The following is a 72,089-nucleotide window of genomic DNA, read 5'->3' on the forward strand; positions in this document are numbered from 1 at the left end:
ATGATTGAATAAAAAATTTGTGTTAAGTTTAAGGGCTACTATCTAGTTTGGATTACTTTATTTTTTTCTTAGCATTTAAAATAAAATAGTTCGAGTTGCGAGGTTAGCAGCAAGTTGTAATTATCTCTAAAAAAATTAAAAAATCAATAACAAAGAAATTTAAATTAATTACGTCTTACTTATGTCTATTAAACAAAAATAAATAAATATTTAGTATGAAACCATTAATTAGATCATTTTTGCACTATTTTTTATCTACATTATTCAGGTTTACCTCTCTCTCTTTATAATTATTACTATATCATTCATTTGATTGAAAGACCATAGTTTAGCATAAGATTGTCTAATTTTCATTCTTTTGATATTTGATAGACTAATGATACACCTTATATTGAAGATTTTCTTTCTTCAAGTACTATACTTTGTGAGATCTACTTCTACCTTTGCATTTTGAATATGTGGAAGTAGCCATGGGGTCTTGGATGTACAAATACTTAAAATCGTTTTTTGTTCAATCAATTCAGTGATGTTTTTGTTACATATCTTGAAGGCTTTATTTCTAAACCTTTTAAACAAATCAATAAAATTTGGATTAAAGGGGAGTAAGTGGGAAAAAATTAGAGCGTTTAGCAATAGTAAGACTAACTATGGTTGGTTTACATATGAGCTGCTACATTAATATTTCTTTTTTAGTTTTATTTCATCTATGAAGTGGATATGTAGCCATATAAACATCTATAAATGTTTCATCAAGCAGATTAGTTTCTCTGTCACTAGCAAAAGTTAGGTTTCTCTAACTTCTCCTAGGCTGTAGAATTTTCTGTCCCTTCTTCTTGAAGGCTTGTTTTGTCCCCTTGATAAACACTGTTTATTGTAGGGCTTGTGGTTTAGTTTCTTTTGGGGTTTGGGAAACACTTCTATGGAGGAGATTACAGTACGTTGGAGTAGTCACTCGCTTTCAGGGACGAAAGGAGATGGTTTCTGGATTGGTGATGAGATGGGCTCTAATGAGTTCATTTTTGCATCCAAATTCTACACAAAAAGAGTACTCAACACTGAAGCGATTGCTCGAAACTTCACTCATTTATGGAGATTGAGGAATGGCTTTAAGATTAAGGATGTGGGTGATCATATTGTTCTTTTCATATTCGACAGCAAACTTGAAGCGGACCGTGTTGTTGATAGCCAACCATGGAGTTTTGATAAGCACTTACTGGCTATCCAGCGCTATGAAAAGCAAATGCCTATACGAGAATTATGTTTCGATCATATTCCATTTTGGGTTCAAGTTTATGATATTCCCATCAAATTTATCAATCGATCTGTTTCCGAGGGTATTTGTTTGGGAATTGGTGAGGTCTATACTATAGAGAACTCGGCGATGGAAGGTGGTGACTTTATGCGAATTCGAGTTATTATCGATATCTCCAAACCACTTTGTCAAGGACGGAGAATTTCTATGGATGATGGGAGCAATGGTTGAATGTCTTTTAAGTATGAGAGGTTACCCAATATTTGTTATTGGTGTGGGTGTCTCACTTATAGTGACAAGGGAACTCTGGATTTAGAATCACATTAGTATGGGGCTTGTATGCGTGCCCCTCCATTCAACCCAGCAAAAAAGGCCACCATTGTTGTTTTAGGGTTCAATGCAAATAGGAAGGGTGGGGGAGCAAAACATTCTCAGGGAGGTGGTCCGATACCACCGTCAGGCAAGCCCTGCCCAGTGAAGCAAAAGTCCACTACTCCCCCAAAGGTAGTTCCGATTCCCACGCCAAATATCTCTACTATTCCAAAAGTGGTGGAGATTATTGAGGAAGATACGGATGTGCTTCTGGGATTTGAGGAACAGCTAAGAAAGGGAGCTAATTTTGATACGGTATTAAATGAGGTTGACCAAGAGTTGACAAAGTTTGATCCTATGGAGGGAGTAGACGTAATACAGGATTCCATTCCTTTTCAGAAGTCTAGTACTACCAAAAATTTTGAAAATTTGGATATTCCCTGTATATCAAAGAAGCCAACTTGTCATACTCCTTTATTTAGCTCAAATTGTGATTTTTCCTCTTATACTAATAATTCCAGTTTTGCAAAAACTTCCTTATCTGATGTCACAAATCACGTAGGGGCTTCAAACCACGTGACTCACCCCCCTGTGGCCAAGTGGACACGTGCTTTACGCGTTGACTCGGGAAATAAAGAAAAACTTGATGTTCATGCAGGTCTCAAACGAGTTTCAAAGTCAGGTTTGGATCATCTCGAGTTACCCAAGAAAAAAAAGCAAGTTTCTTCAGATGACAAAGAAAATTTCTCAGCATTGGTGGCGGCTGGTTCCTAGCCTTGCCAGAAGCCATGATACTGTTATGTTGGAATTGTCGAGGGCTTGAGAACCAGCAGTCAGTTCAAGAGCTCGGTGACTTAATCTGGGCACAAGATCCCTCAGCGGTGTTTTTAGTCGAAACATAGCTGGATGAAGCTAGGCTAGCTGGTATTCATGATTCTTTGCACTTCGGTCATTATCATGGTGTTTCAAGAGTCTCTCGTGGTGGTGGATTAGTTCTTTTTTGGAAGAGGGTTTTAAATTTATCTGTAGAATCCTCTTCACAGAACCACATTGATGTTTTGATTAACAAAGGGAGCGATAATGTGTGGCGTTTCACAGGCTTCTATGGGGCATCGGAAACTCATAGTAGAATTGAATCATGGAATTTGTTAAAGTATCTGCACAAACATTTCAATGTGCCATGGTTATGTGCAGGTGATTTTAATGAATTACTAAAGTCCAATGAGAAGCAAGGAGGTCGATTACGTCCATATTGGCTGATGCAAAATTTTAGAGAGGCGTTGGATGAGTGCAAATTATTAGACTTGGGTTTCATGGGACAGAAATTCACTTAGGTCAAACATTTCACAAATGGTGATGTAGTGTGGGAACCGCTATATAGAGCCATGAGCTCAGCAAGCTAGTTTGATCGTTCTCCAGTGACAAAGGTTCGCACTTTAGTATGCAAGTCCTCAGATCATAGACCTCTTCTGATCTTGCCTAAAGGTTTCATTGTTAAGCCTCAAAGACCATGGCGGTTTAAGAATATGTGGCTAGAGAACGAGGGATGCCATGACACCGTGGCAGGAGCTTGGAGGATAGTTCTCTCAGGTCCACCGATGGCACAAGTGATGGAAAAAATTGAAAACTGTCAGGTACGGCTGAGGCAGGGGAGTAAGCACTTAGTCTGTAACATTACAAGAACTTCGGCGGATAAGAAAAATCATTGCCGTAGGCCGAGGATGCAGCAGTGAAAGGGGGTAACATAGATTTTTTTCTACAACTAAAAACAGAGGTGAATTATCTTCTTAGGTTGGAGGAAAAGCTATGGCAGCAACAGAGTCACACTCATTGGATGGTAACGGGCGATAGAAACACATCCTACTTTCACAATCGGGTTTCACAAAGATTTCGAAGAAACAACATTTCAGAGCTTCAAGCTTTGGATGGAAGGTTAGTCTCGGGTGATGAGAATGTCTCAGCTCTGATTGTGGAGTATTACTAGCTACTGTTCACTTCTTCAAGTCCAAGTGATATTGAGGAGGTTGTGCAACATACAAACAGAAGGGTGGATGATACCATGAATGCAGAACTAATCAGTGAGTTTACTAAGGCAAAAGTGGAAGTGGCTTTAAAACATATGGCTCCCTTAAAAGCTCTGGGCCCAGGTGGCATGCCCCCTATTTTTTTCCAACATTACTGGAACAGCATCGGTGATGATGTAGTAAAGGCAGTTCTTTCTTGTCTCAATTCCAAAAAAATATTGTCAGGTTTGAATCACACTTTTATTACTCTCATCCCCAAAATTAAAGTCTAGAATATGTTACTAAATTCCGCCCTATAGCTTTATGTAATATTATTTATAAACTTGTTTCTAAAGTTTTAGCAAACAAATTAAAAAGAGTGTTACCTCTGATTATTTCTGAATCATAAAGTGCATTCCAATCCGATAAAGCTATTTCAGATAACATCTTGGTTGCTTTTGAGAGTCTGCATCACATGAAGATGAAGAAAACTGGAAAGGTAGGGCATATGGCTTAGAAGTTGGACATGAGTAAGGCTTATGACAGATTGGAGTGGGTCTTCCTCCAACATATTATGGACAAAATGGGCTTTCATGCGACATGGATTGGTTGGATCATGGAATGTATCAGGTTCGTGATTTACTCTATATTTGTGAACGGGGAGCCTAAAGGCCACATCACTCCGACTAGAGGTATTCGTCAGGGGGATTCCCTCTCCCCTTACCTTTTTCTCATATGTTCAGAAGGTTTAAGTGGTTTGATTCAAAATGTAGTTGATAATAGGCATGTGGAGGGTTTTTCTCTTTGTAGGAATGGACCAAAAATATCTCATTTATTTTTTGCAGATGATAGCCTCCTTTTTTGTCGAGTTGGGGTGGATGAGCTTGAAAAAATACAAAATATTTTGTGCAAATATCAGAAGGCATCGGGGCAAAAAATTAACAATGACAAGATGACCCTTTTCTTTAGTTCAAATGTGGCAAATTCTTTCAAGGTGCATGTAAAAAAATTGTTGGGTGTGTCGGAGATAAAAGAATATGAGAAGTATTTGGGTCTGCCGGTAGTGGTAGGAAGAAATAAAAGGGCTAGTTTGAATTACATTAAAGATAGAGTGTGGGCTAAGTTGTAGGGTTGGAAGGAAAAATTACTCTCCCAAGCCGGCAAGGAGGTCCTATTGAAGGCTGTAGTGCAAGCCATTCCTACCTTTGCAGTGAGTTGTTTTAGGCTTCTAGTGGGTTTATGTCATGATATTGAGATGTTGATCCGAAAATTTTGGTGGGGGCAGCAAAGTGATAGGAGAAAAATTCATTGGAAGAAGTGGGAAGTTTTGTGCCAACCCAAAGTGGAAGGGGGAATGGGTTTTAAGGACTTATGCAAATTCAATGAAGCAATGTTGGCGAAACAAGTGTGGAGACTGATTCAAGACACAAACTCTATATTTTATCGAGTTTTCAAAGCAAAATATTGCCCAAATTGTTCCATTTTTGAATCAAATTCCTCTTTCGGATCATTTTCCTGGAGAAGTATACTAAAATCCAAGAATTTGATTGCTCGAGGCTCTAGATGGAGGATTGGGGATGGGAAGACCATTCTTATTTTTGAGGATGCTTGGTTGCTGAATTCAGAGGGAGGCAGAATTGTTACTCCACTGACTCTCTTATCTAGAGAAGCCTCATTGATCCTCATTCAAGATGGTGGAATACTTACCTGATCGACTTGTGTTTCTACCCACTTGAAGTAAAACTTATCAAATCACTGCCACTATGCTTTACCTTTCAACCTGATACATTAATATGGTCAAAGGAAAATTCAGGGAATTACTCAGTCAAAACAGGTTACAAGTTCCTTTGTGATACACCTAATGTGGTTTTGACAGATTCTGAGGAGGCTATGGCTCCACAGAAATTCTGGACAAGTATTTGGAATTTGAGAGTTCCTGGGAAAATAAAACACTTCCTACGAAAATGTTGTACCAATTCTCTTCCTACTAGAGAGAACTTGTTCAAAAAGACTATTCTCACAGATTCTTTGTGTCATCTGTGTTCCAAGGGGTCCGAAAATGTGCTACATGCTATATGGGGCTGTGAAAAGGTTTAGCAGGTGTGGACAACAGAGTTTGGTTGGGTTGACAGGTCTGCAGCAACACTGGGTTCCTTCCCAGAGTTGATCCTACTGGTGCAGTCAAGGCAGCACTTGGTACCACTGTTTGCAACCACAACGTGGTCAATCTGGCACCATCGGAACAAGTCTCGCCTCCAGCAAAGCAGTTTGCCATTGAATAGAATTGCGGGGTATGCAAAGGATTACATCAGGGGCTTTAAAAATCTGTATTAGTAGCAACAAATAGTATGCAGAAAAATCCAAACAAGGAAGTGGAGTCGTCCAGGCTCAAGTATGATGAAGACTAATTTTGATGGAGCTATGTTTGGAGAATCTGATTAGGCAAGTCTTGGAGTGGTGATTCGTAATTCTGTTGGCAACAAGAAGAGCAGTCACTTTCTGCATTGAAATGGGTTTTCAGAACTCTATCTTCAAAGGCGACTCTGAGTTGGTTATCAATTCGCTTTGGGGGAAGGGGCTGGTAAACTCACAAGATGGACACATAGTTCAAGACATTTTGTCTTATGCAAACTCGCTTCAGAGTTTCTCTTACTCTTATGTTAGTCAGCAAGGAAATGCAGTAACACATGTCTTAGCCCAAAGAGTTAGATTGTCTTTTCCTTTATTAGTCTAGATGGAGTCTGTTCCTCTAGACATTTCTTCTTTCATTGTATCTGATTTACCAGTCATTCAATAATAGAAAGTTCTTCCTTCTCAAAAAAAAATATATATATGCATTGGTTATCTAGATAATTCTTAATAGGACTTTTCTTAAAGCTTTTTTTTTTTTTTTTAAATTACAGCCAATATTATGTTTGTTTCAATTCAAGACAGACATAATTACATTATACATCTATGCAAAGTTTTCTCGTGTATCGCATGGGTTTGCAACTAGTCTATATATATATATAAAACCAAAACTTTTAAAGCTCCCACAATTTTCCGCGTCAGCACAATATTTAAATTAAATTTAAATTAAATTAAATTTTCCACCTCATCACTGTTTTCTTTTTCTAATTCAAATTAGACTTCTAGCCAAATAAGGACACTCTCCCACCGCCTCTACTCTCTCCTATTTAAGAATTGCTTGCGTAGAAAACCTAAGCCCCTGAATAACCTAACAAGTGAAGCCGCAGCAGGTGGTTCTCTTCGCAAGTATGCAGCTGGAAGTGCAATCACAACAGACTTTAAAAAATTATATGCACTTGTGCAGTGCACGCCTGATTTGTCTGAGCAAGACTGCACTAATTGCTAACTTATCGCTGTTGCGGTTTATCCACAATATTGTGCTGGAAAGGTAGGTAGGAGTGTACTTCTAACCAGTTGTAAAATCAGGTATGAGGACTACTCTTTTTATTATTTTTTATTATTTTTATTTTAAATTATTTTTATTTTAGATTTTATGATTAGATCTGCTATTATCTTCTTTTGCCGCAACACAATTTTCTCCTTAAAACTTATTTTTCTTCAAGATTTTTTTTTAGGGCGGCTCATGCTTCACAATTCACATATTCCACTTTTGTATTGGACTCCTCTCCTTCTTCGGTCAATGCATCAAGGTTAGGGTTATTTGATTTGTTCAATAAAAATTATAGATTTGTTGCTTTTTCTTATAAGTTTGTCAATTGTTGTTTTGTTTATTTAATTGCTGGGCCTTATTCTTTTAATTAAATCTTCAAATATTTTTAACCTTTTAAAAGTTTTAATATTTTGAAATTTAACATTTAAAAGGTAACTCATATTTCTCTAATATTTTTATGTTGTGTAGACATATTTTTTTGTTTATTATATTTCTCCATTGTGTAGTCACATAATTTTTGTTTTGTTTTAATAAATTCTTGGCTCAAAATCTTCTAATTGTTTGGTTTACATATGAATTTTTAAGTTCATTTTTTGCAATACATTTAATTGTCTGGCCAATTTCAATAGTAGAAAAGCTATAATCATGGATTCCCTTCTTTCTATTGTATTTCTCTATTGCATAATTAAATATATATATATATATATATATATATATTGTTTTATTTCAATACTTTTAAAGCTTTGAATCTTCTGATTTTTTTTTTAATTTTTTTTTTTTGGCCTTTTGGAAGTTTTAACATCATAACTTTTGGGTTTTATTTTTTCTATTATCAGAAATTATTTAGAATATTTCAATGAATATCCATGGATTATTCTTTTTGAGGGTAACCCATCTTTATCTTATATTTCTATTCCTAACTTTTTTTCCTATATTTTTTCTTTAATTGTCTGTGTTTACGTCTCTTTTGTTTTTCTTATTTTTACTTTCATAGCGTATGTACATGTTGTATATGTTCTTTGATTCTTTCTTTAATGATTTTTGTGTGAGTATGTGTCATCGTATCTGGGTACTTAGGCAAAATCTATAAAGACTAAAGATGCTTCTTCTTTTTCTTTTCTTTTTGTAATGAATCTTGTGTTTTTCATGACTTTAGTGAGTCATATTCTTAATGATCGAAATGGTTTTGTTTGACGTGGATTTTGTTCATATTGGTTTCAAAGTTTATTTCTTGGCTTATATTATAGATTGTAATATATTTATTCATCAAACTGTTTAGTTGAATTTGTTTTCGAAATTGTTTTCAATGTTGGACATTTTCTTGAAGTATGTTGGTATCATATATGATTTAAGTTGATAATAATAATAATATAGTTTAATAAATGTCTGAAACGTATAGCTATTAACAAATGTTTTAGCTATATGATTTTATTTTACAAATTCAATTTTGCTATTGTAGTAAAATAAACAAAGATTAAATTATATATTGTACTCAATACATTTCCCGTGCGTCGCACAGGTTAGCGACTAGTATATATATAAAACTGAAGATTTTGCTCGCACCACAATTTTCCATGTCAACACAACACAATATTTAAAAAATTAAAAATAAAATATATAGATATATATATATATATATATAACTAAAACTGATAGGCCAAAAACATATTGACCCCTTGTGATAAATTAATTGATTAATTAGCCAAACTTATTAATTAATCAGATTAACATACAAGATATGTGGCAGTACAAACAAATCACTAATTAAACTAAGTATGCAGCAGAAATTAAATTAACATGGTAATTTGTTTACGAATGGGGAAAATCTACACGGCAAAAACCCCACCAAGTGATTTTAAGGTCACCACTTCCAAGAATCTACTATTATCATAACAAACGGTTACAAGTAAAGGAATCCCAGTACTTTATACCAACCTACAGTTGAACCCTTACCGTAATACCCAATTGGACTTGTTCTGTAGTGACAATCTCACCTTGTAATGCACGGCTCCTAGTACGTGACTAAATAATTGCGCAGATCCCGGTACGCGACTTCAATCACCAACTAGAAAAGGTTGTTGGCTGCAAAGTTCTTCAGTTCATCACACAATGAAGATCGAGAAGCTCCTTAGTTACAAAACCTTACAGTGCACAAACACAGTAACTTCTTCACAAGAAAGATGAACTAGGGCAAATTCTGTCTCCGGTTACAATTTGCTTGAACAAACTTTGCTTAACACTTGTGCAACTTGTGTCACCTTTGACGGCCCTTAAAATAATCCTTTTATATGTCTAGAGTTGTGAGAAAAAAAAGCCCAAACATACAATCAAAGATTGAATGAAAAACAGTCCCGAAAAACTGAACTTCATAAACCTCAACAGATACCTGTCTGTTAAGTAGCTGTCGAGCCACGGGCTAGAATAACTCTTCAAGGCTCAATAGATTGCTATTTGTCGAGTTTTAATGAACAACACTTTTCTCACTTGAATCTTGGATAGACTTACATGGCTTTAACACTTGAACTTGAAACCTTGTTTCTTGAAGTATTAAACACATCCTAGATCTACCCAAATACAAGTAAAGTGCGTTTTGTCAAAGGATTAGTCAATTATATAAAATAGTGACATATGTTCCTAATAAGTGAATCACATATGTCCTAACAGAAACCTCTGCTCGCACCACAATTTTTCACGTTAGCACAATACAATATTTAAAAAATTAAAAATAAAATTAAAAACACTATTTTTCTCTCCAAAACAAAATTAAAGTGAAACTCTATATCTCTAACAAGTCTAACTTAAACTCAAACTCAAACTCAAACATTGATAATTTATCTCCAAATTTGCAAAGTTAATCATGAACACTATAAAAGTAATGTAAACCTAATATATATATATATATATATATATATTATATATATATATATATATATATATTTTAAACTCAACTCTAAAATAAATGCAAAAAAAAAACTATTTCTCCTCATCCTCTCTCTTCTCTAATTTTTTCTCCTTCATCCTTACAAAACTTCTATGACTTACTTTGGACTGAACTGAAGAAGGGGACTATGAGCAACAATCTTCAAAGTAATGTAAATTTTCTTTTTATCCTCAAAAAATTATAATATAATGCATCTGCAATCAGCTATACCCATCTGTGACTCTATTCTCAGTTTCTTCCTCTCTCTATGTTCCAACTTCAAACTCACTAATCATTGTATTAAAGTTAAGTTTGTTTTACTATTCTTTTTCCCCTTTTCTTTACTCATTAGCCGTTTATGAAGCAGACAACTGGTCTGCATTGCTCCAATTTCCAAGAGAACGTGCACCACGTGTGTGATTTTCTTTCCGGTTTCCAAAAAGTGAATTTTGACATTTGGTGCGGTTTTCTTTGTTCGCTAGCAAAACACTTCTTGCTATTTATATCATCATTTTTTGCTCTGTACTCCATTATTAATTTTTTTTTTTTGGGAACCAACTTATTATTATCCCCTCCTATTACTAAAATAATTTTAATTATTTACTGCAAGTTCCAATTAACTTAATTGATAAAATATTTAATGATTAAATAAAAGATCTGTGATCAGTTTAAGGGCTATTATTGAGTTTTGATTACCTCATTATTTTTCTTAGCATTTAAAATAAAATAGTTCGAGTTACAAGATTAGCAGTGGGTTGTAATTATCTCTAAAAAAAATTAAAAAATCAATAATAAAGAAATTTAAATTAATTACATTTTACTTATGTCTATTAAACAAAAATAAATAAATATTTAGTATGAAACCATTAATCAGATCATTTTTGCACTATTATTGATCTACATTATTCAAGTTTACCTCTCTCTCTTTATAATTATGACTATATCATTCATTTGATTGAAAGACCATAGTTTAGCATAAGAGTGTCTAATTTTCATTTTTTTGATATTTGATAGACTAATGGTACACCTTATATTGAAGATTTTCTTTCTTCAAGTACTGTACTTTGTGAGATCATATTAACTGCAATTTCATTATCTAATTCATTACTATTCAATGATGTTATTCTACTTCTACCTTTGCAATCTGAATATGTGGAAGCAGAAATGGGGTCTTGGATGTACAAATACTTAAAGTCGTTTTTTGTTCAATCAATTCAGTGATGTTTTTGTTACATATCTTGAAGGCTTTATTTCTAAAGCTTTTAAACAACTCAATAAAATTTGGATTAAAGAGCAGTAAGTGGGAAAAAATTAGAGCGTTTAGCAATAGTAAGACTAATTATGGTTGGTTTTCATATGAGCTGCTACATTAATATTTCTTTTTTAGTTTTATTTCATCTATGAAGTGCATATGTAGCCATATAAACATCTATAAGTGTTTAACTGCATTAGCTATCTAGATAATTCTTAATAGGTACCTTTTTTAAAGCTTTTTTTTTTTTTTTTTTTTTTTCCATTTTTTACAGCCAATATTATCTTTGTTTCAATTCAAGACAAACATAATTACATTATACATTTATGCTAAGTTTTCCCATGCATCGTACAGGTTTATGACTAGTATATATATATATATAAACCTGAAGACTCTGCTTGCACCATAATTTTTCATGTCAGCACAACACAATATTTAAAAAATTAAAAATAATATATATATATATATATATATATATAACCGAAACCTTTGCTCGCACCACAATTTTCTACGTCAACACAATAAAATATTTAAAAAGTTAAAAATAAAATTAAAAACACTATTTTTCTCTCCAAAACAAAATTAAAGTGAAACTTTATATCTCTAACAAGTCTAAGTTAAACTCAAACTCAAATGTTGATAATTTATCTTCAAATTTGCAAAGTTAATCATGAACAATATAAAAGCAGTGTAAACCCAATATATTTTTTAACTCAACTCTAAAATCAACGCAAAATAAAAAAAATAAATAAATAAATAAAAAACTATTTCTCCTCATCCTTTCTCTTCTCTAATTTTTCCTCCTTCATCCTTAAAAAACTTCTATGACTTACTTTGGACTGAACTGAAGAAGGGGACTATGAGCAACAATCTTCAAAGTAATGTAACTTTTCTTTTTATCCTCAAAAAATTACATTATCACGCATCTGCAATCAGCTCTACCCATCTATGACTCTATTCTTAGTTTCTTCCTCTCTCTGCGTTCCAACTTCAAACTCACTAATCATTGTATTAAAGTTAAGTTTGATTTACTATTTTCCCCTTTTCTTTACTCATTAGCCATTTATGAAGCGACAATTGTTCTGCTTTGCTCCAATTTCTAAGAGAACGTACACCACGTGTGTGGTTAAAATTTGATGTTTTCATCAATTGAAGTGATGGCCAGGTATGACTCATCTTTCTTCTTTAATTCATATTAAAATAATTTATATTATACTACATAACATTATAATATATATATATATATAACTATTATTAAATTATTATACATCATATAATATATAAAAAATAGAAATATAACATGAATTTTTGGGCTAAGCAAAACAATTTGATCATTGCTTTTTTTTTTTTTTTTTTTTTTTTTAGTAATTGATTATTTGATTAGATTTTTCATATATTGAGATTTTTCTACTTTCTAGCAACTCTTTAATTTATTACTATTTTTTTTATGAATGAATAATTTGTTATCCCCTTCTTTGTCACCCTTGTATTTTCTTCTCCTTTACTTTGATGAAATATATATATATATATATATATATATTATGGTTTTTTATGTGTTTTTTAAATATCAATTTTCGTACATGAATCACCAAACCCTACATCTGTGATTGTATATGATTTGTTTAAAGTTTAGACCCGTTAAAATTTAAAACTTATTACTTTAGGGGTTCATATATCTTATATTTCTCTTTTGAATAGTCATATATTTTTTGAATTGTTTCAATAACTTATTCTTTAATTATATATCTTTTTCGGCATTTTGGAATTTTTAACATCTGAATTTGTATTAGTTTTTGCAATATTTGAACATGTTTAGCAGATTTCAATGACTATACCATGTTTATTTTTTTCAATGTAATCAATTTTTCTTTTATATTTCTCTATTGTTTAATCATATAAATTTTGTTTTGTTTCAAAAAAATTTATAGGAATTATTCTTTAACATTTTTTGGCCTTTCAAAAGTTTTAACATCTGAATTATTCTTTTGATAGTAACACATTTTTCTCTTATATTTTTCTGTTGTGTAGTCACACACATACACACGCACATTATCTATAATTTGTAGGCTCTAAATCTTTTGATTCATTTCAATAGTTATAGCCATAGATTATTTTTTTGAATGTAACTCATCTTTCTCTTATATTTTTCTATTGTTTAGCCATATATATTTTGTTTAGTTTCAATAATTTCTAAGCCATGAATTATCTGAATTTTTAAATATTTTTTGGTTTTTTAGAATTTTTAATATCTAAAATTTCATCATTGAAAATAACAAAATCCATGCAAACATTAAAATAAAAGTTAATGCTATATAAATATTATAAATTTATAAATTAGAATAGTATTCTTGAATAAGGATTTACTTTATGTGAGCAAAATATAATATAGGATTTTTTTTTTCTCTTAATGTTTAAATGTGCATTTTTATATGGTATTCCTGAGTAGTTAATGTAAATTCATGCAATATATTAAAATCTCTATGTCATTTTACAAATTTTTTTGTATGTCATTACACGTTCAAGCAATGACTTTTTCATCAAATTGTAACATAAATTAAAGTCATACAAAAGCTAATCGTGCAATGATATAGTTTTTTAATCAATTTAGGATTTTATAAAATTATTTTAGTCTACCTCACAAATAAGCAGGTTTCCGTGCATAATATGAATTAGCGATTAGTATTATAATATTTTTGTACTAACAAATTCCACCCATTATAATAGTATTTCTTATTGAAATTTTTGTCTTGTCTTTTGGTTGTTTTTTCTTTCTTTTTTGATGGATAAACTAAAGCCTATTGGGTTTTGTTTTAAGTATAAACTCACCTATAAAGATTCATAACATATTAGATTGGCTTTTCTCAAACATTTAAATTTATATAATATAAACATGTAAATAATATGTTTCTAAAACAATATAAATAATATATATTATTGAATTTATTATATTAACGATAATCTTAAAATGTTACACCGGTACAGTCGGCACCGAAAAATTTTATTTTCTAACCCAAATTGAAACAATCTCCATTACGGTATTGGATCGTATATTGGTGAAGTTTTGGAATGGACAAAACATTGTCTTACCGTAGCAGGGACCACCTACCACTCAACGTTAAAAAGCATGGCTTTGTGGCTATTTCAGAGCAGATGACCTTCACCTTCACCTCCATCTCCAAAATCCAAACATTTTACCATGTTTGCCACCACCACCACCAGCATCGCATCACCACCACCACCCTCCCCACCATTTCCACCCCCCACTCTGCCTCCACCCTTCCCCCCATTTTCCCCACTTACTCCACCACCGCCAGCGCCAGCATTTGAGTTTCCTCCACTCTCACCTTTTCCGCCATTGCCCGATTTGCCACCTTTCAGTGCATCACCACCACCACCACCCAAACCTCTGTCACCACCAGACAACACATGGCCACCACCAAGTCAACCACAACCACTACTCACGCCGCTCCTTCTGGTGTGTATCTTGGCTCTAACAATGATAACCACCATCATCACAATGGCAATTTACAATTCTCTACGAAACCCGCCTCCGCGAGTGCCTGAACAGGTTGACGATGATTTAAACAGAATACCGCCTGTAGTGAGTACGCCTCTACGGGATCCGGCGTGACTGGTGAAGGTAATTTTTTCCCTATCTGGATTTATTTTTTCACAGTTTTTACCGTTTGGTCTGATCTGAGTATCAGAGTATTTGAGTGTTAGAGGTTCTGTAACGGTTTTTTTTTTTTTTTTCGTTGGGGGGGGGGGGGGGTGCGGTGGGGGAATTTAGTTTTGGAGTGCCTTTTTTTGACTATTTGGGTAAAATGTTTCTTTATATTGGTGTTTGACAAGGTGTGGATAAGTTAGATGGTCTTTTATGTCGTAAAGTGGGTTGTATCTTTCCCAGAAATTACTATTGTGTATGCAGTTAGGTTCTTTTAAGCTTACCTCAATTTAAAATTCTTTCATTAAACGGATGGAGATTGGAGAAGCCCTTGGCAAGCTAGAAGAAACAGTCTTTGTGTTTGTGGTAGGCTTACTTTTATTAAGAGTACATACTTATGAGTATTCCGTTGGTAACTGAATGTTAATAACTTAATAAAACTGATGGGTTGTAATCATATGGTGGCCTAGTCAAAATTTCAATTCATCAAAACTTTTATAATATATATATATATATATATATATTTAAATTAGCTTAAAAAATATTAATTGACATTCACAACAAAATAAATAAATAATTGTAAAAAAGAATTTCCTACAAAATCTAATATAAACATAAGTTGTAATATATTTTTTTAATACCTAATTCAATTTACTCAACAATCTTTGGTCCACATGATTTATTCATTAATTCCCAATTGTTTGAACTCGTTATTATCAATCTCAATTAACTATAAGAATATGTTTTATATCATTAAATAAAGAAACAAATACACCAAAACAAAAACAACCAATTCATAATTATTAACAATCAAAGTAAGAGATTAATCCAAATATTGAATGGATGTGTTTTAATTTTCTTAATATTAAATTTAATGCTACATAATAGTTCCGTATTGAGACTAACATCTATTAACAGAATGACCAATTAGCAAACTTTAGAGACCAATAGTATTTAGTTAGCAAACTTTAGCGACCAATAATATAGTTTTGTTTTTTGTTTTTTTCTATGTCAGCATCTGTTTCTTTAAAGTTGGAACCAAGGAAATGTCTTTTAACTTTTTTTCTATGTCAATGAGGGAGAAGTAGCCAAAGGTCTTGTAACTGAATTAACACCTTCTCACGCACAAAGTTTTTGAGAGTCTAGGGAGAAAAAATTCGAGCTATGGGATTAGCACCATGTTATAATTATTTCTCAAAAAAAAAAAAAAATGAGAGAAAAATAGGTTCAAATAATCACAATACAAGTCTCTATAAAAATCTCCGCAATTCTTGCATCTAAACATATGACCTATTACTTTTAGTGGGAGGTGCTTGCCAGCGTACCAAGGTCAAACCTCTAATGATGATAAAACTTATAATGGACAATATTTTCTCGTCTGTTTGCTATTGTACTTTGACAAATCAAATTAACTTTTGGTGGAAGATGCTAGAGACTGCCAAGAAAGGTTTTTAAGGCATTAATTGTACCATAAACCTTTAGGTGTAGTAAATTCCTGTACGTAAACCAAAAATGCTAGTGAAGCTGCAACTTCATGACGCTGATATTGCCAAAAAGATCATCTCTATGCCAATTTCGATTCATGCTGGTTTTACTGATGAAACCATTTGGCCTTACACAACTAAATAAGTAGTAAGACACGGAAATATGAAAATAAATATGAATTTCCCAACTAAAGAACAAAAAAGTACATAAATTTATCTCAAGTGGTCATCCCCACTTTTCAATAATTGATACGAGGATATATGTTTGATATATAACACTTGAGTACTTGTGATATATATATATATATATATATATATATATATATATAGAATCGAGTACAATTAATATAAACTGCTTGATACAATATATTACCCCCAAATATAAACGGGTTCTTTCATTAAGACTATTTTTTAGAGCAGTCATTAAGAAATTTAAATTTTCACAATATTTTTCTTGGCATCATTTAAAAAAAATGAAATTAAAAATTATTTTATTGAATAAGTTGAACAAGCTACAAATTTGATCTTTTCCTTTTATAGTAGGCTTTTTGTTGAATAATTTTTTCACTTCTTGTTGTTTGGTCTTGCCTTGTTTTTGTTTGGTTTATGTTTGTTGTTATTTGAGCTAATATTTATTGTCGTTATTTAAGTTTTAAGAAAAAAAAAAGATTAAGAATTTTGTTTTGAGGCAGAATTAATTTTGGAGTAATGCTACGTCTACAACATTTTTACAATAAATCTTATACAAAAAGTTGTTATTGGTGGGTAAAAAATAATATTAGTATTTGGCCCAAATTAGAATTAGTAATAGCTTGCTACATTAGATTTGTTGTAAAATTATTATAAGAATATTGTAAATATAGTAGCACTACTTTTATTTTTGTTGAATCTAAATTTTTGTAATTCTCAAGTCGGGTATTCATAATTTTTATTTGGATGGTCACAATAAATTAGTTTAGCATATAATATTTTTTTTGATAAGTATATATATTGCAAGTCAGAGTGGACTTGTGACAATCTTGATTTGCATATAGAGCCGCCACTGAAGCCCATAGAAGATTGGCTAGGTGAGAAGCAATTTTTTATTTTTTATTTTTTTGAGAAAAGATGGCGCCCATGATATTATAATAAGTTTTTAGTTTTATTTTATTTTATTTTATTTTTTTCCTTTTTGCATGAAAATATTATTTAAAAAGGTTACCAATTATTGACCTACATTGATTGCGTCTCTTACTTCTCCCATGACCATGCGTCACATTACCGCACGTCACATTGAGTAATAGAAACTGTGATTTCAACTATGCCATTATTGAGGAAAGACATTAAACAAAGATAATGGAAAAACAAAGGTAATAGGGAGTGGTTTTAAAATAATTGTTAATAAATTATAAATCATGTTAATGAGTAATAAATTATTTTAGCATTTTTCATTTAGAGCATTCTCATTAAAAGTTGTAAAAATTTTAACATTTAGCATCTAAAAAATCAAATTTATAACATTTAACACATTACTTTACAATTCTCTACGAAACCCGCCTCGGGGAGTAGCTGAATAGGTTGAGGAGGATTTACACATTATACTGGAAGTAGTGAGTTCGCCTCTACGAGAGCCGGCGTGACTGGTGAAGGTAATTTTTTCCCTATTTGGATTTTTTTTTTCACAATTTTTACCGTTTGGTCCGATCTGAGTATCAGAGTATTTGAGTGTTAGAGGTTCTGTAACGGTTTTTTTTTTTGGGGTGGGGGGGGGGAATTTAGTTTTGGAGTGCTTTTTTTTGACTATTTGGGTGAAATTTTTCTTTATATTGGTGTTTGACAAGGTGTGGATAAGTTAGATGGTCTTTTATGTCGTAAAGTGGGATGTATCTTTCCCAGAAATTACTATTGTGTATGCAGTTAGGTTCTTTTAAGCTTACCTCAATTTAAAATTCTTTCATTAAACGGATGGAGATTGGAGAAGCCCTTGGCAAGCTAGAAGAAACAGTCTTTGTGTTTGTGGTAGGCTTACTTTTATTACGATTACATACTTATAAGTATTCCGTTGGTAACAGAATGTTAATAACTTAATAAAACTGATGGGTTGTAATCATATAGTGGCCTAGTCAAAATTTCAATTCATCAAAACTTTTATAATATATATATATATATATATATTTTATATTAGCTTTAAAAATATTAATTGACATTCACAACAAAATAAATAAATAATTGTAAAAAAAAAAATTCCTACAAAATCTAATATAAACATAAGTTGTAATATATTTTTTTAATACCTAGTTCAATTTACTCAACAATCTTTGGTCCACATGATTTATTCATTAATTCCCAATTGTTTGAACTCATTATTATCAATCTCAATTAACTATAAGAATATGTTTTATATCATTAAATAAAGAAACAAAAACACCAAAACAAAAACAACCAATTCATAATTATTAACAATCAAAGTAAGAGATTAATCCAAATATTGAATGGATGTGTTTTAATTTTCTTAATATTAAATTTAATGCTACATTATAGTTCCGTATTGAGACTAACATCTATTAACAAAATGACCAATTAGCAAACTTTAGAGACCAATAGTATTTAGTTAGCAAATTTTAGAGACCAATAATTAATATAGTTTTATCTTTTGTTTTTTTCTATGTCGGCATCTGTTTCTTTAAAGTTGGAACCAAGGAAGTGCCTTTGAACTTTTTTTCTATGTCAATGAGGGAGAAGTTGCCAAAGGCCTTGTTGCAGAATTGACACCTTCTCATGCATAAAGTTCTTGGGGGTCTAGGGGGGACGAATTCGAGCTGTGAGATTAGTAGTATGTTATAATTATTTCTCAAAAAAAAAAAAAAAATGAGGGAAAAGTAGGTTCACATAATCATAATACAAGTATCCATAAAAATCTCCGCAATTCTTGCGTCTAAACATATGACCTATTACTTTTAGTGGAAGGTGCTTGCCAGCGTACCAAGATCAAACTTCTAATGATGATAAAACTTATAATGGACTATATTTACTCGTCTTTTCGTTTTATAGTAGGCTTTTTGTTGAATAATTTTTTCACTTCTTGTTGTTTGGTCTTGCCTTGTTTTTGTTTGGTTTATGTTTGTTGTTATTTGAGCTAATATTTATTGTCGTTATTTAAGTTAAAAAAAAAAAAAGGATTAAGAATTATGTTTTGAGACAGAATTAATTTTGGAGTAATGTTATGTTTACAATATTTTTATAATAAATCTTATACAAAAAGTTGTTATTGGTGGGTAAAAAATAATATTAGTATTTGGCCCAAATTAGAATCAGTAATAGCTTGCTACATTAGATTTGTTGTAAAATTATTGTGAAAATATTGTGAATGGAGTAGCACTACTTTTATTTTTGTTGAACTCAAATTTTTATAATTCTCAAGTCAGGTATTCATAATTTTTATTTGGATGGTCACAATAAATTAGTTTAGCATATAATATTTTTTTGACAAGTATATATATATATTTTTTCAAGTTAGAGTGAGCTTGTGACAATTCTGATTTGCATATTGAGCTGCCACTGAAGCCCATAGAAGATTGGCTAGATGAGAAGCATTTTTTTTTTTCGAGAAAAGATGGCGCCCACGATATTATAATAAGTTTTTTTTTTCTTTTTTACTTTTTGCATGAAAATATTATTTAAAAAGGTTACCAATTATCTACAATGATTGCGTCTCTTACTTCTCCCATGACCATGCGTCACATTACCGCGCGTCATATTGAGTAATAGAAACTGTGATTTGATCTATGCCATTATTGAGGAAAGACATTAAACAGAGAAAATGGAAAAACAAAGGTAATAGGGAGTGCTTTTAAAATAATTATTAATAAATTATAAATCATGTTTGTAAGGACTCGATTTGTGACGATTCTAAATTTGTTTATTGGATTCGAACGTTAAAGACCCAAATAATAAATTTGTAGAGAGTGGACTAAAAAGATCCTTGGTCACCGGACAGTGGTTAGTTATGGTGTTCATGGTGGACGCACAGAGGTGAACTAAGTTTGTCCTTGGACCTCGTCTGTTGAGTTTAATGTTTTTATTATTCCTTTTACTTTTGGTTACCATCGTTCCAGAGTCCGCCTTTTTGGCGCATGAATTCTTATATTATATAGCCCTTCTCAGTTGATCCTGACCTTTTATCTGTTGATCAGGCAGGTAACTACTCAAGTGCTTGTCCCATCAGCCGCCTCCCCCCACTTTCTGTTAGTTGCAATAACGGAAACCACACTGTTTAGAGGTCTTTTCCCATCAATGTTGTTAGGACGTTTGTTGGCGTATTCAATGCGGATGTGACATCTTTTCCTTGAACCACTTCCACACTGTGCCCCCATGTGAGTCTCATTCTACTTACCTTTTCTTCTGGGAGTGCTTTGGGGGATGCCTTTGATGACTTGTCGTTCTTCCCTTCTAGGCCTTGGGATGCCGAGGACAGGGTCATCCTCGGCTGCATCTTTAGGCCATTTGGACTTTCGCTGCATGTCCTCGACAACGACTCTCCTCCGCACGGGCCTTGGGCCCTAATGGAAAGTGGGTCGGGACCACAAATTCTCTGGCCCCACAATGTTAATGAGTAATAAATTATTTTAGCATTTTTCACTTAGAGCATTCTCATTAAAGGTTGTAAAAATTTTAGCATTTAACATCTAAAAAATCAATTTTATAGCATTTAACACATCACTTTACAATACAACCTATATTAAAACTTCTATTTTTTTACCATTTCATTTAAATATTCTTTCTTTATTATTTTTTTATTCATTTTTTATTCTCTCTCTTTCTCAACCCAACAAATCTAGAACCTTCTTCCTCTCTCTGATCTTCTACTCTCAAACCCGTTCTCCATGGCTAACCACCAAGCTCCGTCTGAGCATCAACGCCACCAAACCCAAATTGATTACCCTCTCCATAGTAATCCAACAAAGTCTCACCATCTCTATAGTAATCCAACAAAGAAATAACAAAAAGAAACAAAACACAAATTGATTACCGAAGTCCGATGAACGCCGAGCCGGAGCTTAATGAAACCATTGACAGCCTGGAATGCCGTTTCATCATCTCGGCCTGGATTTCGACCTCCAACATCTTCAACAAATCGGAAGGCTGGAGATTGGAGTCATCAGAGGGCGTGGATTTCTTGCCCCACTCCTTCTAGGCCTTGTCCTCGTCCTCGTCAATGACATCATCATGATCGTCCGTTATGTGGATGCTTCGCTTCGCCATGGCCTTGGCTTCTCGGACTAGTTTAAGGTTTTGAGAAAGGAGGAAGAAGAGGAGAATGGCTAGAAATCACAGACCCAAAATTAGAAAGAGCATATTTGAGAAAATTTTCACCAAAAATCAAATCAAATCACAAACCCATATTTGAAGAAATTTCTCACCAGAGTCTCAGATTCTAGCTTAGTGAGAAGTAGAGAGAGAAAAGATAGAGAGAGTGAGAGTGAGAAAGGAGTCTGAGTCTGAGGAGAGAGAGAATTAAAAGTATTAAAAAAAATTATAACATCTTGCTACAATGCGCTCTCAAAAATGAGAGTGCACTGTAGCAAGATGGCAAATCTTTTAGCGTATGCAAGTTTTGATGGAGTGGATTTTTTGGGTTTCAGATGCTAAAATTTAAGTTTTAGCATCTTTGCAATCCTTGATAAGGATACTCTTAGTAATTAATCTTGAGCTACAAGACAGTAATACTTGTTATGATCCTTACGGACAATGTTGATATCCTATAATTGTTTGTGCAACTATTAAATCTTTCTGTCTGAATGATTTTTGGAGTCCATTTTAAAACATTAGCAATAGGACTCCACATAGATCTTCTGACAATCAGCTTGTGGTTTTAATTGAGAACTCAAACAAGGAGTCTTTTTTCACCTTGCAATCATAACTAACACCATTTATATATATATATATATATATATATATATATATATGTATGTATGTATATAAATAAATAAAGGTTAATCTAACACCATTTCTATAAGCCTAAGAGTGATTATTATACTAAAAGACTTTATTTCACATTGGACCATATATCTTAAACTAGTAAACTTCACCAATAGAAATTCATATGTATATTTGTGTGTGTGTGTGAATAAAAGCTGGAAATTCGTTTGTTATTTAACAATAAGGATTAGTATTGTTAACTTGCCATTGGATATCTATTTGACTTATTCGCTGTTTGGCGCTCCTTTGTTAATTAATTTTTTTTTTTTTTTATACCAAATGTTACATGATAAAATGCTCGAACTACATGATAATCGATTAATCGAACATCAGCAATTTGATTCTTTTTGGTTAGTAAAATGCAATCACATTTCCATTGTAGTTTATTAGGTTTGGTATTTGTCTCAGGCACTGGAGAATGTGGTATCAAGGTTTTCAGACCCAGATTGGACCGGGAGGTCGAATCATGAAAACTGGGAACCGGGATGAAAACCGATTTTTTAAGCATAAAGAACCGGATTTTTTGTTAATTCTGTGAACCCCTAAAATCGGGGTTGGATTGCACGAACTGGTGGCAAGAACTATGAACCCCTTAGCATTTTTTTTTTTTTTTTAAAACAACTTAACACAATTTTATTCTACTTAATTAAATTATCCATCTCTTACAAGGAATAAAAAAAAAATTATAATTAAAATTCTTCAAAGATATTCAACTTTACTTCAAAAATTAATCATAAATTTTAATGTTTTCATGGTTATTATTTTATTTTATTAACTTTCTTATTTAATTATTAAATATATGCTTGAAAATCATTAAATTTCCCTCACATATGTAGATATATTGTCAATTTTGCAAGTTTTATAAATTTATTATCTATATTTAGGTTTTAATTAATTATGACGTCATCATGGTTCGATCCTGGTTCGACCTCGGTTCGACCTCGGTTCGACTTCAAAAACCTTGAACCTCTCCCTTTTACGATTCAATGAATGATCCGGGTCTGAAAACCTTGTGTAGTATTACTTCTAATACTCCATTATTTTGGTTTTGTTATGTAGATGGACAACAACAAAAATCAGAGCAGCAGCGCAGATTTATCCATCCTTACTATTGGGGCTATACTATTGGATGGTAAGGTTTTATACCATTACGGGTATGTATTATGGAATATTGTTTTAAGCATTTTGGATGATTATGTATTAAAACTTGGATGGTGTAGTATGGGGTAGCAAAATTGGAATTATAATGTTGGAATTTTAGTTGTATAGTCTATTTTCAGTTAATTTTACGATTTACTCTCCTCCCTCTTCCCTCAATTCAAACAGACCCTGTAGGGTTAAAGTCTCCAAATCAAATAATGGGCCTTGGGCCCTCTATAGAGTTCAACCCAGTCCGAGAAGAAAGTGTGGGCACCAGAAAGGGCCCCCAGCCCAATTCTTATGGGCTCAAACTTATTTAAAAGACGGTCCAAGGAGGGATGTCTCCTCGGACGTGCCAGATACGGCTCAGACATGCATCCTACCAACAATAAAGAATCGCTCCAACGAGTATTAGTAGAAGGGACGAGTCCCATAAGCCCGGGAGAGGGAGGAGAGTCTAGGATGTCAAGGAAGAGACTACAGCTGCCACATTAAATGCAGGGTAGCTACTTTTCTAGTCGCATTAATGTAAAGAAGACAGGCGAACAGTGTTACCTTAGCCACTACAACTCACAGAAAGACAGGGGAGATGTCCGATGGGACGGGCACTCAAGTGAAGGCCCAGATGATCAACAAGTGTAAGGTCCTAATGACTTAAAGGGGGCTATATAAGAGAAAGGAGTCCCCATGAAGTGGGGGACCGAAAAAAGGAGAAGAAGGAACAGAGGAAAGAGAGAAAGACCATAGCGTTTGATCAAGAACAGAAGTGCACTCACATGTCTCTTCGGACCGGATATCCAGTGGACATGAAGGAGATATTCTTACGTTCAATCATTGCATAGCCCAAAGTTAACTAACACTCACTTCGTGAGGGCCTAGTTTTGTAACCCGCTCTTTACAAATTCATTGTCCAGGGCTCCTTGGGCCAGAATCACCTACCTGTTGGGCTTGGGCCCCAAAGAGAGACCCTACAATTGGCGCCGTCTGTGGGAAGAACTTGTGCCTCGACAGGTGAAGCCATTAGAAATGGAAGGATCAGGTCCGCGCCAAGCCGGACATACAGACTCCCAACGGCAAGACAACCTTTTGAACCTCGAACGGGACAAAGATCAAGACAAGCAGCGAGAGGGTAGTGTAAACACTTCCCACACGAGTAGAAGTCGCTCGAAAGGGAAAGGTCACGCATCCCATAAGCGAAACGATCACAGGGCTCTGCAGCAAGAAATCGATGACTTGAAGAAGAAGTTACGCCGAGCGCAACGAAAACAACTTTCACCGGCTCGGACACTAGTGATGAGGAAGACAATGAGTACAGGCGGAGATCAAGAACCCCTCCAAGTGAAACCTTTTTCTATGAGGAAGAATAACCTCACAAACGTGGTCACGAAAGCCCATCTTACCAAGGCCTAGCAAACGACGCCATGAGTAAGGCCCTGGACCGCATTTCCCAGTCGCCTTTCACGTATAGGATAGAGGGGGCTGAGCTTCCTCGGCGGTTCCACCAACCAACCTTTGCCATATACAATGGTTGGACGAACCCAGTAGAGCACGTAAGCTAGTTTAACCAGAGGATGGCCATCCATTCTAGGGACAAGGCGTTGATGTGCAAAGTGCTTTCGTCCAGCTTAAGACCTGTAGCGATGAGGTGGTTTGATGACCTCAAGCCAAACTCCATAAATTCCTTTAAGCAGATGACATAGGCTTTTGGTTCCCGCTTCATCACCAACAGCAGAGTCCCTCGGCCCCTAGATTCCCTTCTATCCTTGTCCATGCGAAAAGGAGAGACACTGAAGGCCTATTCAGACAGGTACTAGGAAATGTATAATGAGATAGAGGGAAATTACGATGACGTCACCATTAGCACATTCAAGAGGGGCCTGTCGATAGAGCATGGTTTAGGGAAGTCCCTGACAGGGAAACCGGTCACTAGCGTGCGCCAACTCATGGACAGAATTGACAAGTACAAGAGAGTCGAAGAAGACCAACAGATGGGAAAGGCAAAGTGAAGGTTGTCCCTCAAGAGAGGAGGGACTTCAGGTCAGACCGCTTTAACAGCAGCAATCGATCGAGAAGGGATTACTCGGAGCAGTTTGGATCCACAGGAGCATAGGCAGTCCATGCTGTGTTCCGAGAACCATTACATAAGATCCTAGAGAAAGTGAAGAACGAACCGTTCTTTCAATGGCCGAGCAGGATGGCAGGTGATCCCGCGAAACGTAACCAGAATCTGTATTGCGCATATCACCAAGAGATGGGCCACGCCACCGATTATTGCAAAAATCTGAAAAACCACTTGGACTGGTTGGTCTGAGAGGGGAAGTTGCAACACTTGCTGCACCACCCTATTGGATGGCAAGAGAAGTCGAACATCGAAACAAGGCAAAGCAAACTGAGACCACCCGTTGGCACGATAAATGTCATTCTCGCTGCACCAGGGAGGACCGGCTCCTATCCTTTCAGAATAATGTCGGTAGGCAGACTCCCCTCTGAAGCTGACGGTAGGGAGACCAAGAGGGCTAGGGGGATGGCCACACCCCTAATTGGATTCTTGGATGAGGATAAACTAGGAACCCTCCAACCCCACGACGATGCACTAGTCGTCACGCTCAGGATCGATGGTTACGATGTGGAGAGGGTGCTAGTTGATCAGGGCAGCGCCGTGGAAGTGATGTATCCCAACTTGTACAAAGGTTTGAAGTTGAAACCGGAGGACCTGACAACATACGATTCCCCATTAGTGAGTTTTGAGGGGAAAATCGTCACTCCGAAAAGCATGATTAGGCTGCCTATACAAACAGACTCGGACGTGGTGGAGGTGGACTTCATAGTGGTAGACGCATACTCCCCCTACACCGCCATCGTAGCCCAACCGTGGCTCCATGCCCTAGGGGCTGTGTCATTAACCTTACATCAAAAGGTGAAGTATCCCTCAGAAGGTCGAGTGAAAGAAGTAATAGGGAACTAGGCCATGGCCCTGTAATGCATGGTGTCAGCAATCTCGCGATGGCCAAGTACTGAGCCCTCTACCTCAGCCAAAAATGACTTATAGCAGTTACCGACCCCAGCCTTGGCCTCAGGTAGTGGAGGACCAACCATGGAAGTGGGTTGCGAGGATTTGTAAAAAGTTCTTGTCAGAGTAGACCTAGAAAGGTTTTTTCAGGTCGGCTCAGAATTACTACCCCAAGAGAAGGAAATGCTAATTGATTTTCTCAGACAAAATGTGGACGTGTTTGCCTGGGACGCCTACGAGGCCCCTGGGGTTGACCTAGATTTCATTTTCCACCACCTTAATGTTAGCTCGGTCGTAACGCTTAAGAAGCAGCCTCCTCGACGTCCGTCGAAAGAGCACACAGACGCCGTGAGAGAGGAAGTTACAAAATTGAAGAAAGTATGGGCTATCAAGGAGGTATTCTACCCCGAATGGCTAGCCAACACAGTCGTGGTGAAAAAGAAGAGTGGGAAATGGTGGGTCTGCGTAGACTTCACGGACCTAAATAAGGCATGCTCAAAGGACCCTTTTCCAATGCCGCGAATAGATCGATTGGTGGATTCGACCGTGGGACACCCTCGAATGAGTTTTTTGGACGCCTTCCAAGGCTACCATCAGATACCCCTGACTGCCAAGGACCAAGAAAAAACGGCTTTTGTCACCCATCGGAAATTATCATTATAAAGTAATGCCCTTTGGTTTAAAGAATGCCAGGTCAACCTACCAAAGGATGATGACCAGGATGTTTGAATAGTAGATGGGTAAGAGCATCGAAGTTTATATAGACGACATGGTGGTAAAAAGCAAATTAGTGTCCAACCACATTAGAGACCTCGGCGATGTCTTTCGAATTTTGAGAAAGTACAGGCTGTGCCTAAATGCGTCCAAGTGTTCATTTGGGGTGGGATCAGGGAAATTCTTAAGTTACATGGTGACCCACAGAGGCATCGAAGCCAGCCCCGACCAAATTAGAGCTATCCATAGCCTACAACCTCCTCAGAACCCCAAAGAGGTTCAAAAGCTCACTGACATGATTGCAGCTTTAAACCGTTTCATTTCCCGCTTGGCGGACAGATGCAAGCTTTTCTTCCTCCTATTAAACAAGTGAAAAGGCTTCGAGTGGACGGAAGAGTGCGCCTTAGCTTTCCAGCAGCTTAAGGAATACCTGAGCCGGCCACCAATTATGTCCAGTCCCGAGGTCGACGAGATGCTATTCGCCTACATTGTTGTAGCCCCTCACGCAGTGAGCTTAGTGCTGATCTGAGAAGACAACGGCACACAACGGCCCATCTACTACGTAAGCAAATCGCTGCACAAGGCAGAGATCCGTTACCTCCCCCTCGAAAAGGCCGTCTTGGCAATCGTACAAGCCACGCGAAAACTCCCCCACTATTTCCAGGCGCATACTGTTGTTGTACTAACCCAACTTTCGCTGAGATCCGTACTCCAGAATGCTGACTACACGGGTAGAATAGCAAAATGGGGGACGATTCTGGGCACCTTCGACATTAGGTACATGCCTCGCACCACTGTGAAGGGTTAGGTTCTCGCGGATCTAGTAGCTGAATTTGCAGAGCCCACACCAGAAGGAGGGAGAGGGACACTAAACCCTGACGGGAAACTAATTAGCGCAATCTCTCAACAAGAGCCTAGTTGGTGGAAAGCACACATTGACGGCACGACCAACTAAAGGGGCTCAGGGGTAGGGCTCATTTTGGTCTCCCCCAAGGGGATCACCATTGAAAAATCACTGAGGCTGGGTTTCTCGGCCACGAATAACGAAGCGGAGTATGAGGCACTATTGGAAGGAATGTCAATGATTCAGAAACTGGGTGGAAAATCCGTGAACATGTTCTTGGACTCAAGACTCGTTGTGGGACAAGTAAATGGGGAATTGGAGGCGAGGGATGAAAGAATGCAAGAGTACCTAGTCCAAGTCAAACGCTTGCGGGCCCATTTTTGTCGCTTCAATCTAGTGCACGTGTCCAGGAGCGGGAACACCCATGCTGACTCTCTTGCAATACTCGCCACCTCTTCGGCTCAGCCACTTCCTCGGGTTATTCTTGTAGAAGATCTCTACTGCCTAATGATGGCGAGGACCAACTTAGTATGGGTTTATAGCATTAGGGCGGGGCCTAGCTGGATGGATTCTCTAGTACTATTCTTAAAGCAAGACACCTTACCAGAAAATAAGAACAAGGCCGACAAGATTAGAAGAAAGGCTTCTTGATTCTAGCTGTCCGAGGACTCCAAACTGTACAGGCGCTCGTTCTCAGGACCGTACTTGTTGTGTGTGCACCCAGATGCCACTAAACTCATCCTGAAGGAGTTACACGAAGGGATTTGCAGGAGTCATACGGGGGGTAGGTCCCTGTCCCATAGGGCCATAACGCAAGGTTATTGGTGGCCGAGCATGCAGAAAGAGGCGCAAGAATTCGTAAGGAAGTGTGACCAGTGCCAAAGGTTCGCCCCGAATATACATCCGCTAGGCGGAAACCTTAATCCGCTGTCCAGCCCCTGGCCATTCGTACAGTGGGGCCTAGATATCCTAGGACCATTCCCTAAAGCAGCGGGGAACAAAAGATTTCTTCTTGTCGACACGGATTATTTCATAAAATGGGTCGAAGTTGAGCCGCTGGCAAACATTAGAGATGTTGATGCCAAGAAGTTTGTTTGGAAAAATATCGTCACTAGATTCGGAATCCCTCACACCCTAATCTCGGACAACGGTCTCCAATTTGATAGTAAAGCTTTCAGAAGATATTGTAGCGAGTTGGGAATTGCTAATAGATACTCCACACCGGCTTACCCGCAGGGTAATGGGCAGGCTGAAGCCATCAACAAAACCATAGTGAATGGGTTGAAAAAGAGGTTAGATGACACAAAGGGAAGATGGGTAGAAGTGTTGCCCCATGTCTTGTGGACGTACCGCACCACGCCTCGTAGTTCCACAGGGGAAACCCCCTTTTCGATGACCTATGGGACCGAGGCTGTTATTCCTTTGGAGATAAACTTCCTAACACAGAGGACCAGTGCATTCTGCCCCAATGCTAACAACGTACTGCTGGAAAAGAGCTTGGACCTCATCGAGGAAAAAAGAGAGAGTGCAATGGTCCAACTCGCCTACTACTAGCAAAAGCTCAAGCAAGGTTACGATGCCAAGGTGAAGCCAAGGCCCCTAGCACTCGGGGATCTGGTATTGAGGAAGGTTTTGGGCACTGCGAGAAATCCCGTGTGGGGAAAACTCAGACCAAATTGGGAAGGCCCATACCGTATCACCTTTGTGGCCGGCATAGAGGCCTACTATTTAGAAGATCTGGATGAACGTGTAGTGCCACGCCTGTGTAATGTAAATAACCTGAAAAGGTACTATTATTAATGAAAGATGTAGTTTTAACGCCATACTACCGTACAATTTTCTTTAAGGGTTAAACAGAACCTAAGTCCTACCTGGCTCCCCGGACCACAGGATTAGGCGAAATTAGCCGCTATGCAACTTCAACAAAGTGTTAAACAGAACTCAAGTCCTGCCTGGCTCCTCAGACCACAGGCTTGGGGGAAATTAACTATTGTGCAATTTTCTCTAAGGGTTAAACAGAACCTAAGTCCTGCCTGACTCCCCGGACCACAGGATTAGGTGAAATTAGTCGCTATGCAACTTTAACTAAGTGTTAAACAGAACCCAAGTCCTGCCTGACTCCTCAGACCACAGGCTTGGGGGAAATTAACAACTGTACAATTTTCTTTAAGGGTTAAACAGAACCTAAGTCCTGCCTGGCTCCTTGGACCACAAGATTAGACGAAATTAGCCGCTGTGCAACTTCAACTAAGTGTTAAACAGAACCCAAGTCCTGCCTGGCTTCTTAGACCACAGGCTTGAGGGAAATTAACAACTGTAAAATTTTCTCTAAGGGTTAAACAGAACTTAAGTCTTACCTGACTCCCCAGACCACAAGATTAGGCAAAATTAACCGCTATGCAACTTCAACTAAGTGTTAAACAAAACCAAGTTCTGCCTGGCTCCCCGGACCACAGGCTTGGGGGAAATTAACAATTGTACAATTTTCTCTAAGGGTTAAACAGAACCTAAGTCCTGCCTGGCTCCTCGGACCACAAGATTAGGCGAAATTAACCGCTATGCAATTTCAACCAAGTGTTAAACAGAACCCAAGTCCTGCCTGACTCCTCGGGCCACAGGCTTGAGGAAAATTAACAACTGTACAATTTTCTCTAAGTGTTAAATAGAACCTAAGTCCTACCTGGCTCCTCGGACCACAGGATTAGGCAAAATTAACCGCTATGCAACTTCAACTAAGTGTTAAACAGAACCCAAGTCCTGCCTGGCTCCTCGGGCCACAGGCTTGGGAGAAATTAACAACTGTACAATTTTCTCTAAGTGTTAAACAGAACCCAAGTTCTGCCTGGCTCCTCGGACCACAGGTTTGGGGGAAATTAACAACTGTGCGATTTCTTCACCTAAGGGTTAAACAGAACCTAAGCCCTGCTTGGCTCCTCAGACCACAGGCTTGGGGGAAATTAATCTCGAAGTAGTCTTATCTAATTATTGACTATCATTTTTCTTACATATTCATTCATGTTTGACCACATTGTTTAAATCTCAAATAACGCTTGGTTCTTAACAGTTAGTAGCATAATAGAAATTCATTCATAATGAAAGCAGAAAAGGAAGCAGTGCAACAAAATTCAAAGGAAAATGACATCATTCATTGAAATCCAAAAAGCGTTCTTTTACAAACTTTAGCAGAACAAAATGTAAAAGATAAAGAAGGCAATTACAAATAAAGTCCTACATTATTGTCCTAAGGCTTGGCCCTGAGTAGGACTCTTTACAGGGGCTGATGGCTCAGGTTGATCATCTCCTGCCTGGGGCTCCAGAACAGCCTCTTTGGCTTGCGCGACAACGTCCCTTATTGTGAGAGTGTCCTCAGGCGATTTGTCTTTTGCAACTGGTTGCATTTCCTCAGCTTTAGGTATATGGGAATCCGAGGTTGTGACTTTCGCAGGGAGGGGCTCCTCAGGAGGAACTGAGTCCGGAATCTCACTAATATCTTCTGGAAAGAAGATATTCTCAGCTTTCCTGAGATCGGAGTCTGCTGGAACTACCGCCCGATCCAAGGCTACCCCCCAAGACATAGTGATGTAATCCCTACATACGGTAGCCACCTCCTCGATTAGCCTAACCTCAGTATCCCTAACTCCACATTCATATGAGGTTGCCACCGCAACCTCAGCCGCCTCCCTGGCCACGTGAGCCACCTCCTTAGCCTTTGATAGCTCGGCCTTGAGATTTGAGACCATCTGCTTCTTAGTCGCAAGGTTTATCTCGAACAGATGGAGCTGTTGGCACAGATCCTCAGCCTGCTTGGTAGTGGTCTTGAGTCCGACCTTAGCGCTAGCGCGAGCCTTTTGTGCATCCTTCACTTCGCTACTCAGGCGATCCTTTTCCAACCTAAGGGCACCGATAGCCTTCTCAGCAGCGAGGCGGGACTGAGCCTCATTGTTTAGATCTTCGCGAGCCTTCTTGGCCCACTCCTCAGCAACAAAGATTTGTTGAGTGACCTGCGTCGGAATAATGGAGGTTTAACTAAAAAAAAATAACGAATAGACAGATACGGAATAAGGAAATTGAATAAGGGAAGTCTTCGCTTACCATAGCCATGTCTTTCTTCAGTGACATAAAGAGGTCCGGTTGCCGAGTAGTCCGAAGTCCCTCCATATCGTGAGGCAAGAGAAGGGGCTGCTACAGGGCCTCAGCGAGGTAGGACGCCTGTCCTCGTTGGGACTCCTACAGAGTCGCGTCCCATGAAATTGGGGCGCCGTCCAACTCGAGGTGTGGGGACCAGGTCTGCTGCTCCCTCCGAATAGGTGCCTCGTCTCGGCTGTCAACGGACCTAGTCCTTTTCTCCTTGCGCTCTTTTGCCCTTTTTCTGGTGCTTAGCCTTTTTAGGGCTGACCTTTCCTTCCTCCAATTCTTCCACAGGCCTCTTCCGCCTCAAATTGGGAAGAGGCTATAGTGCTAGATCAGTTGTGGGAGGAAGAGGAGGAGAGGGCTTGGAGTTAGCCTGTTCCTTTGGGGCATCCCTAGAAGATTGCCCCTTATTTCTATTGGACAGGAGGCCCTTGAGACCAAACCTTGGCTTCAGATCCATGCCTCCACACGTGGGGCCCTTAAAACGCCATTAACAGTAGCGAGGCACGTGGGGCCGTACCTCCACACAGGTGAAACAAGAACTTACAATAAATGACCCCATAAATGTCAAAATCCCGCCTTTTCTCCTCGAATGAGAGGGAAAGAACCGGAATTTTGAGGGTCTATTGTAGGGGTAAAGTCCCCAGATCAAATAATGGGCCTTGGTCCCTCTATAGATTTCAACCCAGTCCGAGGAGAAAGTGTGGGCGCCAGAGAGGGCCCCCGGCCCAATTCTTATGAGCCCAAACTTATTTAAAAGACGGTCCGAGGAGGGATGTCTCCTCGGACGTGCCAGATACGGCTTAGACATGCATCCTATCAACAATAAAGAATCGCTCCAATGAGTATTAGTAGCAGGGACAAGTCTCATAAGCCCGGGAGAGGGAGGAGAGTCTAGGATGTCAAGGGAGAGACTACAGCTACCACATTAAATGCAGGACAGCTACTTTTCTGGCCGCATTAATGTAGAGAAGACAGGCGAACAGTGTTACCTTGGCCACTACAACTCACAGAAAGACAGGGGAGATGTCCGATGGGACGGGCACTCAAGTGAAGGCTCAGATGATCAACAAGTGTAAGGTCTTGATGACTTAAAGGGGGCTATATAAGAGAAACGAGTCCCCATGAAGTGGGGGACGGAAAAAAGGAGAAGAAGGAACAGAGGAAAGAGAGAAAGACCATAACCTTTGATCAAGAACAGAAGTGCACTCACACGTCTCCTCGGACCAGATATCCAATGGACATGAAGGAGATATTCTTACGTTCAATCATTGCATGGCCCAAAGTTAACTAACACTCACTTCGTTAGGGCCTAATTCTGTAACCCGCTCTTTACAAATTCATTGTCCAGGGCTCCTTGGGCCAGAATCACCTACCTATTAGGCTTGGGCCCCAAAGAGAGACCCTGCAGACCCTAAGGTTTTTTCATTAGAATTATGTGCCCTCAAAAACAATACTATGCATTTTTTATTTGATGATAAAATTTTATTTTCACATTCATAACTTTTATAGGTATATTTCATTGTTTAAATGTGGCATGTGATGTCACCTCTGTAGGAAAAATTATGTTAATGGTTAAGGAACCAAAGACAGGGAGTAATGATTTTTCATATATTATTAAATTGTTCTAGGCTGTGGATATTAATTGAATATTACCACTGAAGCCTACACTTGTTGTGCTGCTATATGATAGGATGATTTACTCCATCATTGAAGTAGTGACTTTAAGCAAACAAGTGGGTGTAATGTAACAAGTACATACACTGAATTGGATCCGATCAAGGACACCTTATGGAGTGATCATTGTTAATTAAAATGTTGTTCTATCACAATTTTTCTATTGTCCTCAAACATGAGGGGTTTGTGTATATTTATTTATTATGCACATAACTTTGACAATGTCAACTGGTGATGCCAATTTTAAAGGCTATATATAGACACGTTGGGTTATGTGTGTAATGAGTAAAATATATAAATGCTCAACAATGAATCCACCAGTTTCTAAAGAAGATAGTATATTCAGTTGATTTTCATATTGAAGTTGGACTCAAAACAAAACCGGCTGATGACATTTTTCAAAAATGTCTTTCATATATATAATATTGTTTATATATATATTTAAAGAGTTTTTTAAAGATATTTTGGAGTCCAATAGAAATTATGAAATCAAGAAATTAAGGTCACATAAGTTAAGCACATGACAATTATATTTATCCAGTTCTAGTGGCTTGTGGGAATATAGTATGGTGGAAGGACATAGATATAAAATTGTATGAAATGGGACCTCATTTGTAATTCTCTAATCTTTAGGGGTCAATTGCAATGTGTTGATAGATATTATTGCAATATGTAGAAGTTCAGATATTTTCTTGATATGATTCAGAAAATTAAGAAATAATTTTGGAAAGAGTTTCAAGATAAGTCAATAACGTTCAAAAGGTTATTGATAAAATCCTACGGCTGAAGATTCGGATCCCTAAGGATCCCACGTCCAATTTCTCTCTAGGGTTTTAGAAGTCTACTATAAAATAAGATTTTATAATATCATATTTAGTGGTTGGCCATCAGAACTACTGTGTAATACAGCAGTCTTCTGAAAACTCAAAAGAAATAGAGAGAGAGACGTGAATACCTTGGGAGGCAACACGCTTGGGTTGCTAAGAGAGGTATGCAATTTTGTTCTATTTAGAATCCATGGTTGTGTGATACAACGATCTTTAAATGAAAATATGATTTTTGTTTTATATTGCTTCCGCAAAAGTTTCACATTTTTTTCATCCCCCTTTGTTTATTTAATAGTTGTGTATTGTGTGAGTGTTTTGAGTCTTAGCTAGGAATCATAAATGGGTTTGACAATGATAGTTGTGGAATTTGAACTGTGTTGCTTTCTCCCAACTAGCTGAAGCTGGATGAAACCCTGTTTCTCAACTTGATTTGCATTCACGAGTTTCTTTCTTTAGCTTATGTTTTAGCGTGCGACCATAGATAAAGATGTGTAAAGTTTTATGATTTGTTCCAACAAAAATCTGTTTATTGCTTTCTAGTAAATAGTAACAGGCTTGAGTGCAATGTGTGAGATACCTTATTCAATATCTCGCGTACTTGAGCATTCCTTGCATACTAAACATCTCCGTGTACATTTGCATCTTATAAGCAGTTACTAGTAAATTCCTGTGTGATTAACCATTAAAACCAACAATGGGCTGTTGTGGAGCTCAAACAAATGTTGAGTCTTTTTTGTTGCTAAGCTAATGTGTCACACCCTAAACCCAAGTAAGAGCTAAGCAAATGACAACAGTCACATTCTTATAAAGTTTACACCCTACAAGTGTGAAAGACCTTCTTCACAATTAAAGAATTATCTTCAAAGAAAATTTCATCAATAAATTTAAATATATCTTCAATAATGCAATTCTCAAAAGATCTCCAAATAATAATCTTCCAACATCAAAATAAAAATAAACTAAATCCTTTAAGTTTAAAAGTCTACATAAATGGTAATTTTAAATATGAAAGTTCAAAACTTATTCCATTGATTTCCTAAACTTTACTCACGCGCACATCCCAGCGGAAGCCCAAACATATGCTACTCTTCCTGATCAGAATCTGTAAGGGGAAAGACCGGGGAAGGGGGGGTGAGTTGACAACTCAATAAGTAACCAAAGTCCTTATAAATTCTATCAAGCTAATAGATCTATAAAATAATAAGTTGTATATAGATCAAATATTTTAAGTCTTACAAATATATCATAGACGAATTAGAAATTAATTTGTTTTCCATATATATCAAAGATATAATTTACAATAGGTTCCAAAAACACATAAACAATTTCAAGTACATAAAAAAATTCAAATATTCAACATAATTCATATTTTTAACAATCTTTACGACTATGGTCACGCTATATCCCCGTGACTAGGCATCAGATTCAAATGAAACTAAGTTCTGTGCTAATGTATAGCCCCCATTGACTGGGTCCAAAAGCACGATAGACTCGTAATGCCCTAGATAGAATTAGTTTCAGTACCAATGAATACCTCCCATTGGTTGGGTATTAGAGTCAAACCATAGTCAGATTGTCTAAAATCATATACATCAAATCATAATTCAAACCAAAATATATTTCATTCAAATACATACATAAAATCATATATTTAGTAAATCAAATATATTTGAGACAATTCTTTATTCTTTACTTTAAATCAATGCAGCTAAAACAATTAAATAAAATTATAACAATTATAAACAATATTTAGTAGTTAAAATACGTAAAATAAAATCAATTAGGATAAAGTTACTTACCTCAGCTAACTCATCACAAAAAAACTTCTCCCTAATACTTTCTCTAAAATCTTTAGATATGACCTAAACAATTTTAAAGCACAATTTACTCAATAACCAAATAATTCAAGAAAAACTTATAATAGTACCCGATCAGAAGAGAGACTCCTAAAAATATCCCATAACTATCTACTGTTATCTCACACCAAAATTCCTCCTAATCATAATATTTTTCTTTATATATATTGTGGGGATCGTTCGATTGATAGGCCCAGAGGATTCAGAATTAGTTCAGGATTGTTGGGCCAGTGGCCCATCCGAGGCCGTATACCCGTCCGAGGACATCATGCTCCTCGGCAGTACGCGTCCGAGGACGATCGCGTCCGAGGACGATCAGGACGTGGTCTCGCTGCGATCAGATCTCAGAATTAGGTCATCTCAAAGGGTAGAGTAGCCGACTAAAGATGAAAGAGATAAGGCAAACAAATATCTGAAAACTACAGCTGCCTCCGCATTAATGACCTCTCAACCAACTCTCTGGCCGCATTAATATGGAGGTGATACCTGAACAGTAGGAAAGCAGCCTTACAGCTGCCCATAGGAAGTTCCAGGAGGTGCCAGATGGGACAGAAAAAAATCCTCCGGACACAACCTACACGTGTTCGGCGAGGATGGAGCACAAATGGGAGTATATAAACTAAAAGAAGAACATGAAGAGGGGGATCGGAGAAAAGAAAAAGGAAGAAAAATAATAGAGATAAACTGGAGAGAAGAAAGTAAAAGGAGAGAGAGAGAGTTGCACTAGTGACGAAAGAAAAACGTTCATTATACCAACTAAAAAAACCTTGAACGGGCTTGAGAGAAAATCTTGGAGGTAGATATCACAGTTAACCTAGTTCTTTACACCCACGCTCTACAAATCATATTGTTTGGGCCTTTTTACGTACGAACCCAACACCGTTACGGTTCGTTACGAATCGTGTCCTTACAATTGGCGCCGTCTGTGGGAAGAGCTTGTGTTAGCTTGTACAACCTCTGATACAACGTTTCTGATGGAAGGAGTGGAGCTACTTCATCCCGCAGCGGGACTGCAACAGGATGATGTCAACTTGCACCAGGCGGAGTCAAGGGGCTCTCAGCATGGTGGTCCTCGAAGGAGTCCCGAACGGAGGTTAGTCCGGGAGGGGAGTATACATACCACTCATACCACGAGGAGCCATACACGCGGGAAGAGTCACGTTTCCCACGCGGGAAGAGTCACGTTTCCCACGCGAAGCATGGTGGGGATCTGCAACGTGAGATTGCGGACTTGAAGAGAGAGCTGCGCCATGCACGACGGGAACGTTCCCCACCTCGCTCCGAACTATCATCCGGGGAGTCGGATGGAACTAGCTATAGGCGGAGATCGAGAACTCCGCAGAGCGAGACTTTCTCCTACGAAGAGGAGCGTCGCCATAGGCGTAGGCGTAAAAGTCCAACTAGTAGGGGCTTGGGAAACGATGCCATGAACAAAGCCTTGAGTCAAATTTCCAGGTCACCCTTTACAAGAAGCATAGATGATGCTACCCATCCTCGGCGGTTCAATCAACCTACGTTCTCTTTGTATGATGGCCATTCGGATCCGGTGGAACATGTAAGCTATTACAGCCAGAAGATGGCTATTCATTCCAGGGATGATGCTCTGATGTGCAAGATTTTTCCGTCGAGTTTGGGTCCAACGGCGATGAGGTGGTTCAACGGCTTAAGGGCCAATTCTGTTGGATCTTTCAAAGCACTGACTCAGGCTTTTGGTGCTCGTTTTATTACATGCAGCAGGACTCCTTTGCCGCTGGGGTCCTTGTTGACATTGTCTATGCGAGAGGGCGAGACTCTCAAGAGCTATTCGGATAGGTATTGGGAGATGTTTAACGAAATAGGAGGGAAGAATGACGCTGTGGCTATAACCACTTTCAAAGCCGGTCTCCCAGCTGATCACGACTTGAGGAAATCCTTGACGGGTAAACCTGTTACCAGTGTGCGCCAACTGATGGACAGAATAGAGAAGTACAAAAGGATAGAGGAGGATCAACTTCAGGGGAAAGGAAAGGCCAAGATGATCCCTCAGGAGAGGAGGGATTTCAGGTCGGATCATTATAATAACAACCGACCTAGGAGGGACTTTGTTGGCCAGTCGGCCTCGGCAGACGCCCAGGTCGTTAATGCGGTATTTCGGGAGCCTGTTCAGCAGGTTTTGGAGAAGATAAAGGACGAGCCATTTTTCAAATGGCCTAACAGGATGGCGGGAGAGCCTACAAAACGCAACCCGAGTTTGTATTGCCATTACCATCAGGACCATGGACACACGACAGACAATTGCAGGAATTTATGGGACCATTTGGAGCAGTTGGTCCGGGAAGGAAAATTAAGGCAGCTCTTGCATCACTCCAGCAGAAGGGCAAGCCAAACAGGTTCCGAGGTGCGTGGGGATGCTTCATCAAGGCTCCCTCGGGGTACAATCAACGTCATCTTTGCGGCCCCGGGGAGGACTGGATCTTGCCCCACCAGAGTGTTGTCGGTGTCCCGATCCCCGGTCGAGGATCGTTCTCAAGCATGGAAGAGAGCCAAGAAGCGTGTCCCCTTGGTTTTGGGTTTTTCAGACGAAGATTTGGTGGGAACCATACAACCCCATGAGGATGCCTTGGTGGTAACGCTGAGGATTAGTGGGTACGATGTCCGAAGAGTGATGGTTGATCAGGGAAGCGTAGCGGATGTGATGTATCCGGATTTATACAAGGGGCTAGGTTTGAAGCAGCAGGACTTGACAACCTATAATTCCCCTCTGGTCAGTTTTGAGGGAAGGTTAGTCATTCCCATTGGGCTAATCAGGCTGCCCGTGCAATCAGGCACGGAGGTGGTGGAGGTGGATTTTATTGTCGTAGATGTTTATTCTCCGTATACGGCTATCTTGGGCAGACCCTGGCTTCACACACTAAAAGCGGTTTCATCCACCCTGCATCAGAAGGTGAAGTACCCGTCCGGAGACCAAGTGCTGGAGATAGTAGGGAACCAAGCGGCTGCTCGGCAATGCCAAGTAGCGGCTATACGGCATCGGCCTGAGGCAGAAACCTCGGCTACAGCCGATAATGAGTCATAGCAATTAAAGACCCCAGCATCAGGTTTAGACGTACCAACCAATGGGGTAGAGTGTGAAGATCTGGAGAAGGTGACTGTTGCTGATGATCCAGAGAAATTCTTTCGGGTTGGGGCCAAGTTGCCTCTGCAAGAGAAAGCGAGTTTGCTGGAGTTCCTCCGAGCTAATGTGGACGTCTTTGCATGGGACCCGTATGAAGCTCCAGGAGTAGACCCAAGTTTCATTTGTCACCGACTCAATGTAAACCCTGCCGTTCCCCCCAGGAGGCAAATTCCTCGGCGACCATCGAAAGAGCATGCCGAGGCAGTCCGAAGTGAAGTTGCTAAGCTAAAACAGGCTGGGGCTATCAAAGAAGTCTTTTACCCCCAATGGCTGGCCAATACGGTGGTAGTGAAGAAGAAGACGAGGAAGTGGCGAGTGTGCGTGGATTTCACGGATCTTAATAAGGCATGCCCCAAGGACCCATTTCCTATGCCAAAGATTGACCAGCTGGTGGATGCGACCGTGGGCCACCCTAGGATGAGCTTCTTGGATGCCTTTCAAGGGTATCACCAAATACCGTTAGCCGTCGATGATCAAGAAAAGACCGCTTTCATGACCCCGGTTGGGAACTACCATTACAAGGTGATGCCTTTCGGTCTGAAAAATGCTGGATCTACCTACCAACGCATGATGACGAAAATGTTTGAGCCACAGCTGGGCAGAAGTATTGAAGTTTATATTGATGACATGGTAGTGAAAAGCAAGGTAGTGACTGAACATGTGGAGGACCTCACTAGCATCTTCGGGATACTGAGAGAACACAAGTTGCGCCTGAATGCTTCGAAGTGCTCCTTTGGTGTAAGTTCCGGGAAATTCTTGGGGTACATGGTGACCCATAGGGGAATTGAGGTGAATCCAGATCAGATTAGGGTTATTAACAATTTGCAAGTGCCCCGAAATCCAAAGGAAGTGCAGAGGTTGACGGGGATGACTGCTGCGTTAAACCGGTTCATCTCCAGGTCGGCTGAAAGGTGTCGTCCTTTTTTCCGTCTGTTACATAAGTGGCAGGGATTCGAATGGACCGAGGAGTGTGTTGAGGGGTTCCAGCAGTTGAAAAACTATTTATCCAAACCGCCGATCATGTCTAGCCCTGAAGTGGATGAGATGTTGTATGCCTATCTGGCGGTAGCTCCTCACGCAGTCAGTTTCGTCTTGATGCGAGAAAACAATGGCGTCCAGAGGCCAGTATATTATGTAAGTAAATCCCTCTATGAAGCCGAGGTGAGATATCTGTCGTTAGAGAAGGCCATACTGGTAGTCGTCCATGCAACACGTAAACTTCCGCACTATTTTCAAGCTCACACTGTAGTTGTTTTGACCCAATTGCCTCTCAAATCCATACTTAGAAGTGCTGACTATACCGGCAGAATTGCCAAGTGGGGAACGATTCTGGGTGCTTTTGACATCAAGTACATGCCCCGCACCTCTGTAAAGGGTCAAGTTCTCGCCGATTTGGTAGCTGAATTCGCTGAGTGCCCTGAGGAAGTTAGTAGGAATCAAGATCACATGGATGAAAAATCGGTTGGCGTGATATCCGCGCTAGGAGGGCCGGTATGGAAGGTATACGTGGATGGAGCCGCAAACCAACGAGGAGCTGGATTGGGGTTGGTTCTGATATCTCCCGAAGAGGTCATCATCGAGAAGTCGCTAAGACTAGGGTTCTTGGCTACTAACAATGAATCAGAGTACGAAGCTCTGATAATGGGAATGAGCATGGTCCATAAGATGGGTGGAAAGGCGATGAAACTGTACTCGGACTCGAGGCTGGTCGTTGGCCAGGTGACTGGAGAGTTGGAGGCTAGAGACCCAAGGATGCAAGGGTATCTGAACCGGGTTAGGCATATGCGAACAGAGTTCGAATCTTTCGACGTATTACATATTCCACGAGGTGAAAATACCCACGCTGACTCCTTGGCGACCCTTGCCACCTCCTCAGTACGAAATTTCCCTCGGATAGTTATCGTCGAAGACTTGGGTACTCCCACTTCACCAGAAAAGGAGGTTTGCCAAGTTCGTCAAGCTAGTTTGACGCCATGCTGGATTGACCCTATATTAAAATTTCTCGACAGTGACGTGTTGCCCGAAGATAAGGTGGAAACTGAGAAAATACGAAGGAGAGTACCTCGGTACTGGTTATCCGATGATAAAAAGTTATATAGACGGTCCTTCTCTGGGCCATACTTGCTCTGCGTGCCTCCTGAGACAGCAGAATCAATCTTGGAAGAGTTGCATGAGGGTATTTGTGGAAGCCACACAGGAGGAAGGTCCCTGTCATGCCGAGCACTAACGCAAGGTTATTGGTGGCCGAATATGCAGAAAGAAGCACAGGAGTACGTTAAGAAATGCGATCAGTGTCAAAGATATGCTCCGAATATCCACCAACCCGGAGGAGTTCTTAACCCTCTCTCAATCCCTTGGCCCTTTGCACAATGGGGGCTGGACATTGTCGGCCCTTTTCCTAAAGCTATAGGAAACAAGAAGTACTTGCTGGTCGGCACAGACTACTTTACTAAATGGGTTGAAGCTAAGCCCTTGGCGAACATCCGGGACGTAGATGTGAAGAAGTTTGTCTAGAAGAACATTGTTACGCGATTTGGAATCCCACGAGCTCTTGTTTCGGACAACGGGCTCCAGTTCGATAGGAATGCCTTTAGGAAATACTGTTCAGAACTGGGAATAAGAAACAGATATTCCACTCCAGCTTATCCGCAAGGCAATGGGCAGGCTGAAGCTGTTAACAAAGTCATTGTCCATGGGCTTAAGAAGAGACTAGACGACGCGAAAGGAAGATGGGTGGAGGAACTACCACATGTGCTTTGGACGTATCGGACAACACCCCGGCGTTCGACGGGAGAAACTCCTTTCTCCATGACCTATGGGGCCGAGGCCGTTATTCCCCTGGAAACTGGATTCCCAACGTTGAAGACCAGTGCATTCTCTTCAAGTAATAATGATGTGATGTTGGAAAAAAGTTTAGACCTGATTGAAGAACGAAGGGAGAGCGCGATGGTTCGGCTAGCTTACTACCAGCACAAACTCAAGCAGTGCTACGATAGCAATGTGAGGATGAGGCCGTTAGCCATAGGAGATCTGGTGCTGAGAAAAGTCCTGGGGGCCACTAAGAATCCAAATTGAGGAAAACTGGGACCCAATTGGGAGGGACCATATCAGATTACTTCTGTAGCAGGAATAGGGGCTTACTATCTAGAGGACCTAGACGAAAAACCTGTACTCCATCCTTGGAATGTAAATAATCTCAGAAGGTATTATTATTAGTAAAGAAGTTTTAATTCAAATATTCTCTTTTAACTTACGTCAAATATGCATCCTATAAGTCTCGCATCCTGTCATATCATATTGAATTGTTAAACAGAAACTGAGTTATGCCAGGTCCTCGGATCGCAAACTTAATGGAAATTAACATCCTATCATACTGAATTGTTAAACAGAAACTGAGTTATGCCGGGTCCACGGATCGCAAACTTAGTGGAAATTAACATCCTATCATACTGAATTGTTAAACAGAAACTGAGTTATGCCGGGTCCACAGATCGCAAACTTAGTGGAAATTAACATCCTATCATACTGAATTGTTAAACAGAAACTGAGTTATGCCGGGTCCACGGATCGCAAACTTAGTGGAAATTAACATCCTATCATACTGAATTGTTAAACAGAAACTAAGTTATGCCAGGTCCTCGGATCGCAAACTTAGTGGAAATTAACATCCTATCATTCATACTGAATTGTTAAACAGAAAGTAAGTTATGCCAGGTCCTCGGATCGCAAACTTAGTGAAAATTAACATCCTATCATTCATACTGAATTGTTAAACAGAAACTAAGTTATGCCAGGTCCTCAGATCGCAAACTTAGTGGAAATTAACATCCTATCATTCATACTGAATTGTTAAACAGAAACTAAGTTATGCCAGGTCCTCGGATCACAAACTTCGTGGAAATTAACATCCTATCATTCATACTGAGTTGTTAAACAGAAACTATGTTATGTCAAATCCTTAGACCACTAATTTGGTAGAAACTGACTTGCTAAGTTGTGTATTGAATTATTAAATGGCAAATAGAGTGGTGATGAGTTTTCTAAATCATAAACTTAGTAAAAGTAATGCCCTATGAACATTCGTTAAGGAGTCAGAAAGAGAGAGCTTCGAATGCAAGATTGGCATACAATGAAAGAGGCGTCTGAAATGAACCCATCCAAAATTACGACGACAAAGTAAGTAAGTGTGAAGATAACTTAGAACCATCAGAATGATAAGAAAGTAAGCGAGAAAGTCCTCTATTAAGTGTCTAAATTAAAATTACAAAACAGTTTCTATTTTTTTACTTTTAATTGATAATGCCCCTAGTTGATTGAACTGTGGAGTCCAATTCTTGTTGAAAACCCTGTGAGACCGTCTCTGCCTTCGACGCGGTGGTGGATTTGTTTGGGGAAGCTCCTCGAGGGGAATTGCGAGGCAAAACCTCCTCGCTGGGGTTAATAGCTGGGGATGGAGTATCAGCCTGGTGTGGTTGAAGAGCTGAGGAGCGTATCGTTTCGGGGTAATATACGTTCTCTGGCTTACGTAGTTCAGATGAGGCTGCAACCCCAGCACGGTTAAGAGCCTCGCTCCAGGTTCTCGCACAGAAGATGCGGCACACCTCCGGAACTTCGGCTCTTAACGCTTTCTCAGTTTCAGCTATCCCAATTTCGTAGCCCCTCTACTCGGCTTCATTCATTGCCTGCTCAGACTCGATTTTTGCTTTCTCGGCTTGTTCTTTAAGCTTTTCGGCTTTCTCCCTTAGCCTCTGAGTTTCTTCTAGATGCTTCTTAAGAACAAGAACTTGCTCCTGAGTCCTCTTCAGCTCGGCATTCGCCTCGCGCAGAAGCTTGGCTTGTTCCTCGGCCTGCTTCTGGTAGCTTTCTGATGTCGATTCAGCACTCTTGCGAGCTTCTTCTTCGACCTGTAGTTTTTTCCTTGCGTCGCTTAAATCCTGTTCAGATTTGGATAAGGTTTGTACAGCCATTACCCTTCTTTTCCTTTCACCATCTAGCTGGTTGGAGCAAGCATTGAGCATCTCATCTAGCCTGAAAGTGTTTTGGATGATCTGTAAAAAATGGGGGGGGGGGGTGAGTTAACGCTATAGTTAATGAAAAGTGCGCATTAGTAAGTAACAGTCACAGAATGAAACAGTATAAAAGACAGCTTCTCACCATGCCCAAGTATCGTTTATTGTCAAGGATGAGTTGGTTCTTCCTCACATTCTTTATCTCAGCCATATCCTTTGGGAGCAATAAGGCCTCCTCTATGGCCGAGGCTACATGACACCCAATGCCGCCGTTGAAGTCCCTTATAGAGACATCGTCTCGCAGGGGCTCCCCACCGAGCATAGGAACTGGCAGCCACGCTTGTGAATCAGGATGTGGGGAATCGGATTTCTCTTGGCCCCGCGTAGCGGGGTGCCCAGTTTTCTGCTGCTTTGCAGCTCGTTGGACATCCTCCTCTCAAGTGGGATGAGATTTGCTCGCATCTGCCACCCCCTTACCCTTCTGTTCTCTGCGCTTCTCTTGCTCGGCAGCGCTGGGCGGTGCTGGTTGCGGAGATGATCGAGAAGGGTCGTGAGGGACTGGAGGAGGAGACCTGGCTGGAAGAGGTGAAACCTGGGATGGTATTGTTTGGGCAGGTGCAAACTTTCCCTGTTGACCTCCTATCAGCTCCATCAAGCTTTTCTGGGGTTTCCTTTGTACCTCCATCTCGTCAGAACTTTCCTCGGGGCTTGAGGGCTGATCGAAAATCTCAAAATCGTCCGTGGATTCAGATACTGTTACAACGGTTTCCTTGTTTTTTTCCCGTTTCCTTCTCTTATTGGTTCCCTTTTTCTTGAGGGAAGGTGAGGGTGAAGAAGGCCCCGCTGAGACGCTGGCCACGAAAAGAGGCTCTGTGAGAGGTGTATGTTCGGGAAGTGGAATACCCTCTGGAACGATGAACCCTTCGTAGGCGACACTGATACGGCGAAGCCGAGGATCGCGCGCCCTAATCACGCACTTCGGCGCCTGAAAGCCAAAAGAAAGGGGGGTATATCCAAGAATTAAATGTGCCGCCCGTAGCTGACCATCAGCCTCGTTCACGTATATTTCAGCTCTCAATAATCTGTCTAGGCTCGCTTTATTGACCAATCTGAGATTGGGCTTCGTGTAGCGTCTATCTGCAAAACCGTTGATTTTAAAGTTAAAAGTTGTAAGACGCGAAAATAATAAAGGTAATTAAAATGGGATCATGGGCTAAGTAGCATAGGTCTATAACTTCGCACCTACCTGGTGTTCCCTCTACAGTCGGGCAAGGTAGACCATCATGCCATTCCCCAGAAAAAATGAGGAAATCTTCTTTTAGGTACTTATTTGAAGTAGGGAGGCACTGAATTAACCTTACTTCAGGATATCTCGACTTGAGATAATAGTCCTGGTCAGCTAGGCGGTGAAGGCTGTACACCCAATTCACGTCGTGATGGGATAGATTTAGACCCATTCTCTGATTCAGAGCGTCTATACTCCCTAGAACCCTAAACATATTGGGAGCGCATTGGGTAGAGGATAGCCTAAAGAAATTAAGGTAACCCCTGGTAATACTACCCATGGGGATGGTCATCCCGCCTTCAATAAAGGCAATCATGGGGATAACCACTTCCCCAGTTTGCCTGGCGTCGACCCACTCCCCTTGGGCTGCATACCTCATCCCTACCGTTGGTGGGATATTGTACTTAGAGCGGAAGTTCCTAATACCCTCCTCGGAGTCAACGAGACACCGAAAGGGATTCCTCTGTTTCCCCCCCTTTTTTTTTTTTTTCTAAAAAGACTTAGTAGAGAAAAAAAAAAAAAAAAAAACTTTTTGGTTTTGAATAAAAATGGTAAAAGCTTCAAGAGGACTTACAGGTTCAAAGGAAGGACCTCGGACAACGTACGATTATTTGTAATCGCCAGGAGAACAGTGAAGACTGGAAGAGGGCAGATTCAGTGTATAGGCTTTGGAACCACGTAACCATTAAGGGTAAGGTATAGGTTCAATTTGGGAGCGCCTTTATAGTCATGTGAAGATTGTGAGCGGTGAAATTCCCGCTCACAAAACAAGAGGAGCCCCCTACCGTTTGATTTGGATCTCACCGTCGAACGTGGGAGATAAGGGAGTTGTCAGAATTTAATGCTGCCAAAATCGGGGTGCTGAAGCGTCAGGGGCATGCCCCAAAATGCGCACAGGTGCAGGCTTATGACGTCAAAATCCACCTTTTCTCCTGAGGAGTCGAAAAGTAGGATTTTGAGGGGCTATTGTGGGGATCGTTCGATTGATAGGCCTAGAGGATTCAGAATTAGTTCAGGATTGTTGGGCCAGTGGCCCATCCGAGGCCGTATACCCGTCCGAGGACATCATGCTCCTCGGCAGTACGCGTCCGAGGACGATCAGGACGTGGTCTCGCTGCGATCAGATCTCAGAATTAGGTCATCTCAAAGGGTAGAGTAGCCGACTAAAGATGAAAGAGATAAGGCAAACAAATATCTGAAAACTACAGCTGCCTCCGCATTAATGACCTCTCAACCAACTCTCTGGCCGCATTAATGTGGAGGTAATACCTGAACAGTAGGGAAGCAGCCTTACAGCTGCCCATAGGAAGTTCCAGGAGGTGCCTGATGGGACAGAAAGAAATCCCCCGGACACAACCTACACGTGTTCGGCGAGGATGGAGCACAAAGGGGAGTATATAAACTAAAAGAAGAACATGAAGAGGGGGATCGGAGAAAAGAAAAAGGAAGAAAAATAATAGAGATAAACTGGAGAGAAGAAAGTAAAAGGAGAGAGAGAGAGAGAGTTGCACTAGTGACGAAAGAAAAACGTTCATTATACCAACTAAAAAAAACCTTGAACGGGCTTGAGAGAAAATCTTGGAGGTAGATATCACAGTTAACCTAGTTCTTTACACCCACGCTCTACAAATCATATTGTTTGGGCCTTTTTACATACGAACCCAACACCGTTACGGTTCGTTACGAATCGTGTCCTTACATATATATATTATTATTATTATTATTATTATTATTTTTCTACCACAACTAAAGCCCTAGAGATAAGACCAATACCTCCTATTGCTATGTCGGCAGATGGGCCATCTTCAAGTATGTATGTTCCTTTTTTTTATTCCTTTTTCTTTTTCCGCCACCTGCCACCATTATCATCTTTTGAGATGATGACAACTCCAGTTACAAGCTAAGCACATGGCCTTACGGAAAAATAGCCATTATTCCTCTTTTCTTTTATTTATTTTTCTTTTTTTACACTAATTTATGACTTGTCAGACTTCATTGACTTCCTATTCTTTTTTTGGTTAAATTGACTTCATTGACTTCCTATTCACCCCTACCAAAACTAATAAACAAAATATAATAATAATAAAAAGATGAAGGCTATTTGTTTCTTGTTTGTTTTGCCCTCATCTATGCTAACACAATCAGAGCATCTCCATCAATAATATGTGCATAAATGTGCAAAATAAAAAGAAAAAAAATTTAATTTTATACATTTTGAGAAAAAAACACCCATATCAATGAGCGTAAACTTATGTATAAATACACAATTATTACAGTAAATAAATAAATTTTTTTTAAAGCAAAATTTTGTAAATAAATGAATTTTTTGGAAATTTGAGATAATTATAATCATGATTCATGAAGCTTCTAGGAAGCTCCACTCCCACCTACTTCCACGTGCATTGAACCATTTTCCCTTAATAGTTAATATCACTATTAAAAGCTCTATTTATCGTTTACAAGTCTTATGAATGAAACTCTCTCACTTTGGAAGTTCTAGATAGTAGAGACAACTCAGACAAGCCATGAAGAAGAGATTTCAAATGGTAAGCAAATTAACTTCCTCTTCGTCCACCATACTGCCAAAGCTTGGGTTTCTGCTTTCTTCTTCTTCTTTCTCTCTGGTGTTTTTTTTTCTCCCTAACAAATCATTTGGTACTGATTTGAGATTTTGCTGTCTACTTCTTTGGGTTTTTTTTTCTCCCTAACATGTCATATGTTAATGTCAAGTTTATGTTTGAAATAAGATGAAAAAATTCAGGAAAAAAAAAAAAAAAAAACCCTCAAAGTGCATGCTGGCCAAATGAATTATTTATTTATTTATTTTTTTTAAAGCCAAAATTTGATACTGGCCAAAATTTGCCAAAATGGCTGGAACAACTCCAAATTGGCCGAAATTTGACCCCGAGGTGAAACGGGAGGTATTATGGTACCGATTTATATGTTGGTACAAAATATTCTGGTCATTCTAGCCAGAATGGAACGAATCAATAACAATGATATGGACCCTAGACCCTAAAGTGTGTACAAATGTTTTAAGCTCTTAAGTTTTAACATTTGTTTAGTCTTTATTCTTTTTTCTTTTTTTGACTCAAATATTTGCTGGACACCACAAACATAAAGCATATTCTAGTAGGGCCTTCACTCTTCTTCCATTAAAAGGAAAACTTGAATGGCTGAACAACAAAAGCTTGCCATAGAGAGACTCTTATAGAGTCATAAAGAGAGTGAAACTTACCAAACGTCCACAGTGAAGATAGATCGAGGCGGCAGTGGCGAAGGTAGGAGCGGCAGATGCGAAGATAGCTTGACTGCTTGTGGCTAGGGAAGTTTAGATCTTTAGGTTACCAGGTTGGGAAGTTTGGGTTGTTGTTGTTGTTTTTTTTTTTTTTTTTCAACAAAAAAAAAAAAAAAAAAAAAAAAAAAAAAAAAAAAACCAAACCACCCTTGCTGGCCACAACACTCCGACTGCAGATGGAAATGAGAGAGATGAATGGGAAATCGGACACGCTGATTAGATTTATTGCTCATGCATATATATATATATATATATATATATTGCAGATTCTTCATTATGATTAAATGTATGAGTGAATTAATCGACTTCTATATATATATCTGTTGTAGATGACTAGTGATCCCAACATCCAGCGCAAAGAGAGTGCTTTAAAGAAGCTGGAAAAGGCAACGAAGCTGGATAATTCAAATTCAAATCAAAAGGAAGAGGCTTATGAGCTTTATATGGAGGCATTAGAGGACGCGGGCGTTTATCTCTTCTTTGAGAAGGACCCGGAGATTAAGAAGAAGTATAGGCAGAAATATGTGGGCCATTATATAAGGGCAACATAAATAAGAGACAGTCAATACGTTCAAGAATCCTATTTGTCTCATAGAGCAGAAGTCGGTCTTGGCCTTACAGACTCGTCCTTGAAGTTGAGTGATGTGGGCGGACTTGATCGTTGCAAAAAGTTATTGAACGAAGCTGCCATACTGCCTATTGAGTTTCCTCATTTTTTTACTGGTGAGCTCCTCCTCCATCATTGTGGTTTTGTTAATCTCTGCTTTTTGTTAGCTTATCTTGATATTCTTAGTGGTCAATAATTGTTGCCCTCAAACTGTTATTTATAGTTTTACACACCTCATTTTTAAATTAAAACCGTAACTTTCAAGTCATGATCATAATTTCTGTTCAAAAATGGGCATGTGTAAAACTGTGTAATAGATTGTGTGTATAAGTACAACCATTCCTAGTTTCAATGCTAATAAGAACGGCTGGATTACGGTGACCATGAACATTCATATTCATATTAAGTGTGTGTTTGGATATTATTTATTTTGCTGAAATTAAAAGTTTATTACTGAAAAGTACTGTAGATAAATATAAAAGTGAGTTGAAATAATATGGTAGCACTCATAAATAATATCAAAAAGTACAGTGAAACCTATAAATAGTAACAAAAATAAACTGACTAGTAAAATAATTTTAAGTTTCCATTACAATCCAAATGCATACTAAAAGTTCTAAAAATTTTAGCCCTTAATAACTCAAAAAATTACTTTATTTATTTTAACATCTCAATTTACAAGACAACAACATCAAATATTCTATTTTAGCATAAAACATATTAAAATAATATAAACTATTTCTACCCCGTACTCCCACAAAAGCCATTCCATAGCCACAAAACAACAGCAAACAGACACACCCACGGCCAAACACCCAAACCCAGGGGCGGAGGTAAGCCAAAATTTTGAATTTTTTTAATATATATAATTATTTTTATATTTTTAAAATTTAGTATACAAAAATAAGAGTTGGCCCCTGTATAATTGAATCAGTCCAATGATACTCTTAAAAAAAATAATTGGTCTAATAGTTATAGACATATAACTTTATTTTTCTCAATTATATTTTTTATTGTAAAATGTGCTCTTATATCTGTAAAATATTTGATAAAGTTTGACACCAAACATATTTGAATCTATCTCTTTCAACTCGTTATGTGACGATTAATAAGTTACTGACTCATTAAAAAAATATATTATCACTAAAACAACACATGAAATGTCTCTTTAGTAGACATATAATGGGATAAAACAAGATAGTTTCAAATATATTCGTAACTAAACTTATTCCTCTAAGTTTTGGATTAGTTTTTGAAAATTACATTAGTTCAATAGAAAGATTTTTTTACTAACTTTAGTATAAAATTTGATAATTTGTATAAAAAATAAAACTTTTTAAGAACTTCACTATGAAAATGGTAAAAATGAATTTTATTTTATTAAAGATCACCATCAAATATAATTTTGATTGAAAATACTAAGTTTTTTTTTTGTTGTTGTTAGGTGTATATATATATATATATATATATAGATATAACTTATGAAATAAAAAATGTGTGTGTATATATATATATATATATATATATATATGTATATAAAATAAAAAGGCGTGTATATATGTGTGCAGTATCTTGATAAATATGACCCCAAACAAAAATGTCATCTCCGCCCTGCTCAAACCCACCACAAAACAGCCATACCCACAGCTAATTAAAACCCATTTCACAAACAAACACACCCAAGGCAAAACACCCAAACCCGCCACTGAACTCAACGACCCACAACGACGATCAGCCCAGCCACACCATCGTCAACCACAACTAGCGAGCAAAAATACCAAGTACAACTAGCTACAATCACAACCCAGCACCACTATCACCCACTCCCACAAGCCACAAAACCCACCAATTTCAACAAATCGCAACCCAAGAACCCAGAACACCAACGACGATCTTAACAATCACCACGCCAACGCTGCACACCGATCTCTACCGCCACTGCACGCCCAAGCTGTCACCAATCTCAATACCATTGCTGATCCGGAGCAAAAAAAAAGAGATGCCCTTGGTGGCAAGGCATTGGTGAGAGGTGGAATAGGGAGAGATAAAACAGAGAGATGGAGCAGAGGGTGAGATAGTGATGGAGCAGAGAGGAGAAGAAAAGAGAGGGGGGGGGGGGCATAAGAAAGACAAATAAAAGATAAAAGAGAACCCAAATACCGAATAAAATATTATTATTTTTGTATAATCTATAGCAGTTTTGAGTACCTTTGATGTTGTAGGTCTTTTAGTGTTTTGGTGCTAAAAAAGCTTTTTAACACCTTGGTGTAATGTGGGTATTATATTTTTTTTCTTCTTGGGAAAAATTATCATTTGAGCTCCTGTTTAGGGAATCGAAAACCATGGAAGGCTATATTACTATATGGTCCACCTGGGACAGGGAAGACCCTCGTGGCAAATGCGATTGCAACAGACGCAGGCTCAGCTTTCTTTAGGTAAATATTTATATTTTGACCAATACCAATACATTGCAAGCAACTGGATTACAATAATTGATAATTATGCATGGCAAGAAAAGAAAGAACTAATCTTCATCTTCTAAAAGGTAATACATATTGCTAATTGCACTTAATTGTGATTCGTATATTTTGAAGTCTATGTGGCTTTTCTTCTCCATGTTTCAGTTTTCCTGCATAATTTCTATGCAAATTAACTCGTGACTTAGGCAGCAATTCACAATCACATACTATTCTTATTCTCACCCATTTTCTATAGATTTTACTTGCTATTAAATGCCTAGAGTAGAAATACAATGTCCAATAATTGAAATGATGGACAAAAAGTATTCCTGTTGAAATGTAAGATATTTGAGTTTCAGCAAATTTAGACTTGAGGGTTTTCTGTTTTTTGTTTTTTTAATGGAGCCTTGAGTTCTTAATATTTTATATCGTTGACGCAGTTTAATTTCTTACTCCATATAGTTGGATTTTTGAGTCCTTTCATATGCTTTTTCATTGCAGTTATCACATTATTGGAATGTGCTGAATTTCTTAATTCATCATCTACGCCATTATGCTTCAATTGATTCACATCTCCGATTGTTTTGTTGTCTACTTCTTCCAATTAGTTATTTTGGGGTGCATTATTACAACTCATGTACAAAATTCCCATAGATGTAGATGCGTTTGCTCTGTAATCATTCAATATAGATGGAATGTTGCCAACAAAATTACATGTGTACTGTCTATACACAGTGTTTCGGCATCGAACATTGTATCCAAATGGATGGGAGAAGGTGAAAAGCAGGTCTCAAATCTTTTCCAATCTGCTCGTGATGAAGCTCCATCCATTATTTTTATTGATGAAATTGATTCCTTATGTGGCCCGCGAGGTAAGGACAATGAGAATGAAGCCTCTCGACGAATCAAAACAGAATTTCTTGTACAAATGCAGGTAATATGTTTTCCCTGGAAATAGATTAGAGTGCTTTTTTCCAAGAATTTTTATATAATATAATTGACATGCTTAGATTAATTGGAGCAAGTAGTTTGTCAATAACTTAATGCAGTTTATTACTATTCTGTTGGGTATGAATTTTTTACATTTCATGATATGAGTTGCAAGGCATCTTATTTAACATTTTTATACTTAAAATGGAATTGAGGGATTTGATGGAAAATTTAAACTGAAATGTTTGGTATTGGTAACCTAACTTTAAGGTATTTAAGCTTAAGCAACTTGAAATCATGTTTGTGGTCCAAAGAAGGATGTGGTTTCTTTTGAACTTTAGGTTTTAGTTTTTCTTTTTGATTTTTACTCTTGTGCGCGCCTAATAAGTGAAGGAGAAGTACTTTGATACCTATCTACAAGAACAAGGAAGTTTTTTTTTTTTTTTTTTTTTTTTTTTTTTTTGAGAAGCGAACAAGGGAGATATTTAAAATTGTATAAATTACTACGGAATTAAACTTATGAGTCCCACTATAACATTTGGAAGAGAATAATTGAATGTAAGTTATGACAATAAACAACAACATTAGAGAATCAATTTGGTATTATGTCCAGACAATCTACCATGGAAGTTATTTTCTTACTTAGACATCTAATGAAAACAAAAATATAGAGGCTTGTAAATATCTTCATATGGTCTTTATTGTTCTTGAGAAAGCACATGATATGGTCCCTAGAAAAGTTATGTGGTAGGTTTTGGAAAAGCAAGGCTGATGCGGACAAGAAAGAGTTTAATGGAATACAAGATTAAATATCAAAAGAATCAAGATTTGTGGTCTAGTTATGATGTCATACTTTCTTCACAAATTTCATAGGTTGTTTTAGTTATTATTGAGTCTTAGTATTATGTTTTTATGGTTAAAAACTTACTGGTTTAGTTTTAATAAAATAAGAGTAGTTTAGTAATTTCCAAATTTTCTGGAATTGTCTGTCCTAGAGGCCCGTGAGTCTTCTTTTATGTTTTGAGTCCTTTCCTATTTGGTTTAGAAGTTATTAAATCCTTTTTGGTTTGTTATTAGTATTCCTTGTCATCCTAGGAATAGTTTATTTATAAGGCTATATTGTATTCAATAATATTCATATAGTGATTGATTAACAAAATTCGTGCGGCTTATTTTAAGCCTTGAGGGTGTGATTGCCTTCTCTTATATAAGTTTGATTATTTAGGAAGACGTAGATGTGATTGCCTAGTGTTTTATCTATTCTATTTTTTGTTTAAAACTCTGTTTTAGGCTTTTAGCCCTAAACAACCACCAAAGATCCATTCTTTTCTAACTTGAAACCCTTAAGCATGAAGAACCCTTCAAGAACTCATCAAGAAATCTAGTATAGTGCTGAATTCTAAAAGATCCTGCATCAAGAGAAAGTCCCTTTGTGTATGCTTTTTGCAAATAATATAGTTTTAGTAGATGAAACTAGAAGTGGAGTTAATGTCAAGATAGAAATTTGGGGAGATGCTCTAAAATCTGAAATTTTTTTTATTAAGTAAATCTAAAACAGAGTACATGGAATGCAAGTTTAGTAAAAGTGTAAATAGAGCTAGATGAAGGGGTTGTAGGGCTTGATAGTCAAAAGATGGTAAAGAACAAGAGCTCCCAATATCTTGGATCAATAATTCATAAAAGGTGGAGAGATTGAAGACGATGTAAAGCAGGATGGATGAAATGGAGAAGGGCATAAAAAGTATTTTGTGATCATAGAGTGCTTATTACATTAAAAGGAAATTTTTTATAAAACTGCTATAAGACCAACTATCCTCTATGGTACTAAATGTTGGGTTGTTGGGAAGAAACATATTTATAAAATGAGTTGAACTGAAATGCAATAGTTAAGATTGATAAGTGAAAATAGATAGAAGGATAGGATTTTAAATGAAAAAAAATCCACTTAAAGATTGAGTTTGCTTCTAAAGATGAAAATATGAGGGAGAGTCACTTGAGATGGTTTGATCATATTTAGAGGAGAGTGACTAATTCACTAGTAAGAAAAATAGTAGAGAAAGACCAAAAATAACATTAGTAGAAGTAGTTAAAAATGACATCAATTAAGGAAGTGATAGAAAATATTACTTCGAATAGAATATAATGGAAGAAAGGAATATATGTATCCGACTCTAGTTTATTTGTTGAAGATCCATAATCAACCCCAAAAAAAATTGCTTTTTTTGTTGTTTTTACTCTTGTATACATCCCATGCACTATGTTCTATTATTTGTGATTTTAATCAAATCTTTTAATTAATTAAAAAAAGAGGAATCATTAACATACAATTAATAGAGGAGAAAATGACAAACCGTTTCCTTGTAGCCTTGTTGGCCTTAAAATGGCTGGCCAGTGTGCAATGCAGTTCATGATAACTTTATGTTTTATTAGATAGTTAATCCATAGCATTATCTTGCATTGTTTCCTTCCACTTATCTACATGTAATATTGAAATAGAAATTTTCTTTAATACATTTCAGGCTGTATCCAACGATGCGAGAAATGTTCTGGTTCTTGCAGCCACAAATACTCCTAAAGATTTGGATGTGGTGAGAAAAAAAATACCACCCTTCTAACCTACGGCCATGTATTGAAAATATTTTATGATCTACATTGCTTTAGGTTTGAGGCTAATGCTAAGTTAATTAACGTAGGCCATGAGGAGGCGTTTTGATAAGCGAATCTATATCCCTCTCCCAACTGAGGACGCAAGGGAACAAATATTTAGGGTACTTCAATTTCGTAATGCATTGTATTTGGAAAATGAAAGGAATGTAGTTATATACCCATTGTGATTAATGCTTTTGTTGATTATCTATGTCTTGTTTAATATCCTCTAGTTTTTTTATTTGAGCAGTGGCATATTGGGGAAACTAACCTTAAAAAAGAGGATTTTCAGTATTTAGTAAGCAAAACAGATGGTTTCTCTGGTTCAGATATATCCATTTGCGTAAGTATCAATTTTACATTAGGTGTCAGAATTTCCTCAAAGTGATTATATGGCTGAAAACTGGTAGTTACTTTTAGGTTAAAGATGCACTATATCAGCCTGTTCGTGCAACTCTTGATGCTAAATTCTTCAGAAAAAATTCTCAAGGCATGTGGGTCCCTTGCAAAGGTACTCACCCAAAAGCTGAGAAGTATACCTTAGAGGAACTTAAAGCAAAAGTCGAAGCTTCAAAGGTATGGATTAGCTAGGAAACTGATGTTCAACACATGAAATCATTCCAATAAATCATGTTTGTGGTAGATTGTCCTGACTTTAGTAGTTAGTTAATTTATGGAAAATAGGATTGAAGAAAAACGCAAAAGAGGGGAGGGGATTAGTGTACTGGAAAGAAAAATAAAAAAGAGGATGTCTCATTCAATTGCATTGATTCATGTTTGGTGTTGATTTTTTCTTCCATTAATATAGGCGGATTCTTTCTTTCTTTTTTTTCAAGTTCGGTATTTGTGGTAGTATTTTTGTAGACCCCTATGTTCACTTCGGATTTTCATATTCCTGTCTCTGGGAATTGATGACTTGCAGATCCAGTTACCACCCATCGAAAAAGCAGATTTTGATTATGTGCTTGCTTCACAAAAGCCAACTGTAAGGAAGGCTGACCTTGAAGTGTATGAGAAATTCACCAAGAAGTATGGGATTTACGGTTAAGGGCGAAAGATGTAGAGGCACATATTATTATTTCTATGGTTTCTTCCTATTGTGTTTCTAATTATGGTTTTTTTTTTTTGGGGGGGATAAAAGTATTTGTCATCCATTTGCTAGTGTTTTGTGAAAGTATCTGGGCTAGACATTTGTCAGTATGGTTATTAGAAGCTTTCTATCCCTTTTCCTTTTTGTCCAACTTTTTATTTTAATAAAAAAGCAATAAACTAGCTTCTTTTTTTTTTTTTTTTTCAAAAAAGAACTTTTTTATGTTTTTGAATTTTTACTGACTTTTGACAAATAAGAAAATATATATGGGATGACATAGTTAAGTTTTGTGAATATGATCTGCCATGTCATGTGATGCCATGGGATTGTTCCAGAAAATGTTAGAGAAATGAATTGTTGGATCATAGGATGTCTATAAATACAGAATTGAAAAAGTAGTTAGGAATTTAGGATGGACACATTTTTGGCAGCTTAACTGTTTGTGTGAGAACAACTTATTTATTATTTTTGCTGAAAGTATACTAAAATATAATTTTACCTTAAAAAAGTATGAAAACGTAATGTTTTAACAAGCTGTACATAAGAGTTCAAAGTTAAAACTTAATCTTATAAGCTAATGTCAATTAGGCACTTTAGTGAGTGAGCAATAGTTTTTTTTTTTTTTTTTTTTTTTTTTTTTTTTTTTTTTTTTTTTTTTTTTTTTTTTTTTTTTTAAGGTGAAGTGTTTGTTAGGACATTTATTTATTGAATTAGAAAAAAAAAAAAAAAACCCTTCATTTTGAGACATTTTAAAAAAAACTTCATTTTGAGACATTTTAAAATATAATAGTCTAACAATTTGGAACATAGAGAATAGCAAAGAAGTGAAATTTAAAAGACAACAAAATTGAAAAAGAATGAAACATAAAATTTAGGAACGAAAAGTAAGCATAAAAGTTCAGGTTTGATGAGGCAAAATTGAAAAAGATAATAAAGAAGATGATAAAGAGATACAAGAAACTCAGAAGTAGCTCCCAGTCTGGCTTACAAGTTACAAGTCAGCTTCTAGTTAGTTGACTTAAGGAACCACCTGCCACCCGTAACACTAATCAATTCAGCAACAAAAATTCTTAAGAGTTTGGGATAATTACACTTTATCCACTTGTGGTTTGCCTCTAATTTGACTTGCCTACCTGTGGTTTCAATTTTGACACTTTACCCATCTGTGATTCCCTCTATTACTAATCCGTAACCTACCTCTCATTTAGCCGTTACTCTAACACATAATATGTCAAAAACAAAAGCCCAAACAGATCAAAACACTCCTCACTCCCATCCAACTTGCTCACCAAACTAAGATCCTAGATGCTACGATGTAATGCGCTTGAGATAACTGGGTTTTGATGGTGCAAGCAAACCGAGCCGAGGAAGAAGGAGACACAATTGCTCCTCTATTCAGCTTCTCAACATTGTTCAAGACAAATCGTAAGGAAATTGCTGACTTTGACAACCCATTAATTTCTTTATTTCTCGTTCTTTCTTAAAGCCACATATCTATCATTAAAAAGGGTAGTGGGCTTAAGGCCATCTTTGTGCTTATACAACATATGACTAAAGCTTATATCTGGGATCTTACCTCAAATTATGGATACACAAAAACCTCTGGTTTTATTAAAAACTATACAATTTACATAAATACTTAGTAAGCAGTGAACTATATCAACTTGTGCAGTTGCAAGTGAAAGCAAGCTGTGATATTCCAAGCAAGGATCTCAACTCATTAGTATTTAGTAGTTATCCTTAATGTTACCTTACCTTGAATAATTCAGTAGAAAAATTTGTCTTTCTTGTTTCTAGTAAATATTTCAAGGAAAGAAATGAAATAAAAGAGATCTTACTATGTTTGTTCTATTTTCACTTTGATTATGGGTCTGAAATGTGGCAATTTGGAGATCAAAAAATTATATTTGAATTTGATAAGTTTTTACTTTGTATTAAATAACAGAGGAAAATACAGAAAGCTCACTTGGAAAGATGGTGATGGTGGTGTGGCTTTTCCTATTGGTGAGCAAGTTGGATGGGAGTGAGTTTTGGGAGTGAGGAGTGTTTTGAGTGTTTTGATCTGTTTGGGCTTTTGTTTTTGACATATTATGTGTTAAAGTAACAGCTAAAGAAGAGGTAGGTTACGGATTAGTAACGGAGGGAATTACAAATGGGTAAAGTGTCAAAATTGAAATCACGGGTAGGCAAGTCAAATTAGAGACAAACCACAAGAGAAGGGAAGAATATTCTAATTTTTTTTTTATTCCATTCCATTCCCTTCTCCCAAGTGGAGCCTAAGAGTTTTAGAGCAGCAACAGTGTAAAATTACAATTTTTGAACACTATGCCACCCTGACAGATGAAAATTATGATTGAGCCAGGGGTATACATGTCTTTTAAATAAACAGAGACTAATCATTTATTAAATTTTCAAACATGAACAAAGTTTGCTTACAAACTCCCTCCATATCTTTTTATTAGATGTGAAGTTTTTATAAATCTATTATATGTAATAATATTAATTTTATTAAGTAAGGTAGTAGCCTAAGGCTACAACCAATTTTATAGCTAAACTTTGTGCTATCAGTAATCAAATATTTATATTTCAAGTTTTTGTAGTCTTAAACTATGCATAAAAAATAAGTTTATAAATTGAATAGTAAATAACATCTGATTTGAACGAAATTTGACATGCATGTTAAAAGTATAAAGAACATGCAATTCAACAATAAGATTTTCAAAATATGTAACCATGTTAATTTTTTAGTAAAAGTTTGTAGCCATTACCTACAAACTTTGTCCATCAAACATTCAAAGTTTTATTGTGAGAAGAAGCAAACCCTCGTTATTGTAACAGAAAGTCTGAGTTTGTAAGCTCCCAACAAAAGAACAAATAAGTGGATAAATTATAGGAAAGAAAAATACAATAAATTCCACAAAGTACAGGAGAAATGACCATGATTTTGATTCAAACTATTTAAGGCAATTGCTACAAACCAAGAAAACATGCTAAAATTCATTCCAAGCATGAATATGCTAGTACCTAGTGCCCTGAAAATCAAATAGTGAAAGGAATCTGATTATTTACCCTTTCTCTGATAAGCAAAGAATAATTTCAGTCAAAAAGAAGAGGAGTAACTCAAGTATAAGGGAACCATACTCTAAAAGTAAAATATTATGCTAAAAGTTTAAATCAAGAAAATTGGCTACTTTTCTTTATTAAGTAAGCACAAGGGCTGTGGGTTCCAGTTAGTTCAACTGGTAAGGTTTCTGATGGTTGTATAAGAGATCTGGGATTTAATTCCCGCCTACACCAAAAACTAATTGGTTTCTTGGTCTGATGATAATGAGTTATCATCAGGAGCGGACGCCATAGGTAGAAATTCTCTAAAAAAAAAAGTAAGCACAAGGGTTTTAAGGCTTTAGGACTTAAGCTGTAAAAAAGCCCCAACTTCTAATGGGATGAGAGAATGCTTACATTTCTCCTTACAACAGAAGACATCTCATTGTTCCTTGCTGAAAATGAAAGGATATTCCCTAGGGCATAATTCATCATATAATTCATATAATTTAGTGGCATTGATTAGTGTCCTTGATGAATAGAATCAGGGTTCAAATCTCCCTTCACCCACTATTTATAATAATTGAATTATAAATACCAAACTGCACATATATATATGATAGATAATGGAGATAAAGTTTGAAGTGAATTCTGATATTGGAGGAAACTAAGTAGACCCGATCTCTATTAGTTTCCTCCAATATCTCTAAAAGTTTGGTTGCAAGGATGCAGTGAGGGTAACGGTACGACCAACTATGACTTATGCTATCAACAAGATTGTAATGTGAAGAAAGATACGACACCTCAAACAATTAGAATAGTATATTAAAAGATTGTTCTCTCTTTATTTTTTCCTCTCGCTGAAAGCTTTATCTATTGTTATTTGAAAGATTATCAAGATGATTTTTTAATTGACAAAAAAAAAAAAAAAAAAAAAAAAAATCATGTAAGACCACTAAGATATGAGTATTTTTGGAGGGTAATGACGCTCATCAGATCCAGCTTAAACAAAAGCAAGTGGGAAGAGCTTTATCGGCAGAATGAAGAGCATGGCTCTAATTGAATTCTTATTACATGTTATGATTTTGACAATTCAAAACAAGCATTGTTATGGTGAGACTCAAACCTACAGGTGAGCAGTACTACAAAGAAAAATGGCAAATCCTAGTGGGCTACATTGTGTAAATGTCACTCCTCACAACCTGATTACTTGAATGATTTGTATTATTTTGCACAATTACCTGGTTTGGTCTCTAATGAAAGAAGGTAACATTATCAATATGTAATAATTGATTCTAATCTAAACTTTAGTGTGTATTGGTTAATTTACTTTTGCACCTAGGATATTTTAGCCTTTTAGGGCACAAAAAAGGAAAGAATTAGCAATTATATTGATCAACTACGATCTACAACATTTTTGTTTTATATATTAATCTTAAGATGAGATTCTATTCAATTATTTATGCCATCTATAATCACAAATGTTAAAATTGTCTATAATTTTTGCAACTATATATTATCCGTACATCTCATAGTTTCAGCCATTTTCAAGAACTAGCTAGTGCCCTGCACGATGCATAAGCTTAATTGTAAAAAAAAATTGTATCAAGTTTTATATAAGGTTTATGAATTATGAATGATGCTCATTTTGTGGTATATGACATCATTAACATGATATTACTTACGTGTTATTAAGAAGATGGAACTGGTTCAGGAAATATAAATGGTCAAGAAAAATATAATTATTTAATCTATATATTATATTATGAGTTTATTGCTGGAGTAAATTTACCATTATTTTATCTATATATTAAGAAGAGGAACTAGATCATTAATTTTATGATTCCAGTCCCTCACTGTAGAGTTATCTCATTACATACCAGCCATTCTCTCAGAGCTTTGACAGTGTTGTAGCATTATTTATTTATTTATTTATTTTTTGGTTTTGCTTGATGTGTTCATATTATTTTTCTTTTTTATTTTATTTTATTTTCTATAACGTGCAAATATGTGTATACTAACTTTAGTAGGTGATGTTCAAAAAATGGAAAGCAAGCATCAATGTTTGATAAAAGACAACTCATTTTGCAACCGGTGAGGATATATTATAACCATTTAAGGTATTTTATATAATTTATTAAAAAAAAAAAAAAACTAGAAATGAATCAAAGCTAAGATTCTATGACCGTTAAAAGGATTTTATCTTTGAGTGAACTTGAAGTCAGTTAAAGTTGATGTTTGTAGTGGGCCTTTTCGGTTATATCAGGTTGGGCTGCCTCCTGCGGTACTGAGCCCAAATATTTTGAGTAAGGGAGTTGAGACCAGTCCAACTGTACTCAATTTTGTCCGGCTTGTACGCAAACTACACCTCATTCGCCAAGAGTGCGCTTACGGCAGGCAGAGTTGTTTTAGATGAGTCGTGGTAGGCAGATATGATAATAATAAGACAAAAGAAAGTACTTTGACTTCTTAATTAAAGTGAATAGATAATCCTTAATCAAGAAAAGATAATCGCAGTTTAACAACAATTACTTTTATAAAGAAAGTAAGGGGAATAAGTGGGTAGTATATGGGTTAATTAAAAGAAGAAAGAAATCAGATCAAATCTGATCTGCAAGACCAAAACCAGAGAGGGAAGAACGCCTCTTCTCAAAGCGAATAATCTCTCAAGGAAATCTTGCTGTGGAAATTAATCACTTTGAGAGAAACGGACCTGAATGGTTGGTGCACAAGAGAACTCTTTGTTTCTGGCAAAGAACGGGACTTTGAGAGGGAGAGAGGGAATCAACCTATTGGTGCATACCTGCCGCTCTAACTCTCTATCTTTTTCTTTCCTTTTTTTCTAATATTCTCCTTTCTTTTCTTTTTTCTTTCTTCCTCTTTTTCTTAATACTTGTTTTCTATTTCCTGGTTTTCAAATTCCTACACCGTGGTGCTTGTGTCTTGTTTTCTGTACACGACAAGGGCCTCCTTTTATAGTGCTTGCCGTGACTGAGTTTTACTATTTTAGCCCTTAACCACCTTTGTCTAGTTTGGGTGTACTTGCCGACACCACTGGTTCGTCTGCGTGCCACTCCCCGTCACTAGACAAAAGAAAACTATTTTGTTTGTTTGTCTGCTGTGGCACCATTCCTTGCTATGGCGTAGGTGCCTTCTCTCTCCCTATCCCTCATGGCATGCACCTAGTAGTTCCAACTCAGCTTTGCTTCTTTTTGGGTGGTATGTCATCCTAGTAGGACACTTCCCCCAAAAGAGCCCGAGAAGGAATCTCAAAATAGATTTTTCCCCTCTCCCCACTGCCAAACCATGCCCTCTTACCTCTGACCCATGACCTTACCGTGTCCTGTATTGGCTGGATACAAGCTGGTGAGGTCTGGGCCTTGCGCGTGCCTCTCTTCCATGTATGTCCAAAATCTGCCTGCTGTTCATGCGTTTGTCGTGGTTGGCCTACATAGTCTGCCGTCCATTTTTTACTATTTTCTGGTTCCCCTTTCTTTTATGGCTTGCCTCACTTAGGGGTTGGGCCTTGCTTGACGGTGGGCTTTACCTTTCTTCAGCCCACCCTTTTTTCCTACTACCATCTCCTGCCATACCACTTTATCATTCCTGCTGCGAAGTTGTTTTCCTTAATACCGCTGGGCCTTTTTGGGCTTGCCATTTATTCTTCTCCCAATAGCCCAGTATGTCCATTGGTTCTTTTATTACATCACTGGCGGGCTCTTGTGTCCCATTTGTTTTCTCTTGGGCGTCCCTGGCCCATTTGCTTTCCTTGGACTTCCTCGGCCCTTTTCTTAACTCTGCATTCCCATGGGCTTTTACTGAGTTCTTTGGGTTTTCCCGGCCCAATTACATTATCCCTCATCCTTGGGGTTCATGGGCTTGTCATCAACCCCTTACTTTCTTTGCTTTCATTACTTTAGGCCTACCGTGACCCATTCTCACTTTTCCACATCATATACTACCCATGGTTTGCTTATTTCTCTCTTTTCAGGCTCCTTTAAGCCCATTTACCCCCTCAAGGCCCATTTGTTTATCTCATGGGCCTGTGATCCATTATTCCTGCCACTTGGGTTTAATGGGTTTTCTATCCATTTACCAATTCTTTTCTGTCCGTGTTGCTGGGCTTCTCCTTTCCACTTGGGCTTCCAAAATGGCCATCAACATTTAGCCCCCTGAACATATGAAGCATTCTTGCGGTTCATATGTGAATAAAAGACTTCCCTGCCTTTTCTGTCTTTCCATCTTTTTTTCCTTCGCAGGCTTTTTGAACAGTGGTCCCTACCTTAAACATACATATATATTCATATATATATTTCTACCGTGAACAGTGTTGTCTCTTAGAATTGCCCAGTTTAGCAGTTATTTTGAAATACAACCACCGTTTCATTAATTTCATCCCCTTTCTGATGGCTGACCCGTCGCCTCCTTTCATGTCGGCATTAATGACATGGGTATTTAAGAGGGAATCCCTTCGTAACCCAAACACAAACTCCTTCTTCCTTTCCAAAACTCTCTTTCCGTTTTCCCTTTCTTCACCACTTCCTCTTCCTCAAACATCCCCATCCGTTTTCTTCGATCAAATTCCTATACCATGACACCGGTGAAAAGCCAAAGCTCCTCCCACCATAAAGGAAAAGAGGTTATCTTCGATCCTCCCGCCACACGTGATGTAGGCGAGGAGGCTGTGTACTCTAAGTCGGACGATTCCGACAAGGAAGAAATGCAGCACGCCCCAGACAGTGAGTGTGCTCCACTTATTGATCCCTGGTACGACATTCATCCCCATTTCCGAAAGATTCCCGGTGATTATGCGCCGCCGCCGCCTCCGCCGCCGGGCCATGTGTGGCTCGCTCTTTGCCGGCGAAATACGGATGTTTCTTGGGCCCTACTGGCCTCCTCGATCCCCGATCTTGTCATTCACCAGGGCACTTCACTCCCCGTGCCTATTCATTTCGAGTTTGGATCGAGTACCGCTTTGGGTTGGAGGGAGTGGGTGGACAATGAGTTATCCGACACTGGCTTCATGGGGTTGTTACAGCGGGTCGGTGTTTTGAAGGCCATCGTTTCATCCCACTGCTTATTCAACTTTCGGGACCTCTTCAACCTTCGTCACTTGGTCCACCGGTGGTGTACTACCACCCATACCTTCTTCTTCTCCTGCAATGAGGTCACCGTGACCTTAGAAGATGTAACCAACCAGTTACTCTTGCCTATTCTTGGCGACGTTGATCCTACCACCTTAGAGCTTTCTTCGGAGGAAGAGGCCGTGGAGGCTGAGTTGAAGAAAGGGATAAGCGGGAATGCCAAGTTGTCTTATTGGGTTAGTTCTTCTTCTAAATTCTCTGTGGCTGCCCGTCGTGCGGCTTTTGTTGTGTTTTGGCTTTGCAAGTTTTTTTTTGGTCTCACCCCCATTATGCCATGAAGCTATTATATTTCCGTTTAGTTATTAAGATTTCTGCTGGGGTTAGTCTGCCATTGGCTCTTATTTTCTTGGGGCATTTGTATGTTCAATTAGACATCCTGTGGAGTGATGAGAGCCAGGTAGGCTCTTGCCACATAGTCACCTCCTTCGTTCATAGTACTATTTTGCAACACCTACTGTACGAGCGTTGTGCTAAGCATTTGTCGAAGTGTAGGCCCTTTCGCTTTGCTAAAGAAAAGTATCAGTTGTGTCCGCCAGCCATTACTGATTTTTTTGCAAATTTGAGTCAGACTTTCCATTGGCTTTTCGCTGGGTCAGCTTGAAGCCAATTGACCATTCTGATGTTGAATCCTTTGATCAAGGCATCGGATTTTCTTGGAGAGCTTATAGAAAATTGGGTACTGGTTATACATGTGTAGATTCTGCTATGGGTTTGTTCGTTGACACCACTGGGACTACCACCCCCTTGACCGGTTTTGATGAGACCGGGATTACTTACTTGACGACCACCAATGCTGGGTGGTTGCCTTATTTGGCCAATGAAGGAATTAGGTTTGTTCATTATTCTGCCAACCGGGTGAGAAGGCAGTTCGGACTAGACCAGGACATTCCTGATGACCTTTATTTTCTTATGAAGTCCCCCACTTTCGTTCGACCCTTTCTGCGGCCCACTGCCTTTGAATTTCGGAGTCAGCATTTTACTGCAATTACCATTCCGGGCTCACCGAGGGAGGGCCTTTGTACCCCTGCCATGCATGGATATTGGCAGGCCGTGATGACTTCGTTTGAAAAAGAGTTGATGGGTAGTTGTGGTTTCTCCTTCGTTCCTCTTGATGAGCTTAGCGCAATTATCTCGGCTAATCCTCGGTTTCTTTTACCTTCCAAGTCTGTGTTAGCATATGCCAGGAAGTAGAATCGGTTTGCTATCTTTGAGTGGGATGAGGAAAAAAGAGGGTGGCATTGGCACACTGGTGATTATCCTCCAGGTTGGGAGAAAAAAGTTAAAGTGACGAATATTTCTACACCGAGTAAGAAGGGTCCTGCCAAGCTTAAGTCTACAAGCAAGTCCAAAATTGCTACTCCACGTCGATCTACAAATGCTCCCCCTTCCAACAAAACATGAGGCAGCAAGAGAAAGACAACCCCTCACCCTGCGTTTGCTACTGAGCGGAAAGTAAGTTACCTCTAATTCTGCTTCTTCTTTTATATACTTTTGACTTTCCTATAGCTAATCCTGACATGTGTGCTGACTTCTCTCTTTGACCTTATCATCTCTTGTTCTCTTTTTCCTTTGCAGTCTAAGCATAAGGAAGATACATTAGTCACCCATCCCATTTTGCTTGATGAACCTGAGTTTGAGGTACATCTCCTTTCTTTTCTTCTTCCTCCTTTCTTTTTTTCTTTGTACGTGTTTCATCTGCCACATGCTTTTGTTTGACTCATCCGCCTAAAAGTTCCTTTGATCTTCATATCTTTTTCCTTTCGTCTTCTAGGATGTGCCCGAGCCTCTTTCTATATACCATCCCACAGCCGATGAGCTTTCTGCCTCCATGGGTGTACCCATGGGAGGCCTTTTTGATGGGGCTGACGTAGTATTTGCAACACCTGCCCCTTCTGCTGCTGCACATGGAGTTCCTACTAAGGCTCCTACCCCTCCCATTGAGCCGGTACCCATAGATGAGGGTACTTATACTGGGAAAGTTAGTGAGGCCACTCCCATTCCTGCCGCGACACTTACTCCCCAAGAGGTGGCCACTCCTCCTGCTACTGTTCAGACTGAGGTTGGTTCTCCTGTCACACCCCTTGTCATCTCCATTAGTGACCCCTTTGCAGCTCTATCTCAAGCTGTGAAGGATGGTTCTTCTCTGGTAGTTACCCTTTTTTCCATTCCTAGCTTTGTCACACGTGGACTTGATGTGGACTTGTCTTTTGAAGGGTCTGAGGACGTCTTTGAGGACCCGAACGATGAACCTATCTTAAAGAAGAGGATTTCTGATTCTGATGACGAGGAGAGTGCTCCCCTCGAGACTAAATTCATGGGTATGTGCCTTTCTCCCTTCCTTTTTTTTTTTTTTTTGCTAAGTTCATTCTTCCCATTTTTTTGTCATCTCTTCCTTACACGTATGTATTTGCGTCTCCCCTTTGCTGCAATCTCCCTTTATTTGTATGACTATTTTCGTGTTTTGCAGAGACTTTTGAGGGGTCAGGGGTCGCAGCAGACGTAGGTATACCTTCAGCCGCTACTTCTGCCACACCCATAGCACCCGTTTTTGCTATTCCCATAGCACCCGTTTCTACCATACCTTCTGTTCCTGTTTCTGCCATTCCCACAACCCCCATTCTCATGGTTCCTGGTGATTTTCTCATCTCCTCCCTTATTTCTTTCTTGCGAGTTTATTACTCCTAGCTCATGGTTTCTCATGTTACGTCTCATGCTCCTTGTTAGGTCTGCTGCCTATTGTCCCTTCTCAGTTTAAGGTGGGCAGCAATTCTGCCACGGTTCCAAACCCTATGGGTGAGGTCGCGGCCTTCTTTGCGCATCCTGATTAGCTTAAGATTAACGACCTCGATCCTGTAAACTTCTGGGGTTTCGGCCCTCCTTATGTGAACTTCCATGGCTTTAGGGTTCCCTAAGATTGTGTTTCTCACCTAGAGGTGGTTTTTAGTAGCCGGGGGGACTTTATGCAGGGATTCCACCTTGGTCATTCTGCCAGGGAGCATTTCTTGAAGCTGCTGGGAAGTGTAATGAATGATATGGAGCATAACTTTGTTGATACTGTCTCTTCTGAGAGGATCCTGTAGTGGAGAGCTGCGATTTAAGAGCTGATCAGTGTGGGCTTTGCTGTGGAGTTCATCCTAGACCATCTCCGTGAGATTGCCCGAGCTTTTTTCATGAAAAAGGTTTAGCCCGTTGTAGATGCCATTGACACACGGATTGAGACTTTGAAGAAGGAGGTGGCAGACTTGGAGGGTCGTCGTAAGCGTCTTCTTGCTAGTATTGGTGGGTCCAGCCGCTTTGGAGACTAGCCTCTTATCTCTGGGCTTCGTTGATGTAGTTCTTTTTTTTTTTTTTTTTTTCTTTTCCTTCTTTTACTACCCCACCTAGTACACTTCATCTACATATTTTCTTTTTATGGCACTTATTTGGCTAATTTGACATACTTGCCACAGTTTGGATTTGTAACTTTTAAGATGCTACACTTGGTTGCTATTTATGCTATTACTTATGACATGGAATGCTTTTTATAATACTTCATGTCTTTTCATTGTGTACTCATAAAAGCATGTTACAAACTTGTCTCGTGACATGGTCACTTAAAGGAAAAAAGAACAAAAGGTAAACCTTGAACTCATTGAATGAAAGGGATAACTACATAACCTTAACTTAGGCATAATAACGCTTCAGCCATTTCCCATTGATGGGATCCATTAGGTCCTTACCATCCATCTGGGCTAGACGATAATACCCACTTGGGTGTGTTTCCCTTATCACGAGGGGTCCCTCCCATTTTGGTGCAAATTTAGATGGTCCTGCCATACCTTGCCTGACATAGTCCGCCACTTTCAGCATAAGTTGTCCTTTTGCGAACACCCTTTCTTTAGTCATTCTACCATAGGCTGCTGTCATCCTTTGTCTGTATCTGCAGCTACGCTCTTGGGCTTCCTCCCTTCTTTCATCAAGTCCTTCCAGATCTTCACACATTTCCGCCGTAAAGGCTTCTTCCTCTTTTTCCTTCCACTGTATTTGCATAACTCTCAAAGATGGAGTCATCACTTCTGCTGGGTTCACTATTTCTGTCTCGTATATCAAGGAAAATGGTGAAAATCCTGTGGCGGACTTTAGTGATTTTCTGTAAGCCTAAAGGGTGTCTGGCAGGTGCGTTGTCCATACTCCTGTATACTCTTGGCTCATTTTGCTGATGATCTTTATGAAAACCTTGTTCGTTGCCTCTGCTTACTCATTTCCTTGAGGGTAACAGGGCGATGAATGATGGTGTTTGACTTGGTAGAACTCTAGCATCTTCCTTACATCACTGTTGACAAAAGGTGTGCCATTGTTGTTGATAATCTTATGGGGTACTCCAAACCTCACAATTATGTTCTCCTTGATGAAGTTTGCCACTGCTCCTCCTGTGGTTTTTCGAAGTGACACTGCCTCTACCCACTTAGTGAAGTATTCTGTAACCATTAGTATCCATTTGTATCCACGCGATGGTGGGTTAATTGGTTCTACCAAATCAAGCCCCCAAGTGTGGAAAGGCCATGGGGTGACCATGCTATGCAAGTTCTGCAAGTGAATGTGAATCAAGTTGGCTTGTATTTGGCAACTGTGGCATTTTTTCACGAATTCTGCCGGATCTTTCTTCATGGTAGGCCAGTAGTAGCCCATTTACAGCAGGCATCTGTAAAGCTTTTTCTTCCCCTGGTACTCCCCACACTCTCCTAAATGCACTTCTTTTATCATTTCTCTTGCTTCTTCGGGCCCAAACATCTTAAGTAACGTATTTCCAACCTCTTAAGCTTGTATCTTTCACTATACTTTTGTGGCAAGATGCCTCCTACCAAGTACTGCACAAATGGGCTTCTCTAGTCTTCGCTGATGAACACAACATAACTTTCCTCTCTGTCTGCTGCGAGATGGCAGATCCCGCATTGGGTTTGGACTCGATCTACGTCTTTACCCATGCTTGGCCAATAGAAGCCTGCCCTTTGAAGTCTATGGTAAAGGTTAACCTCCCCACAGTATCCGCAAGACCTGTCATGTACTTCTTTCAACTTTCTCTAGGCCTTCTCCTGCCCCACGTATCTGGACAAGACCCCACCGGGCATCCTGCGGTACAGTTCTCCTCTCACAAGGGCGTAGTCTTTTAGTATCTTCAGTTCTGCGGCACCTTCTCCTTTCATTAAGGCTTCCCTTATGGGGATCCGCCAATCCCCTTCATACCGTTCCTCCAGGAACCTTTCCTTTAACACCTCAATAATGGATTCTTCCTTCTTACTGACCTCTACTCTGGTGTTATCCCCTTCGAACATTATTTGTGAGCCTAGTGTGGCCAACGCATCCGCAAACCGGTTTTCGTTCCTTGGAGCATGTTCTATTTCGAAAGTTGAAAATTTCTCCTCCATCTCTGGGCTATTGCTCTATATGGGGCTAGGCTGGGCTCCTTTAAGGAGAAGATCCCTTTGGCCTGGCAGACGACTAGGTTCGAATCACCCATTACCTTTAAGTGCTTGACTCCCATTTCGAGAGCTGTGGCCAACCCGGTTAGATAGGCTTCGTATTCTACCGTGTTGTTTGAATAGGGGAATTCCAGTTTGAACGATAGTGCCTCTCTTCCATGTATGTCCAAAATCTGCCTGTTGTTCATGCGTTTGCTGTGGTTGGCCTACATAGTCTGCTGTCCATTTTTGACTATTTTCTGGTTCCCCTTTCTTTTATGGCTTGCCCCATTTAGGGGCTGGGCCTTGTTTGACGATGGGCTTTGCCTTTCTTCAGCCCACCCTTTTTTCCTACTACCATCTCCTGCCATACCACTCTATTATTCCTGCTGCGAAATTGTTTTCCTCAATCCTGCTGGGCCTTTTTGGGCTTGCCATTTATTCTTCTCCCAATAGCCCAGTATGTCCATTGGTTCTTTTATTACATCACTGGAGGGCTCTTCTATCCCATTTGTTTTCTCTTGGGCGTCCCTGGCCCATTTGCTTTCCTTGGACTTTCTCGGCCCTTTTCTTAACTCTGCATTCCCATGGGCTTTTACTGAGTTCTTTGGGATTTCCCGGCCCAATTATGTTATCCATCATCCTTGGGGTTCATAGGCTTGCCATCAACCCTTTACTTTCTTTACTTTCATTACTTTAGGTCTGCCGTGACCCATTCTCACTTTTCCACATCATATATTGCCCATGGTTTGCTTATTTCTCTCTTTCCGAGCTCCTTTAAGCCCATTTACCCCCTCAAGGCCCACTTGTTTATCTCATGGGCCTGTGATCCATTATTCCTGCCACTTGGGCTTAATGGGTTTTCTATCTATTTACCAATTCTTTCTGTCCGTGTTGTTGGGCTTCTCCTTTCCACTTGGGCTTCCAAAATGGCCATCAACATTTAGCCCCCTGAACATATGAAGCGTTCTTACGGTTCATATGTGAATAAAAGACTTCCCCGCCTTTTCTGTCTTTCCATCTTCTTTTCCTTCGCGGGCTTTTTGAACAGTGGTCCCTACCTTAAACATACATATATATTCATATATATATATATATATATATATTTCTACCGTGAACGGTGTTGTCTCTTAGAATTGCCTAGTTTAGCAGTTATTTTGAAACACAACTACCGTTTCATTAATTTCATCCCCTTTCTGATGGCTGACCCGTCACCTCCTTTCATGTCAGCATTAATGACATGGGTATTTAAGAGGGAATCCCTTCGTAAGCCAAACACAAAATCCTTCTTCCTTTCCAAAACTCTCTTTCCGTTTTTCCTTTCTTCACCACTTCCTTTTCCTCAAACATCCTCATCCGTTTTCTTCGATCAAATTCCTATACCATGACACCAGTGAAAAGCCAAAGCTCCTCCCACCGTAAAGGAAAAGAGGTTATTTTCAATCGTCTTGCCACACGTGATGTAGGCGAGGAGGCTGTGTACTCCGAGTCGGACCATTCCGACAAGGAAGAAATGCAGCACGCCCCGGACAGTGAGTGTGCT

General features: G+C 38.4%; 6 protein-coding genes across 6 annotated transcripts; 5 read left to right on the forward strand and 1 right to left on the reverse strand.

The window, feature by feature from the left end:
- Positions 1-919: 919 nt before the first annotated feature.
- Positions 920-1,483, forward strand: LOC115986035. The gene has a single exon (XM_031108899.1). The coding sequence runs from the start codon at positions 920-922 to the stop codon at positions 1,481-1,483; it is 564 nt and encodes a 187-aa protein (XP_030964759.1).
- Positions 1,484-25,849: 24,366 nt separating this feature from the next.
- On the forward strand, positions 25,850-26,350 carry LOC115986036. Its single transcript, XM_031108900.1, has one exon. The coding sequence runs from the start codon at positions 25,850-25,852 to the stop codon at positions 26,348-26,350; it is 501 nt and encodes a 166-aa protein (XP_030964760.1).
- Positions 26,351-28,787: 2,437 nt separating this feature from the next.
- On the forward strand, positions 28,788-29,507 carry LOC115986037 (uncharacterized protein K02A2.6-like). The gene has a single exon (XM_031108901.1). The coding sequence runs from the start codon at positions 28,788-28,790 to the stop codon at positions 29,505-29,507; it is 720 nt and encodes a 239-aa protein (XP_030964761.1).
- Positions 29,508-31,186: 1,679 nt separating this feature from the next.
- Positions 31,187-32,111, reverse strand: LOC115986038. Its single transcript, XM_031108902.1, has 2 exons — positions 32,046-32,111; positions 31,187-31,954 (listed from the first exon to the last, which is right to left on the reverse strand). The coding sequence occupies exons 1-2, from the start codon at positions 32,109-32,111 to the stop codon at positions 31,187-31,189; spliced, it is 834 nt and encodes a 277-aa protein (XP_030964762.1).
- A 16,276-nt stretch (positions 32,112-48,387) lies between these two features.
- On the forward strand, positions 48,388-49,834 carry LOC115984263 (protein SUPPRESSOR OF K(+) TRANSPORT GROWTH DEFECT 1-like). The gene is made up of 2 exons (XM_031107228.1): positions 48,388-48,438; positions 49,520-49,834. The coding sequence occupies exons 1-2, from the start codon at positions 48,418-48,420 to the stop codon at positions 49,739-49,741; spliced, it is 243 nt and encodes an 80-aa protein (XP_030963088.1). The 5' UTR covers positions 48,388-48,417; the 3' UTR covers positions 49,742-49,834.
- Positions 49,745-57,083, forward strand: LOC115986039 (protein SUPPRESSOR OF K(+) TRANSPORT GROWTH DEFECT 1-like; the record flags this gene model as incomplete). Its single annotated transcript, XM_031108903.1, has 8 exons — positions 49,745-49,913; positions 52,127-52,232; positions 52,992-53,190; positions 55,706-55,774; positions 55,880-55,954; positions 56,083-56,175; positions 56,253-56,408; positions 56,755-57,083. Coding segments are annotated over 8 exons (993 nt in total), but the record flags the coding sequence as incomplete, so codon positions are not given.
- Positions 57,084-72,089: the final 15,006 nt, after the last annotated feature.

The sequence above is a fragment of the Quercus lobata genome, chromosome 4, assembly GCF_001633185.2.
Source record: "Quercus lobata isolate SW786 chromosome 4, ValleyOak3.0 Primary Assembly, whole genome shotgun sequence".
In the NCBI taxonomy this organism is placed as follows: Eukaryota; Viridiplantae; Streptophyta; class Magnoliopsida; order Fagales; family Fagaceae; genus Quercus; species Quercus lobata.

What these genes read in the sequence shown, in the direction of transcription:
- LOC115986035 (XM_031108899.1), top strand. Translation starts at nt 920, where the DNA reads ATGGAGGAGATTACAGTACGTTGGAGTAGTCACTCGCTTTCAGGGACG.
- LOC115986036 (XM_031108900.1), top strand. Translation starts at nt 25,850, where the DNA reads ATGTCGGTAGGCAGACTCCCCTCTGAAGCTGACGGTAGGGAGACCAAG.
- LOC115986037 (XM_031108901.1), top strand. Translation starts at nt 28,788, where the DNA reads ATGCAGAAAGAGGCGCAAGAATTCGTAAGGAAGTGTGACCAGTGCCAA.
- LOC115986038 (XM_031108902.1), bottom strand. Translation starts at nt 32,111, where the DNA reads ATGGAGGGACTTCGGACTACTCGGCAACCGGACCTCTTTATGTCACTG. An exon ending in TGAAGAAAGACATGGCTATG is followed by an intron (nt 31,955 to 32,045) that starts GTAAGCGAAGAC and finishes ATTCCGACGCAG; the next exon opens with GTCACTCAACAAATCTTTGT.
- LOC115984263 (XM_031107228.1), top strand. Translation starts at nt 48,418, where the DNA reads ATGAAGAAGAGATTTCAAATG. An exon ending in TGAAGAAGAGATTTCAAATG is followed by an intron (nt 48,439 to 49,519) that starts GTAAGCAAATTA and finishes TATCTGTTGTAG; the next exon opens with ATGACTAGTGATCCCAACAT.